The 60948-nt window shown below is 30.5% G+C and overlaps 4 protein-coding genes and 1 long non-coding RNA gene across 9 annotated transcripts; 1 reads left to right on the plus strand and 4 right to left on the minus strand.

Moving 5' to 3' along the window:
* Positions 1 to 3980: 3980 nt before the first annotated feature.
* LOC18105756 (protein LONGIFOLIA 1) lies at positions 3981 to 10609 on the minus strand. 4 transcript variants are annotated; one of them, XM_006374352.3, is made up of 6 exons: positions 10222 to 10609; positions 9391 to 9594; positions 8542 to 8612; positions 6135 to 8252; positions 5909 to 6059; positions 3981 to 5062 (listed from the first exon to the last, which is right to left on the minus strand). In XM_006374352.3, the coding sequence occupies exons 2-6, from the start codon at positions 9533 to 9535 to the stop codon at positions 4227 to 4229; spliced, it is 3321 nt and encodes a 1106-aa protein (XP_006374414.3). In that variant the 5' UTR covers positions 9536 to 9594; positions 10222 to 10609; the 3' UTR covers positions 3981 to 4226. The 4 variants fall into 4 exon arrangements, with proteins under 4 accessions (XP_006374414.3, XP_024442226.2, XP_024442225.2 ...); XM_024586458.2 differs by having other exon boundaries at positions 9391 to 9651; XM_024586457.2 differs by having other exon boundaries at positions 9391 to 9670.
* Positions 10610 to 32691: 22082 nt separating this feature from the next.
* LOC18105757 (uncharacterized) lies at positions 32692 to 36845 on the minus strand. Of its 2 annotated transcripts, none has more exons than XM_024586763.2 (7): positions 36682 to 36845; positions 35345 to 36139; positions 35156 to 35237; positions 34928 to 34994; positions 33889 to 34074; positions 33712 to 33772; positions 32692 to 33164 (listed from the first exon to the last, which is right to left on the minus strand). In XM_024586763.2, exons 2-7 carry the CDS (start codon positions 36120 to 36122, stop codon positions 32965 to 32967), a joined length of 1374 nt encoding a protein of 457 aa, XP_024442531.1. In that variant the 5' UTR covers positions 36123 to 36139; positions 36682 to 36845; the 3' UTR covers positions 32692 to 32964. The 2 variants fall into 2 exon arrangements, with proteins under 2 accessions (XP_024442531.1, XP_024442530.1); XM_024586762.2 differs by having other exon boundaries at positions 35345 to 36153; positions 36682 to 36844.
* A 2273-nt stretch (positions 36846 to 39118) lies between these two features.
* LOC18105758 (protein SPIRAL1-like 1) lies at positions 39119 to 41292 on the plus strand. The gene is made up of 3 exons (XM_006374355.3): positions 39119 to 39285; positions 39521 to 39785; positions 40896 to 41292. The coding sequence occupies exons 2-3, from the start codon at positions 39534 to 39536 to the stop codon at positions 41019 to 41021; spliced, it is 378 nt and encodes a 125-aa protein (XP_006374417.1). The 5' UTR covers positions 39119 to 39285; positions 39521 to 39533; the 3' UTR covers positions 41022 to 41292.
* An 11181-nt stretch (positions 41293 to 52473) lies between these two features.
* On the minus strand, positions 52474 to 58259 carry LOC18105759 (uncharacterized). The gene is made up of 5 exons (XM_024586526.2): positions 55554 to 58259; positions 54848 to 54928; positions 54150 to 54206; positions 53491 to 53566; positions 52474 to 52719 (listed from the first exon to the last, which is right to left on the minus strand). Exons 1-4 carry the CDS (start codon positions 57522 to 57524, stop codon positions 53525 to 53527), a joined length of 2151 nt encoding a protein of 716 aa, XP_024442294.1. The 5' UTR covers positions 57525 to 58259; the 3' UTR covers positions 52474 to 52719; positions 53491 to 53524.
* A 209-nt stretch (positions 58260 to 58468) lies between these two features.
* Positions 58469 to 59498, minus strand: LOC127904398 (uncharacterized). Its single transcript, XR_008057539.1, has 2 exons — positions 59390 to 59498; positions 58469 to 59084 (listed from the first exon to the last, which is right to left on the minus strand). It is a non-coding gene; the product is annotated as an uncharacterized LOC127904398 (long non-coding RNA).
* Between the last annotated feature and the right edge of the window lie 1450 nt (positions 59499 to 60948).

Genomic DNA, 60948 nt, shown 5'->3' on the forward strand with positions numbered 1-60948 from the left:
ATAATTTCATCGATATATACCGATAGTGTTAGCGACAGATTTAAATCGGTCGGTAACTATCACCGCAAATTACCGACAAAAAAATTACGTCGGTAACTCCGTTGATATTCGTTGAATTTCTGGTAGTGGAATAATTATCTTCCCTTATTGTTGATTTTTTATGTGTTTAATGATGAGGTTTTGATTGGGCAATGTTCATTGAATGGATATTTGTGATGGAATTATTTTAATCTTGCATTTTAATTTTATTTTTTATTTTAATATATTATGGTGAGATTTTGAAATTGATAAATATTTATGAAATTGATATTTGTGTTTGAATGCATTTGACCAAATCCTTTAAATTATGCATATTGTTTCCTTTCATGTTCTTTTTCATTGCATCATTATTCTTAACAATGGAACATGTCTTTCTTTGTGTATGAACATGGATGGACATATTCAACAATATGTATTGACATGGTCTTTTGCTTCAAATAATAGAAAATTCATGTTCATTCATGTATGCATCTATGTTGAGTTTTATAACTTGTTTATAAAACTCATTAAGGGTTCGAGTCAAATTAAAAGTCTATTGGACTAGCATTCCAAAACTTTAAAAACCTTTCATTGTTTTCTCACAAGTTATGTCAAAAATGTTTTGCTATTCACTTTTAGTATTTAAGGTAAAAGGACTCATTATGGGTCATTTCCTTGGATATTAAGAAAAGTTGATTTCATTGGATATTAAGAGAAGTTGTGTATCCTCCTGATTTTTCAAATAATAAATTTTTCAGTCTATTATTCATTGGTGACAAAATTGGAGATTAAATGATAGGTGAACCTTATTAAAACACCTTTCATAGACCTTTTCTAGGATTTATGTGGGGTTGACAAGCCCAACATTGGCCTATGGATCATTCACTAACATGACTTGATCAAAAATTAGTTACATGTTGTGATCAGAAGTAACCCACCTTAGAATTGTCAATTTACCGAGTGTTATTCGAAGGTAATAATTAGGATTGACAAAACTAAACTAGACTTTAAAAAGGCTAAGTTTAAACAAATAATTAGGGTTTAACTCATCATAGTAAATCCATAATCATCTTATAGATAGACCATCGATAGACTAGGCATAGCAAACTATTAGGAATAAAAGACAAGATAAACAATGCAACTTACCACAAGTAGGATGTTTTAGGATGATAGTATCTTCTTTTTAGTATAACTAATCTCTTACCATAGATCTCTATTGACTAGTTAAAGTTTTCTAATGACTATAATACTAGATGGCAACTCTTTTCACAATGTTAAGACTTACCCCCCTCTTATACACAAAAAAGACCATTTTTATAGGAAAAAAGGTGGGTCATTATGATGTCAGGTGTGACATTGTTCACCAACAGGTCATGAAGATATATGTTGCTTGAGATTGCCTTATTAGAATGTAGCTTATGAGGTATTGTACTACCCTTGCACAAGTTTGTTTACCTAATAGTAAGGCTTTTGGGTTATATAATTGGCATGAAGTTGCTTGTATACCTATATAATAGATGACATCATATGTGTGATCGTACTACATTATTGCTATGATTGCGGCTATGTTTGTTGTGTAGACATATGGCACCAAGGATATGGTTGGGAATTTCATAGATTCTCTCGTTGAACTGTTTCATATTAGAAGGTACTTTGATAATTGTCATAACCTAATTTTTACCCTCGCAAAATTTTTCAAATATTATTTTTTAAGAAAAAACAAAACAAAAATGTCATTTAAAAAAACAAATTTTCAAACAAAAAATTTTAAAGAAAAAGGTTTTTGCTTATAAATAGATAAAGATTTAATTTATAGTTGGTCAAGAAAATCAGGAAAAAGAACTGAAATTGGTTATGATTGCACAAATTAGAAGACCAATGATCAAAATAGAAGAACATAGAAAAGTTTGGAAGTTCAATTCAATCAATTAAGAGCTTAATTGAAAAGAAAAATGAAATTTATGGAACTATTGCACAAATGGGAAAGCCAATGACCTAAATAAAAAAGGTTGAAACTTGGAAGGTTTTAATTGATTTAATTAAGGGCTCGGTTGAAAAAAAAATCAAAATCAAAATTTAATTTGACCTAGATTAAAAGAATTAAAGGACAAATAATCAAAATAGAATAGGAGCTGGAATTTAAGGGCTACTAATTCAAGTAGGGGCTTATTAAAAAAAAAAATTGAAGAAACAACGAGCTTGAGGGTAGATCTTTGGCGTCTTCTTTCTTTTTTTAGTTTGATCTTGATGGGGACAACAGGCACACTCCTCTTACTATTATGATAGAAGACAGTCTCCCTAGCTTTCTCTTAGTTCTTCCTTCACTCTGGAGATTCTGCCAAGCCAGCTCAAAGACTCCTGCATAACCAACCTTACCAGCAGATCTTGGTGAAGGGTTTAATGGAATGAAAGTGGTAGTAACTTAGTTTGATTTCCAAGTTTAGTGGTAGCAAAGACATAGTTATAGGTTCTCTTTTATACTTCGGGGATAGTAGCTTTTTAAAGGAAAAAATGGTCTTATAGTTGGTTTTCGATAAAGATGTAAGTATGGTAGCATGAGTAAGTCTTTCCCTTTTTTTCTTAACATGTGCATGGCTTCTTTCGATCCCATCGGGTGTGTTGTTCCTGCTCGAACCCATCAGTCCTTGCTACCCGAGAGTTACATGCATGTTTTACCTCTCCTGTGCTTGTTTTGTGCTGGAACATTTTAAGTTGGTAAGAAGGTGAGGATCATGATGTAAAAGAGGGCCAATAACCATGAATGATGGATGGAAACTTGTTAGAAATATTCCCCTTTTAGGTATATATGTTCTTTTCTTTTGGTCAATCGTAAGACAAAGTTCGCTGTGTGTTATTGGTTGATGATGTGCATGGACCTCCTTGTGTTTTTGTGCAAAGAGCGAAGGCCATACGGCAGTTCCTATTTCTTCCTGCATGCGTTGCCTCTCTCGGTTTTATTCCCTAGGGTTTTTTTAACAAGAAAATCTGCATGCACCTTCCCTTTGCTTGTGCTTGCTTATTACGGTATCAAACATGCTCGTTGAGATTGTAGAGACAGTATAACAAAGCATGAGAAAGAGGTTGCCCCTTTTTGTTATGATATGTTCTCACAAAGTCTGCAGCAACGAAAAAGAAGTGAAGAAGTGTGTTTAGTTTTAGGTTGGGTCATGGCTTTGCTTCGGCTTTGGTTTCCCTTCAAGTCTTGAGGACCCAACAACATTGTTTTCTCTTGCATTTTGTGTTTTTTTTTTTTTTTTTTTTTTTGGAATTTTACAAGCATGGGCTTGTGTTAAGTTTATTTGTGGTTTAATTAGTTAATTTAAGCATGTTGGTTTCTAGCCTAAAAAAATACCAAAAATTTATTATTATTTTTTTTTCATTTGGTCATAGCTTCTCACACATCAAAAAAAAAATATATATATATATCATTTCATCCATTTTGAGATTTATACATTCCTTGTTAATTATTGATGTACTTTTAGATTTTTAACGTTGGCATTCATAAAAGAAAAAATTAAAAATATTTTAGGTTTTATAATTTATTTATAAAATCTATCGAAATTCGACTCGTGTTAAAAGGGCTATAAAATATAACATGCTACAATTCATTTTAAAAAAAAAATGTAAATCTCATTAAAAATAAATATTTTATTATTCACTCATAGTATTTCAGGTAAACAAACTTATAGCTAACTAAACTTAAAACTTTTAATACAACATAATTTAAAAGCACTTGTGTATTAGGTTGTATTTAACCTAATATACCAGGTCCCATAAGAACTTTGAAATTAAACAGATGGCATAAAAATTTTAAAGTTAAACACTAAAACAGTATTAGAATGGATGATTTTGTAAGAATCAGGTTTTCCATTGTAATTTAGCTCTTGCTATTGAAAGTGACTACCACCCATGAATCAAGTCTAGAGTGTATTCACAACATCCAAAAAATAAAAACAAAACAATTTAAAAGCACAAACCAAAAGTTGGATTTATTTTTTCTTATTAATGTGATGAGATAATCTGAAAAGTTAATATCTTTACAATCCAGCATAAAATTGCAGTGCTTAGCCACAAATTATTTGCTTTAAACAACGGAAAAAATATAAATATATATGTAACTCACAATGAGAAAAGAGAGGAGAACATTAAAGGGGAGGGAAAAAAACTAAAAGAATAATTAGAAGACTATTTTGCAGATCGCAAGCTAGTTACTTCCCAAACAGCTGCCGACGGCTTCTTCCAGGTTTGGTTCGTATACCAGCTGCCTCGCCAATCACAATCTCATCAACTAGATCCTTGAAGACCAAACGCTCAACATCTAACACTACGCCAGAAGTCTCACTATGAAAATCTATCCAACTCTCTGACCGATGCATCACATCATAGCACAAAATGCTTTTCAAACCATCCTCCTCCTCTAAGCTGCATTCTGATTTCTTGACTAGAAGTTGCTCCATCTCTGAACATAATTCTTTCAGAAGCTTTTGAGCACTGAGGGTCTTCTTTGCTAGCTTGTCAGACTTCAACCATGGCTCAGGAGAGGGCTCCACTAATGCCAACTTTTTGACAAGAATCTCATTAACAGCATCAAATATGAGCTTCCGATGAAACTTCTCTGGGTTTGGCTTTGAATGGAAGGACTTTCCAGGGCTGCATTCTTCCTTTGAAACCAAATTGCTGGCCTTGGTTTGCTCCAATACAAAGAATAACTCAGGGTTAATGGGGTGACCTGATGGATGGAGTTGAAATGTTGACAGGCCGGAACTAAGGTCTCTAAGTAGAAGGCCGGACGCTAACAAAATCTCTGAAATGTATCTGTGGTCAGGATTTGTGTTCTCACAAAGTGATGCTATGTAATCTGTGCTGGATTCATCGTGAGTGGAGTTCAGTTGTCTAAGCTTTTGTACCAAATTCTCAATTTTTTGTAATTTCTTGCGATTGATATCTGAGGAGAGGCCAGAGGCCACACTGTTAGACAGTAAGTTATCTGCAGGATTCCATTGATCTTCACTCTGTTGGTAATGGAAATCTTTGGGGACATCTCCTGCAATGATAAATAGAAAATAAGTAAGTGGTAACAAAAGGTTTCATTGTTTTATGTTCTGTTCTATACCTGTAGCTACCACATACTCCATTTATTACAACACAAAGTTGGCCCTAGGCCAGGTATCGAAACCCAGAATCATACTAGAACGATGACCCATGGATCAAACATAGCTCTCCAGTTGCAACTAATATATCCAACCTATTCTAAACAAACGAGATTAAACAGAATATGTAGCAATGGAAAAACATTCTTTTTGTAGAAGAACTTCTCTCAGAGTCTGTTGACCAGTTGTTGGGATAAAGCAGAATGAAAGTAATGACAAGTACAATGACAACTTGAACATGATGATGAGGAAACTGTTTGTCTTTTTTTCTTCTTCTTTGGAACATCGTAGTTTCTTTTTTATTAATAACAGGTCCAATGAGTACTTTTTAACGACACTGTTCAACTGCCTGAAAATCTCAAAAACTTCAATCATTGACTGTATAAATATGAGCAGCTATTCCCTCACTGCCTGATAAATTTCCTGAATATGTTGCAAAGAATATAGACACAGATGCTACATAGGTTTTTTAGAAGCCAATAGGGAAACCAAAAAACTTGAGGCCAAATAAAAACTACATGCAGCAAGTTGAGAATCTATCCCCACAAATACATGGTTTCAACGTTACTAGACCAGATAAATATGTGGTTAAATTGAGAGGGGGGTGCTTAATTCCTACATAAAGGTTTTTATAGATGAAGTTGTCTAATCTGAGCAATATATGATGGCAAGTCCTCACAACATCAGTTTATATTATGCCACATCCAGCTATAAGTTTTTTAGGCATAGCAAAATTTTACCTTTGATCAAATTTGGCATCTGCTTTACAGGAGACAATGCATCATCTCTATATACAGATGCATCAAGTACAGAGACAGGACTAGGATGCTCAGGGGCAACAACAGCAAGCTCTGCTGATGTCCTATCCTCTTCAAACATAAAAGTTGATTTCTGAGACAAGGAAAACGAAGTGTCAACTATATGATCAGAATAGTTGAGTGACTAGAGAAGTTCAAAAGCACCTACTTTCTGTAATGAGCCAGAAACTAAGCGACTGGCAGCATTCAGGGTTGGACTCTGGCCACTGTAGTTGTCAGTAGATCGTTCAGTACTAGTGACTTCCATATCTGTCTTCAAGTCAAAAGTAGTGCCATCAGACTGCAAAGAGATGTCATCTCCTTGGTGACTCGAAGTTCTTGATTCATTACTTATCTGACTTAACTGGTCATCACTCGGTGGCACTTTGGGATATTTTACCCTGTGTTTTCTACCAGGTGAACCAATTTCTGTTGGCTGCCTGTTGGATTGCGTTCTTTGTTTACTTGTATCAGATGGAGGGGTAGGTGGACAAGATCGCTTCTCTAGCTCAAGTTTCTTCTGTGAGAGTCTTGGGCTCACAGATCCTGAACTCCTTACTGTGCTCGGGTTGCTTTCTTTTGGCACTTGTTGGGATCTTGTCAAGGATTGTGTTGATTTTGTATTCTTCTTGACAACAGTTCTCTTATCACTGGAGCTGGCTAAAGAATCTCTCTGGCTGTTTCTTGGAGATTGATCTTTAGCTGTTCGGCTATTATTGGATCCCTTTTTACTATCTGCATGTCCACCAGTTGGAATTCTATGAAAGCTGGAAAGGTCATCGATAGGAATTACTGAAGAAGCAGGAATACCAGATTTCTCAACTAGTTTAGCTGTTTTAATGATCACAATTGGGGATTCACAAGTCCTCAAAGAATCAGAACCCCTGGTTGTGGGAACACCAGCATGATTTTTCTGTTGGTTTTGTTGACCTAGCAACCTTGGCTTTTGACTGGGACTGCTACATTTTGGTTCATGATCTCTCAGGGGTACAGAATTTGAAGCTTGTTCTTCTTTTCTATTCTCCAAGAACCCCTTAGCCTGCATTGCTTCCAGAATCTGTTTAAGAGCTCTAAGATCCTTTCCAGATTGTTTGAACTCGAGATCCTTCAATCTCTTCTCAATCTCACTGTAAACTGAAGGGAACAAATTTTGTGCCTTCCCAGGAACTTTTTCAGGCTTGAAAGGTTGTTTCAAAGAACATCGACTTCCATCCAGCTGCTTCCATGGTGCTGGTTCAATTGGCAGCCTTGAAATGGGTTTCATGACCAAATCTGGATTCTTCCACCGTGGTGATATTGGATCTTTCACCGAGTTTCTCTGAGACTTTGGAATATGGATTGGTCGGTTTAGATCGTTTGTTTTCAATGATCTCGAGAAGGAATCATCATGTTCCACCAATGAGTTCTTGATCAAACCTGGCTGACTATGACTGGTGATCGCAGAATCTGGCAATCCTTCCAAGCCCATCAGCTTGGCTACCACACTAGGAGGCCGTTTCTGAGTTTTCATTGATTGCTGCAGAGTAAAGATCTTTTCATTTGAGTTGCTGCTACTTTCTAGATCTTTTGAAAGGTAATTTGATCTAGAATCAATGTTGGATCCACTCACTGAAATTACTCTACTATCCAGTGAAAGTCTTGGAAGCTCTTTTAGTTTTGGGGTGGACTTGATGGTATCTCGAGATTCAAATGACAAATGATTGATCCCCCACCCATCACAGGAAAACCGAGGAGCATCTTTTGGAATTGTATGCCAAGATCCATCTTTTGCTTCGTATGATGATCTTGGACGCTCTTTAGTTTCATTATAATACCAAGGTGCTTCATGAAGTTTAGCAAGAACTTTAAGAGACTCCTTGAGTTCGACAGGAGGAGCATTTTTCTTTCCTTTGTTACCAACTCTATAAGATCCATCTGCAGATTTGGAGGCCTGTAATGCCCTCGGGGAATCTTTATGCTTCACTATATGGCTCATTGCTTCTTCTTTAGCTGTAGTTTTGACTGATAACCCTCTGGCCTCTCTATACATAGAATCCTTGACAACATCTCGAAGATCAAGAGAATGCCGCCCTAAATGTGCAGAGGTACTTGGCTGAGTTATAACCGGATTCCTCGAGGGAGTTTCAGGAAAGATAATTCTGTCAAAGGAAGATGCTTCTGGTTGAGCTGTTTTATTGCAGTCCAGAGAGGAGGACATGGAAGATGAGCAAGAGGATGAGAAAGATGCTCTTGATGATTCTGTAGAAATTCTTTGCTTCTCATTCAAATTCTTGTTTAAATTAATGTCCTGCAATCAATAGTTCATATTCACTCTGATATGCAAGGACATGGCTAGAATATAGCACAGAAAAAGTTGAGGTAGAAAAAGCAACAGTGTGAGGACAAAATCAAATTGACAGTGACTTTTGTAGGCAAATAAAAAAAAAAGTAAGAAGACTTAAGAGCAACACAGAGCACACGTTATTCAACAATCAATCAGAACACAATTCTACACTGGTTTAGGCATATAGCTTGACCGAATCTTTTCCAATTACTTTGGAGAATTAATGAAATTTCCAGGAACTAAGAATGCTTACAACTGTTGTGTTCTGATTGTATGCATTAAAAAATTCCCTTTCTGAGCTGCCATTTTTGAAGTGGGAATCACCTACATTGTCACAGAAACATCAGCGACAGATTGAATGATTAAGTTCACAACCAAAACAAAAAAAATAGGAATAATAATAATCAATTCGTTGTTATCAACCTGGAATTTGGAAAACTACTGAAGGATACGCAAACAGCAGATGTGCAATTAATTTTCTTCAGTTACATACAAAGATGATTTATCAAGTTAGAACTGGTCTATTTATAAAAGTTTGTTAAGTTTATGAGAAAGAGTTAGCTCTGCAGATGAAGTGATGATTGCTACAAGAATTTACCAGCAAAAATGAATGCACAACGAAAAAACAGTTGGAAACAACACATTGGCCATGCATTCAAGAAAACATGTACAAATACATGTCTTTATCTATTCACATTCACCCCAAATAACAATAGGCAATAATTTGAAAACATAGGTTAGAATGAAAGATCTCTAAGAAATTTACATCCAAAAGACAAACTTTTATTATCAGAAGCATAAACTATTCAGATACACGAGTCATGTTCTTTTCTATTCTTTTCGTTTCTTTTTCTTTTTTATTTTCTCGATATAGAATATCAATATTAGCTCATTTGATGGGTAGATTGAGAACATATTTTTTTACCGGGCAATAAAGTAATCAGTTTCGTTTTTCTTTTTTTCTTTTTCCTCATCACATGCCATTGGAGATGATAAAGGATTCAGGATGGGTCAAGCAATAGATATTAACCAAGTAAATGAGGACTCTTGATTAATGAAATGAATGCTACAAAGTTAAGCTACACCTGATAATGAGAATTACCTGGAGGAAGCCTCTTCTGGTTGAGGCGCCTACCGGTAAGGACTTGGTGACGATCAAATATTTGAAAAACCCCAGTCATGCATCCTATTTGCTTTTGCAAATCTGGATTATCATCTGCTAAAGAATGTAAAAGTTTTGCAGCCATCTCCTCTTCTTCCCAACTATCCTAGTTCAGTCCTTCCACTTTGTAAATTCGGTCTTCCTCTATCCAAACCACAAAATTACAACATTTCAAGCCTCTATCTCCCCCAAACTCTGAATCTATGGATTGGAACCAGTGCTTGAAAAGCATATACTTATGAGATATCTGAGCAATTCTATAGTAAACCAATCAATAAAATATGATATCTAGAGTCTCCCTTTATTCAATTTGTTTTCTTCCTCTGTGCAAAATCTAAAACACAAACTACGCTTTTATTAACACTAGAAACCAAAAGAGAATGGAGGATTTTCCATATATATGTAAATCCAAATAATGAATTTCCAAAAACAGAAGTTTAGCAACATATCAGATAAAATCCTTCAGCTTATCTGCCATGTACTAGGCACCTTAAAATCTCTTACAAAATCAGTGATTTCCAGCTAGTAACAGCTCAAGAAAGAAAAGGCTTGCCATTTATGGGTACCCACAAGATAAAAAGGTGGCCTTTACCACCAGAATCACAACCCCACGAATTTTCCTCTTACAACATGATTGCCCATTTTGGATTTTCCATGAAATCCTCCAAAGTCTTAAGCTTTTGCGGCAATAAAGGAAAAGTAGAAAGAAAAGAAAAATCCCAGAAAATCAAAATCAAATCAAATCAAATATTACATGGAATTGAAAGATACCTTATTCAGAGTGAGGACCGACCAGAATGGCTTGTAAATTGAATAGAACCAGAAGAAAAGGGTAAGGTAAGGGACTCAATATGTAGTCCTATTACATCCGACAACACAAGAAAGTGCCAAATAGAGTTATGATCAACAACATCACTTCTAATTCCAGTTGCCTGGCTATAAGAAACTAATTCCAATGCAAAAGGAAAAGGAATTAATCCCTCCAGATCCAAGAAGAAAAATAGACATGTAGAAAAAAAAGAAAAGTAAATGCTCTTCAGTTCAGAGAACATATGGAAAGACAGCCAGGAGTGATAAGAAGGTTTGTCATATCATAAATATGGTGACTAAACTAATCTGGCCTGACCTGGGAAAATAATACAGATGGCATTTTCTGTTTTTTACTTATTTATTTTTTGAGAGAGAGAGAGAGATAGAATGTGGGGCAGTTGTCTTCTAGCTCCATCTCACACATCCATGTGTGAAGAGTATGTGAGTGGGTCTAAAGCTGTCTCCGTGGACATGTGATTTTTGTCAGAAATGAGGGCATGTCTGTGACTGTCAGTGCAGCAAAAATTGCTTTTCAATATAGTTTTTATTTTTTATTTATTTTTAATATCAACCCATTAAAATAATTTAAAATAAAAAATAAATAAATATCAGAAATTTGCAACAATTCAATTCAACCAAATTTCCGAATACACAAAAGACAAGAAAGAAAGAAGCATTCCAACCTCCTCTTCAAAGTCCAAGTGACCTTAGGCCACCGGCACGTTCGCATAGGAGCAAGGGAGTTGTTTATAAAAGATTTACCTTGTATTAAATTTAATGGACACTTGCACAATTAGGGTGATATTAATTGAGGTGTGTGTAAACTAATCCGAATATTTATATTAATAAAAAAAATATATATAAAATATTAAATTTTGTTGATCTCTACTTCATTGTTTTATTATAACTTGTCCATTTATCAAATAATACATAAATGAGAAATTCTTATTCTCTGTCTCCCAGTAAACAGAGTTTTGGTATTATTATTATTATTATTATTATTATTATTATTATTATTATTATTATTTAATCAGCTGCTGAACAAAATGTCAAGCAGGAATTTGTTGAGTGAAAAAAAAATGGAGGGGCTATGAAAACCTCAAGATGGAATTACAATGAGTGTGACTAGTTATGAATTTTACATGGAAGTAGCAACAACTTTATACTGCTCATTTCACCTTTAAAATAACAAGAAAATTGACAAGGAAAAGTGTGTAGCTAATTACTAAATGCCTCGTAAAAGTTAGGCAATCATTTTAAGAAAAAAAAACTTGGAAAGACTTGTAATTGTTATAAAATATATAATTATAAATATTAGATGCCCTTTAGAGTATATTGGATTTCCTTATTATTAGGTTTAATTTCTTGATTTTTCATGATATTTGTGTTTTTTAATGTTTTTAGACTACTTATCTTGTATTTTCAGTATTGAAAAAATATATAATAAAAGGTATGAATTTCTCCTTTAAGTTTTTATTATGAATATGTATGTTCTTACTTGTTTTTTATTTTTTAACACGTTATTAGCACAATCAATCTAATATATATTGAAATCTTGGTTTGCATTAACTCCTATGTTACTTGGCTTGTACCAATTTCAAGTTTTTCTTTCTTTTCATTATTTTTTATATTTTATAGAATATATTTGGTTTTATAACTTATTTTGGCAATTTTTCTTTCCTATTCATCAAAATTTAAAGTTCTTGAACAACTAGTATTGTAAGTTCCTTGAGAATCAAATAAATTAAATATAGTTCTTGAAGAACTAGTATTTCTATAAAAAAATACTAAATAAATAGCAGTCTTAAAACACTAACTTTCCCCTTTTATATTCATGATTTTTTTAATAAGTTATTTCCTTATTTTATATAGATAATGTCGAATCTGACAAAACTTGAATTTACCGCTCTTGATATCTCTAGGAATAATTAATTGTCATGGATTCTTAATGTTGAGATTCATCTAGAAGCTATGAATCTAAGAGGGATCATTAAAGAAGAATATGGCACTTCCTTGCAAGATCGTGCAAAAGCAAAAGTAATGATTTTCATTCGCCACCATCTCCAAGAAGGATTAATAGTTGAATATCTTATAATAAAAGATATTATTGTTCTGTGGCAAAATCTAAAGGAAATATATGACCACCAAAAGTTTACCATACTTCCTCAATCTTGTTATGATTGGTTGCAACTAAGGTTGCAAGATTTTAAACTAGTTAGTGAATATAATTCTGTGTTTTTTTTAATTACCTCACAGTTGAAATTGTGTGGTAAAAATATCAAAGAAGACCAAATGTTAAAGAAAACATTCTCTACTTTTCATGCCTCAAATATTGTCTTGTAACAACAATATAGAGAACATAATATCAAAGGGTACTCGGAACTAATTTCATGTCTTTTTGTGACTGAACAAAATAATGAGCTTTTGATAAAAAAATCATCAATCATATCTCATAAGTTCTAAATCATTCTCTGAAGTGAATGGAGCCTTTGTCCAAAAAACAAGAAAAGTATCAAGGGTATTAATATGTAAAAAATAAATGGAAAAGAAGAAAAAGAGATAATCATTCAAAAGGCAATTCATCTTACCACTAGAAATGGAGACACAATGAACCCAAAATAAAAAAGGCAAGAAAACCTAAAGATAAGTGTCATAAGTATAGTATACATGATTATTGGTTTCGCATTTGTCGTACGCTAAAACAACTTATAGATTTATATCAAACCTCTTTGAAATAAAATATAGTTGAGACTAGTTTTATTCATAAATATGATTTTGAAGATTATAATGCTTATCTTGATTAAAGGTATCCTTTAAAGAATCTAAAGATTCTTTTATCAAGTGAAAATCCATGTATTGTATGTTCTCAATGTAAATTAAATATCAAATCATCTTCATTAAAAGTTGTTATATAATCATTATCTTTTCTCGAAAAAATTCAAAGAGAAATATATGAACCTATTCATCCACCATGCGGACCTAAAGATACGTTATGGTATTGATTGATGCATCAAGTAAATGGTCACATATTTGTTTACTTTCTAATCGAAATGTTGTATTTGCTAGATTAATAGCACGGATTATCAGATTATGGGCATAATTTCCTGATTATCCAATCAAACAAAATTGAATGGACAATGCTGGTGAGTTTACTTCTCAAGTATTTGATAATTTTTGCACTTTTATTGGAATTAATGTTGAACATCATATTGCTCATGTACATACTCAAAATAGTCTAGTAGAATTATTTATAAAGCTACTTCAATTAATTGTTAAACCATTACTTATTAAATAAAAAATGTCTATATTTATTTAAGAACATGCTATATTATATGTTGCATCATTAGTTAGAATAAAATCAAATGTTTACCATAAATATTCTCCTTTGCAACTTGTTTTTAGTATACCACCAAATATATATCATCCATGAACTTTTAATTGTGTGGTATATGTGTCTGTAACACCCCTCCCACAAAGGACTAAAATAGGTCTACAATGTAGAATAAGAATTTATATTGGTTTCGATTCTCCTTTTATTATTAGATTCTTTAAACCTTTGATTGGTGATGTTTTTAAGATATGTTTTGAAGACTGTCATTTTTATGAGAATATTTTCCCATTATTAGGGAAAGAAAATTTAGTGTCTGAAGCACGATGATAAATTACTTAGAATAACCTAAAGTTATCTCATTTTGATTAAAAAAAAATCAATATGAACTTAAAGTTCAAAAGATAATTCCCTTACAAAATATTATAAATCAATTACCGGATATTTTTACCAATAGTAAAAAGGTGATTAAATACCACATTCCAATTGCATATGCTCCATTTAAAATTGAAATCTCTAAAGGGAAAAAAAAGACAACATAGTATTAAATGAATTTATACCACGCTTGAAACGCGGAAGACCTATTGGCGCTAAAGAAAAAAATCCTAGAAAATAAAAATTACAATAAATAGATGATGGTACTCCTTAAGAGTCCTTATCCACAAAAACAGGTGATAAATATTGTGTCCAAACCATCCTCTAATATTGATCCTCTAGAAAAGAGACCTTTTAAAGAAACATCTCCTAAAGAGATCAATATATTTGGAAATAATGAGATCTCCATAAACTATGTTCATATTGGAGAGATTTTGGATCAAAATAAAATTTTCATAAATAATGTATTTACTTTAAGTTTGATTTTGGCATCACCAGAAGTGTTGATGAAACTAAACCACAAATTGTTGAAGAATGTCAACATAGAAATGATTAGCCAATGTGGAAAGAAGCAATCCAAACAAAGTTAAACTCACTTGCAAAACATGAAGTATTTGGATATGTAATTCATACACCTAAAGGTGTTATGCATATTGGATATAAGCGAGTTTTCATTAAAAAATGAAAAAATATATTCTCCAGTTATAGATGTAATCACTTTTAGATTTTTGATTGGTTTATTAATCTTATAAACTCTAGATATGCATTTAATGGATGTAGTTACAATATATCTATATATCAATAAAGTGTTGGTCTAGCGGTTAAGGCATTGTTATACCCCTGTAAGGGTGAGACCATAAGTTCGATCTCCAGAAAGCACACTTATTGAGAGGGGCAGCCATGAGCTCCGAACGGGACTAGTCTCACCCTTTAAAATGATGTGAGGATACCCGGGTAAGAACCAAAAAAAGTTACAATATATCTATATGGATCATTAGATAAAGATATTCATATGAAAATCCCTGAAGGATTCAAAATGCTTGAAGTCTTTTATGATAAACCCAAAAGTGTTTATCCTATTAAACTACAAAATATTTATATGGGTTGAAGCAATCTAGTTGAATGTGTTATAATTGTCTTAGTGAATGCCTCCTAGAAAAAGGGTTTAAGAATAATGAGATTTGCCCATGTATTTTTACTAAGAAAACCACTTTTGAATTTGTTTTTGTTGTAGTATATATTGATGGTTTAAATCTTGTTGGTACTTTTGAAGAGATCATAAAAACTGTAACCTATTTTAAAGATTAATATGAGATTAAAGATCTCGGAAAGACAAAATTTATCTTGGTTTATAGATTGAATATCTTTAAAATGGAATATTTGTCCATTAATTGATGTATATAGAAAAGGTTATGAAGCATTTTTACATAGACAATGCTCATCCTTTGAGTACACTTATGGTTGTTTGATCACTTAATGCGAAGAAAGACCATTTTCAACCGTTGGAAGAAGATGAAGAAATTCTTGGTCCAGAAGTACCATATCTTAGTGCTATAGGAGCACTCATATATCTTGCAAATTATACAAGACCAGATATAGCTTTTGCAATCGATTTATTAGCAAGATACAATTCCACTCCCATAAAAGACACTTGAATGAGGTCAAACATATATATACTTTACTATCACTATAGAATAATTAAAATGGAGTTATTTTATAGTGGATCAAAATCACAACTGATTGGATATGGAGATGCAGGTTATCTCTCTAATCCCCATAAAGAGAGATCACAAACAAGTTATCTATTTGTCTATAGAGGTATTGTAATTTCTTGTAGATGTATCAAAAAAATATTAGTGGCTACTTCATCAAATCATTCAGAAATTATTACAATCCATAAAAAATTCAAGAGTGTATATGGCTAAGGTTAATTATCCAACACATAAAAAAAGTGGATTGACAACCATTGAAAATAGTCTCACAATATTGTTTAAAGATAACATTGCCTGCATCAGTTAACTTAGGGGAGACTATATTAAAGGAGACAAAACAAAGCATATCTCACCAAAGTTCTTTTATACTCACGAGCTTCAATAGAAGGGAAAATTTGATATCAAGCAAATCAGGTGAAGTGATAAATTAGCAGACTTATTTATAAAGTTTTTACCAAACTCAACTTTTAAGAAGCATGTCCATAATATTGAAATGCATCATCTTAAAGATTTATCATAAAACATGTACTTTTGAGGTTAAGTCAATGCAAATTGTACTATTTTTTCTTCGCTTAGGATTTTTCCATCGGGTTTTACTTTGCAAGGTTTTAATAAGACAATTTGACATTTTTTGTGAATCTTGAAATATTCAAATATGGATCTTGAAGTATCTATATAAAACCCTCTATTAAATTCTAAAGTATTTAGAATCACACAAGAATGTTGTATTCCTTTTTCTTCACTTAGGTTTTTTCTCATTGGGTTTTTCTTTGCAAGGTTTTAATGAGACACATTTTTAGTACATTGTCATTCAACAAGAAGTGTTATAAAATCTATCTATCTATCTATATATTGAATGTCCATTAGAATCTCTTGGACTTCATGAATCTTGGTTTTAGTCTCTTGATTTTTCATGATACTTAGGTTTCATAGTGTTCTTTAATGTTCTCATTTTCTTCTTGTATAAATAGACTATTTGTCTTGTATTCTAAGTATTTAAAAAATATATAATAAAATATATGAATTTATCTTTTAAGTTTTATTATGAATTTGTATATTCTTAATTATTCTTTATTTTTTTAACAGTAATATTTAAGTATTGTAAAACGTGTACTAATTAGCTCAAAATTCTGACTATACTATGACTTTAGAAATAGACATATAGTCAATAGAGTCGGCTAAAAAAAACCCAGAAATGCTTCTCTTATAATTAATTATTAAGCGGGTGATGGTAAAGCAGTACAAAAGACTACGAAATATGGAGGTCATTAAAGTGCTTATATTTAACTCCTAAATAAGCATTTCCTAAAGTTTTCTTAAACTGATGTTGATATTCAATTATAATCAAATACCTAAAAAATATTACTATGATATATTTTTTTTCTTTTATAATTATAGTATTAGATTTTCATTTTTTTTTCATTTTAACCTTATATATACATGGTTGTTATCCTCCATCATTGTACTTCTTTATTTGGTGGAAAAACAAATTTTAAAGTAGTTTTCTAGATTTTTTTTTATATTTGGATGTAATTAGAAAAACTAGTCAACAAAAATTATTTTTCAATTCAATAAAAAAATAAACTTTAAATGGAGAAAATTATTTTACGGTTTAAAAAATTAATAATACTTTCATAAAGAACTCATACACTAAAGTGGCACAACACTTCATTATTTATATAAATACAAACAAAAAATATATTAATAAAATATTTTAAAATATATAATATTATTAAAAAAGATAATAAATTGCTAATATATTAATATACAAAATAATAATTTAGGATATCCCAATAATATAATATATAAAATTACATTAATTTAGATATCTTAATCATATAATGCTTTAATTTAGATAATATTACTAGAAAATATAATATATAATATAATATGTTATATTATACAATAATTACACATTTTAGACCATACTAGGTTATTTTTCGCACTATAGATGTGGCTTATGTTGACCTTTGGGTCACACATTTATATTTTTATATATTTTGATAATCTCAATAAAATGAAAATTTAAGTAATAATATGCTTGGTTGAGAATAAACATATTATAAAATTAAAATTTTGACATGAAAAAAGCTTTTTTTAATGCAAAGAAAGGATCCAAAGAGAATTTTGAAAAAATCTCAGTTTGGGTTTCAGCTGGCCAACTAGTTGAACTTAGCCCAAAGCAACTAGTCGATCAGTTTCTCAACATTATATATGTACCTGTTATTTTTTTTAACAAAATTTTTTTAAAAAACCCAAATATAAACCTTAAAACCCTAACCAATTCGCACAAAATCTATCATATTTTTAGGTTGTGTCTTGAAGATTAAAGAGACATGGCACCTAGAAAACATCAAAGAGAGGTCAAATCAAGGAACAAAAGAGCCAACAATCCAATTCTTACTAAGGTAATAATATTCAAAGATTCTTAAGCTCTTTTCAAATAGGTCAATTGCTATAGAAAGAGGTTTAGAAAATGATTTGTGTGCCTTTGGTATTAATTCAATTTTTTAATATATAGGTTGGAGAACTTTATTTTACATGAAAAAACCCACATATCTTAAGCTTATTAAGATTTTTTTATTGCTAATATAAGGATTAGTGTGAATCCTAAAACAATTAGTAGTTTGCAAGATAAACCGATTGAATTTAATTGTGAGACATTAGCTGAAATTTTAGGTATTTCAAATTGAAAAGTATACCTTTTATAGAAGGCTTTGTGTATTATGAAGCAATTGTATTGTACACTGGTAGGCATGACTTTGCTTTATGTGCTAAGATTAAGAGCTCAGATCTATTATTACAACCTAAGATTATCCATAAAATCATAACACACAATATTTTGCAAAACAAATGGCATTATGATGATGTTATATTCATGGATATATGCTTGATAGATTGCATGATTAGAAGTCATCAAATAAATCTTTTGTATATTATGATTAGAAATATGATCATGACACTTAATTAAAAGTAGAAATCTTTTTCCTATAATCAGTGTCTAACTTATATTTTTTTAGCACTTTTAGAGATATAGTAGGTACAAATAGGACACCATATTCTTAGTTAATAGAAATAGACAATAAAACCTTTACCAAGATGAAATATATGTTAAATGAAAATGGTAATTGGGTATCTAAAGATAAGTTTGGGGCTCATGTTGAGGAAAAGCATGATAAAAAAGAAAAACAACATATGAGTAGTGATGTTTAATTTGAAGCAATGTTTGAGATACCATCGCCTGTTTCCTTTTTTGAAAAGGATACAATGAGACAGATGTGAATTGCATTATAGAGATGTAATTGCATATTGTCGACGACTTATCACACATATGTGCCACTCAAGAGGATATCGCTGAAGATTTGTCACATATAAAGAGTATGATGGCTAATTTTCTCTCTCGCTATCCACCACCCTAGATCAAGTACTAGTATTGCATTGTACTTCATATATCTTTTATGTTTTTACTCCTTTTTAATTGTAATAAATTATGTATTTTTTAAGATTATTCAATGAGTGCTCATTTATATATGTGTTTTTGTTAATGGCAAAGGGGGTGAAGATATATATGAATTATGAGAAATGTGTTTATAACATATGCATATATATTTAGGGGGAGAAATTTATTTTTCTTAATACATAAGTTGTTATTAAACATGTCATTTTTTACATTTACTTAAATTATGATAAATTGTTAAAGTGTCTAATATATTGTATTGCAAAAGATAGAGGGAGACATATTTTCATATCTAAGATTATATATTTATTGTCATCATAAAAAAGGGGGGGATTGTTGACCTTTAAGTCACACGTTTATGTTTTTATATATTTCGATGATAACAATAAAATAAAAATTGAACTAATAATATGTTTGGTTAATAATAAGTGTTAAACATGTTTTATACAAAGATTATATCAACATGCATGAAGAATTTCATGAACAAATCAATCAAGAAGTCTAAGAAGGAAGCAAAGTGAAGACTTAAGGTTTAAGTGTTCATTTTAATGCTTTATGTAAATATTTATATCTCATCTTGATAGCATAATTAAAATGAGTACATATACTTCATTATGCATATACTTAAAATGATTGATTAAAAACCTGATAACAATTCTAAAAATTCATGTTAGTTAAAATTGATAAAACTGGAATTCTGCATCAACTAATCGATTGTTTGGTGATACTAAATGAACTCATCAATTGCTTATTCATTAGCGATGAACACCTGAGAATTCTTTAGGAACCAGTTGACCGATTGGCTTGACCAATCTAAGCCAGTCGACCATTTTAGTTGTTAGTAGGGCTATAACGGCTATAAATGACTAGTTTTTTCTTAAAATATATATATGAGGCTTGTCTAATTGTTAAATTTGTAAGAGAATTCAAACATATACCATATATAAGCTATTTTAAGAGCAAAACAACTTCAAAATAATCAATCCTAAATTATACTCTTGTTTGTGCTCTTCGACCTTCATAATTTAGCATAAGAGTATACATTCTCATTTGTACTACACTCAAATACTTTCTAATTCTATAACTGTTATCTAGTGAGATATAAAGATACTAGAAGTTTCAATTGTAATATCCACTCTATTAAGAGAGTAAATTCATGATAACCAAAATCATATTCATAAACCCTTAAGAGTTTGGGAAAAACTCTTGGCATTGGTGATGTATTTTCACTAAGAAAAAATCTTGAAGAGGACATATCTTTAAGTGGGATAAAAATCTTAAAGAGGGAATGTATTTAAGTGGTGTAAAAATCTTGGTGTGGATTCATCAAATGGTTATTGTACTCTATAACTTGGACAAGTAAAAGAATACGATACTCAAGTATGGTTTGGTACTTGAGGTATGGATATAGGCTTATCAAACCACGTTAAAAACTAAGTTTTCAAATTTTCTCCCTTATCTATTTATTTCAAGTACTTTAATTATATTGTTGGTTATTGTGTTTATCGTGTTTATTTGAATTAATTTTCATTATTCGTTAATATTAGCGATACATCTAATTAACCCTCATTCTTAAATGTTATAGTTGCCTTAATCTTAGAAAAATAGTTTAGACTGAAAAAATTTGGAATGTAAAAAAATAATATCTAGACTATCGAAAACTTTTTGGCATTGTCATTAAACTTAGTATAACGGTTCAAATTTAAAAAATTTTGATCTTACTATTTTCACAGCCTAAGTTTCAAATAAAATCACGTGGAAGTTTTCCCAACATGACCTTGTCTACTCGGCAAGTTTAAACAAAAAAATCAAAGGAAAAACAAAAAAAAAAAAAAACAGGTTAAGGTCACCCTAATCAACCTGTCAATACTACTCGAGTTATGGACTCCACTTGATTGAATTATTATTTAAGTGTATTATATAATAAAAAATACAAAAACCTATTCGTAATCAATCTAATATTGAATGATAAAACTCAATAAAAACTCAATATTAAACGTGAAATTAAAAAAATATATAAAAAAGATAAAAAAAAAATCAAAGAGCCAATATAAAAGAGTCATATGCTTGCTAAAAAAAAAAAACTAGGTGTGTGGGCTTGAGATAGGACCATGAGCCTAGGTCACTATTTTTTTAAGTTTATACTAGTTCACCTCTTTTTTTTTAATATTTTTTTAACAACAAGTTATCTGTCACATAACAAAAAAAACATACTAGCTCTACTAGAACTTGAAACCATGATAATCAACTAAGACACAAATTCTAACAATCTCATAAAGATGTTATAAAAAAATTAAAAAAATAATATTAACTTGACTCAGTATTCATATAAATAGGTAAACCGACAACATTTTGTTTAGTTGTTTTATTAATAAATCTTACTATATTTAATATAGGATACTATAACAAAAAAAAATATTATTCTCAATAACATCCAAAGATAAAAAGAAATGTTTTATAGAAATATAAATACTACTAGTTTTTTTTTAAATGATAACTCAAAATATATTATATTTTATGATAGGCTAAACACCAAGAAAGTAGTTTGCAATTTATTATTCATGATATAATTACATATCAAAAAATAATTCATCTTTAAATATTATTATTTTTAGAATTAATTTTTAAAAAATTACTTTTGAAAAAACAAACTAATTCTTAGCGTAGATTTTATTATCAAGGTTAACCAGTATAGAAAAGTTTGTAGTTGAAGACAGAGAATATGGTGTCCGATTCCTTAGGCACCTAATTAACTATTGTCATATCTTTATATAATATTATGTTTTATTAAAAATCAAAATGATCATCTGGATTATCTATCATTTAGTATACTTTTAATGTTCCATTTACATAATTATGACATACACAACAAGGGTTAATTCTCTCTAATTAAACCCTTTTTTTTTAAATAGAAGTTGTTGACCACACTACCCCAACATTATGTTTGCTTTGTGTAATATGTAAATTTTTTAAAGTTCAGGTTCATGGTTCATGATGGTGTTATTTTCTATTGTTATTCACATTTTATAACTTTATGAAAAGACTAGATTGACTTTCTTTAATCTTTATATCTTCTCGAAAATTAAATGTTAAGTTTATCTTTTTTTCAATTTTTCAATTTTTTATTTGTAATAAATTGATATTCCATCACACAATGGATTATTAAATTCTAATCATCTTATTATTACTATTTTTCAATTTTATATTAATATCACCATAAAACCTAATTCTTATCACTGACATATTTATTTAATATATTAACAAAATTTATTTTATTAAAAGTTGTTTTCATTAAAAAAAAATCTAATAAATATCTATGGTCTTTATAATATAATAAGATTTAAATATAAAGATAAAAAAAAAACTTTAAATAAAGTTATGTCACTCTAGAAAACTCTAACATGAGAATTGTTTAGTTTCCTGAAACAATTACATGCAATGGAAACAATAAATTTTAGAAAACATTCGAAATTCCAAAATCCTATCAAACAGATATAGAGTTGTGTATAGTTTATATAAAGATTACCCAAAGATAAGATATTCTTCCTGGCTTTAAATAATTACTTTAAGGTTGTGTTGTCGCAAATCACAAGTCGTTCAAGTGTTCCATCTCTAACGATAATTCACACGAACCACTAATGAAAAATATTCTAAACCCTTTTAGGAGCGATGGATTATTATGCTTTTGAGTTTTAGCTATTTTCTTTCATGTTTTTCAGATATTTTGTATTGTATTGTTCTACTAATAAAAAGCAGAACATTCTATTTATAGGGAAACCTGAAAACTCTATAAATGAAAAACAATATTTCAATTTCCCCCTAGATAATATCACATATATTATTTCAAGATAATTTTAGAAATTTATTCAATCAAATCCATACTTGTTTTTTCTAAGTTTAGAATTGTAATTCCCTGTATAAATTATATCTCAGTCCTCGATTTTTAAACTTATTTACAATCAATTCACACTTGACTAATCATCCAAGTTTAATTTCTTATTAATGGTTCTCTGTGTGTGACTCATTATGTTTTCTAATATGTTTGTCCGGATATAAATCACAATCGTAAATAAAATAGGGTTAAATAAATTAATTTCTTATCAATTCAACAATTGATTGACTTATATTTGAAGATCAAGTACAATATCTAGTAACACGTTATGATTCCCCAAATATATGAAAAGTCATAAATGATTTGACTTAATCTTTCAGTGACCAGTTTCATAATTTAATTACTATCATTTTATCAACAATGTTCTGATTTAGATATTATAGCTTGAAGTGTGTCTATTCTGTCAAATCATATTTATTCTTAACACCATAGTCATTTATTCTTTGAATAAGATTTGAAACTCTTTTCAAATCTCATTCTACATTGCACAAGGATTTACAACTATTTGAGAATAAACAAAACATTTCTCCTAATTCACCTAAGATGAAGAATCATCTCTTGATTACTTAATACCTTCATATAGTTCATATTATACCCAATATCTACTCATTTGTTACCTTTGGTTAGGAAAACGTATAATAAGATCAAAACATAAAATTTCATATATCAGATAACATGGTGATCTCAAGTCTAAAGATCACTCACACAACCTATTGGGTTCCTGAAAATCATAAACGTAGCGGAAACTATGAAACAAAATTATTTAGGAGTTTCTAGGATCCAGTTAGACAGATCTAGAGTTATTTAGGGATTTATTACCTGAAGATCTAATCCTTTTCGGTTTTGAATAATTCTTTAAAGGCTAGGTTGTTGCAAATCAGAAGTTGTCCACCACTCATGAGAAATATCTTAAATCCTTATTTAGAAGAGAAAGATTCTCATGTCTAGAGTGCTAGCTCTAATTCTGTGTTTTTGTAGTTTTTCTGTCTAACATATAACAACTCTCTCTATTCAAAATAATAGGCATAACTTATTATTTATAGAAAAATCTAAAAAATCATATAAATTAGCAAAATATCAATTTTCCCCCGGATAATATCTATATATATATTCAGGACAATTTTAGAAATTAGCTTAATCAAGTCCTTACTTGATTTTTCTAGGTCTAGAAATATAATTCTTATGTTAATTATATTCTAATTCTTAATTTCTAAAATATATTTTAATCAAGTCCTACTTAATTAAATCATTCCAGTTTGATTTTTGACTAACGGTTCTTTATATGTGTGACCCGTTAGGTTTCTAATATATTGGTCCAAATATAAATTATAATTATAATTAAATATAATTAAATAAATTGAACAATTTAATTTATTATCAATTCAACAATTGATTAATTTATATTTTAAAATTAGTTGCATCGTCTAGAAACATGTCACAATCCCTAAAATATTAGAAAAGTATTAGTGGTTTGACTTAACCTTTTAGTAACCAATTTCTAAATGTAATTAATATCATTTCATCAATAATATTTTGATTTAACATTAAAGCATGGATTATGTTTGTTATGTTAAATCACGTTTGTTCTCTACACAATAGTCATTGATCATTTGAATAAAATTTGAAACCATTTTCAAATCTCATTCCATCTTGACCAAGGATTTCTCAATCAATAGTATTTGAGAACAGATGAAATATTTTTTTTAATTCATCTAGGGTCATGAATCCTCTCCTAACCACTCAAATACCTTCATATAGTTCATGTTATACCCAATGTCTGCCCTTTTGTTACCTCGATTAACATAACATGTAATAAGATCAAAGCATAACATTTTCTATATAAGATAACTTAGTGATCTCAAGTTTAAGGATCACTTACACAATTGTTATGTGAGCCTTTCCATAAACATAAATAATATTGCCATATGGAATTCTCATGCAGGTCAATTCAGTGTACATGTCTTATGTCAAACACCTACATATCATGTAACACCCCACCTCACTAGCAAGATATTGTCCGCTATGAGCCTCCCAGTCCACCCATTTCCAGGGCTTCCACCCAGGTCCCCCTCACGGGTTTGTTCTTGGCGGCCACGCATGGCCCCAAAACGCGTCTTACTAGTCAAGGTGAGCATGCACTTATAAGGCCCTGGCTCTGGACTTTCTCTTCCGATGTGGGATCTTACAATCCCCCCACCTTAAGACGAGCCGTCCTTGGCTCTGATATCAAATGTAACACCTCACCTCACTAGCAAGATATTGTCCGCTTTGGGCCTCCCAGTCCACCCATTTCCAGGGCTTCCACCCATGTCCCCCTCACGGGTTTGTTCTTGGCGGCCACGCATGGCCCCAAAACGCGTCTTACTAGTCAAGGTGAGCATGCACTTATAAGGCCCTGGCTCTGGACGCTCTCTTCCGATGTGGGATCTTACATATCAGATATAGGTATCTCTTGTACCTCAGCTTATGAGAACAATTGCTTCCTTTAATAAAATAAAAAATATAATATGTATCAGTCTCTACGCTTTAATGAATATTTAGTATTTAATAGAGTATCAATTAGAAATATTTTAGAAACAATGCTTTGATGCAATAGAAATCCCATAATTATAACAACTTTATAATTTTCTTTGCAAAATATTTTTTGTCCTATAGACTTTATCTTTACTCTAGATTCATAAATCAAATATTAGATTCATTAATATAATATTATATGAATATTAAAGATAAATTAAACATTTATTAATAATAAACATGAATTTACATTAATAAAATAATAAACATGTATTTACATGAATATAATAATGTCACATATAACCAACCGATTGGTTACAGGGCATATTAAACTAACAATTTATCACTTGCACTAAATTCAATCGCTCTTGTATATAATACCATAGTGTTTTATGTAGCTTTAATGCTTCTACATAGACAATAACTTAGTAAGAGGATCTTTCAGATTCTCTTCAATGGGTACTTTCTCTATCTTTACATCTTTATTTCATTTATTTATCATATCAAATGGAGTTTCTTAAGCACTTGATTAGATCATTGATGAGACCTGGTTCTTTTGCTCTTGCAATGGCTTCATTGTTATCACAGTACAGGGAAACTGAATCAATAATGCTAGGAACCAACCTAGTTCGTTGATGAACTTCTTAATTCAAACAACCTCTTTGTTTTCTCAAATATAGAGGTGTACTCTTATTCAATTTTAAAATAAGTTATGCTCTCTTGTTTGGAAATTTTCTAACTCGGAACACTACCATTTAGAGTAAAACATATATTGACTAGTATTTAGTATTTTTCCAACATTTCATTGAAAAAATCTTAATTCAAATAATTTTAAACTTTTAGTTTATCTTCTCCATTGATGGATCCTATAGCCAAGTATACGATACCATTTCCATCATATCTCTCTCAATTTGTGTCTTAGAAAACATTTCTTTAGAGGGAGGTATTTCATGAAAAAAAATAAGAATCCAATCTTAGATTCTTCCAAGCAAAGCTATTTTAGCATTTATTCTATATGTATGGATTGAGACAATCTAAGCAACCTTCTAGATCATATCTTTATTGATCTCTATATCCAATATATAGGTTGGTTCTTCTAATTTCCTTATAGAAAAATTCTTGGACAGCCAAAACTTTACTGATTAAAATAAAGATATGTTGTTTCTTAACAATTATATGTCATCTACCTATAATATTAGAAAAACAAGACCATTTATTTTTTAGATACATCTATATCCTATCTCTAAGTAAATGAACCATTATGCAACCAGGGATTCCAAGATAATGTCCAATCACTTTTGGATACCTAAGACTAGTGTATATAAAATCATTAATTAAAATGCATCTTATTTTTCATTCAGTACAAATGAACCGTCATTGGACATTATTCTGAAATCCTTGGTTGCATAAACAAGTATTTAACACCATCCCTTTTAAGTTTAGGGTTGGTTCAATTTGACCCCATATAGGCTTATCTTGTTATTCATTAATGTTTCTTGAAAGACCATCATTGGTCATAAGCCTCGATCAGGAATAACCAATTCCTTTGTTGACAGCATGGTGGTCATATCAATTCACTGATTATTTTTGAATAAATAAACTATCTATGTTGTTATTCTTGTAACAACTAGAAATTGCTAAACAATTTGAACCCAAAATAGGATAGACTTTAGTCCAACCAACCAACCTTTATACCTTGGGTTTAATCTCATATATTATACCCATCTTTAACCATAGGTACTCATGCACCAATATAGGCACACCATTAGCATATAAGTACTTTAAGTACATTAGGAATAAAAGAACAAATAACAATGCAACTTATCTTAGGTAGGATGTTTTAGGGTGATATTATCTTTCTTTTAACATAATCGACCTTTTACCTAGAAATCTAAAAAACCAATTAGGATTCCTAGTGACCATAATATTATGTAGCAACTTATTCACTTCTTATTCCCTCTTCATACCTCTCTCTTTCTTTATGCAAAACTTAGGAAAAAAAAGAGCAATCACCATAATATCTTGTGCGATACTTACAAAATAAGCTTTAGACATTTTTTTCCCATCTTCTTTGTAAGTCTATGAGATATTGGTAGTTACTGATAAGATAAACATCCTTCTCATCATTGGGTTTGGATAATTTATGTAATGGCTGATTTTGTTTTCTAGTCATTGTCATTTGGTCTTTTGGTCATAAATATTTTGCCTATCTTTGAGTTACTACTTTTTTAGCCTTGTCCCCTAAGTCTTTACCATTTGAGAGAGCTGTATAACATGTAAGGCATTTATATACCTTACTATGAGGTATATTTTGAGTTTGTCGAACCACATATTTAGCTTTAGTATGGTCTATATACTTATTTCTTATACTAACACCCATAACCAATTCTAACCTTTTTCATGGACAATCAAGCCTTATCTTTTATAGTTTCCCTTATTAAGAAGTACTTTAGGCTTAGAGGTAGCCATTATTATTGTTGTCTTGGATAATGGATTGTTATCCATTTCCATTTTCTTTTATTGAGAGGATGAATATAATCAGCTTTTAATGCCTTCTAAATCTAGTTTTTAAAGGCAACAAAGTTGTTAGTGTCATGTTTTTCAATTATACTACTTGTTACACTTCTTCCCCTTAATTTGATCAACATCGAGGACAAAATGATTGCCAAATAACTTAAGTTTCCCCTCATGTATCAATTGGTCAAAGTTTTTCTCAACTTATTTATGTGTAAAAAGTTGTCACATATGACATTGTGGTGATCAACCCTTTTTTTTAGGAAGGGGAAATGTTTTTTTTTTGTGTGTTTAGATGGGAGAAAGTTTTATGTTAAAAAGGATTTGTCACTTAGTATTAAGGTCATTAGAAAACCCTAACTAGTTTTTAGAGTTCTAAGGTAAATGATTGATTATGCTAAAAGAAAGATATTATTATCTTAAAACATCTTATTTGAGATAAGTTGCATTACTATTTATCTTCTATTCTTAACGATCTGTTGTGTCTAATCTACCAGTAGTCTATCTATATGGGTAATAATGGGTCTAGTGTTATAATTTAAACCTTAAATGAATATGTGGGCTTACTCTTAGCCATTCTAAGACCTGGTAATCTTTGTTACTCCTAGTTTCTTTTATCTTTGATAATAACTAGTAAATTAACATGTCTATAACTGGTTATTTTTTTATCATGACATGTGACCAGTAGTCTATCAATTCATGCCAATGAATAATCAATGGGCTTATATTAGCTTAATTGAACCCAACCCAAATCCTAAGAAGGGTTCATAGATAATGTTATGTTAAGGTTCATCTATGTTATACTATTAAAGATTTACTCGTAATATTACCGAATAATGATTTTTATTCCCCAATCCTTAATATTCAAGCAACAGCCAATATGGGTTAATCTACTTGAAGGTAAGATTTAGTGACACTGATGCTTTAGACTCACTAAGGAAAATTAATACCCTCGATTGACACTTAGATGTAATCGATAGATATTAGACTTAATTGACTCCCCTAGGTCTTGGACAATCCTAGCTAAATTGGCCAATGCTACCTTTAGTTTTGTTTTGTAGAAATGCTCATAGAAGCAAGTCTTCATTTCTTTCTAATTATTCATGGAGTTAGGTGGCGGTGTAGAGAACTAGAGAAAAACTATTTTGGTCAATGAAGAACCAAACAACCTTAGCTTTATAAAGGGTTTTGTTGCATCATTTTCATATTCATTTATGAATTTAAAGATGTGTTCTCTTATTGATTGGTTGTCTTTCCTAGAGAATTATTTAAAATCTGCAATCTTTATTCCTTTAGGAATTAGAAGTAATTTGTCAACCCATTTGGAATATTAATGATTATATGTAGGGTTTGTTGTTCATTCAATTTTTAACTTTATCTCGCTTAGATAGTAAGTTCATTCAACCATATCTATCCTTCACCTTGTTTGTTGATCAACAGTAAGGACTTATTATGCTAATGGATTGAGGTATTTTTACTGTAAAATAGCTTGTAAGGGTATCAAACTGCCTTGTAAAGGGTTGTTGTATAGGATAATATGTGTTATGGGGCTATATAATTGGAATGTGATTTCTAATATGTCTACAAGAAAATTTGTGTATCTAGGGCCATCATGCCCAAGTTAGGTTGTTATTGTTGTTTCTGATATGTTGACATATGTTCCACCGCATGAATCATAGTAGTTTTAAACTCCCCTACTAGAGCACTTGTTGTTTTAGAATTTCATGAGATTTTCTCCTTAGGTGCATATGCCCATAGAATTCTAGACATGGTTTGTTATAGTTAATTTTGTATCTCATTTAACTAATTAGATATGGCGTGTATGATTCTATTAACTTCCATAACATTATGGTGGTAAGTTGTGTTTTTTATATTCTCCGTCTCAATTTAGATGACCCTCGTATTAACATTAAAAAGGTTTAAAGGCCAATAGAAAAATGCTATTTCATGATCATCCATGACTAGTTGGTTGGTACTTGGCATGGCTAGTGGCGATCATTATCTTGATTTGAAAAAAAAATTGATATTATATAAACTTCATTCTTTAACTTGACATCAAAAAGTTAGAGAATGAAGTTCATTATCTTGTCATGTGTAGAATTTGTGGTGATAAAGGAATATCATGTTCTTTATATCCAACATAAAAATCAGCAATAAAATAAGATGCAATATTAAGAGACTTGACCAACATCATTCAAACACAAATATCAATCTAATAAAAATTGCTCAATCTAAAAAACCTCATCACAAAAAAATCAAAATCAATAATAAAATACGATAATTATTTAAAATATATTTAGGGCTTGAAATAGACCTTATAAAGGTGGCTGAGGGGACCAAAAGCTATTGGAATAGTGATGGCAGTGGTATAACAGTGGTGATGCATTTCTAAGGCGTGCTTGGAGGGGGTTATGATGATGTGCACAACATTGCATGTGCCACCAACATCTGATCAATGGGTGGATAGCTTTGCTTGGAGCGCTGCTCCATGGTCTTCCTTCTGGTATCGATAATTTCATTCACCGTCACTAATGGAAAAAGATCAAAAGTGTTGAAGGTATGACTTTTCTCTTTCTACTGATTAATTTTGTAATTTTTATATCTACTCACACTAAGGTTATTAGGTTATATGGTTATGTAGTTATCATCAAATGGAGAATAATGGTGGTGGTCACATTTTATTTGAAGGTCGAAAGAGAAAGAAATTGAAGAGAGAAGTTTCAAAGGGTTGTTTTCTCTCTCTCCTCGATTGACAATGATGCTAGGGTTGTTGACTTTAATTGATAGAAGGGTCTTGTATAGGTTTTTGATACAAACAGAATGGTGGTGGTTTCGTCAGAAATGAAAGTTAGAGGTGAGAGAAATAAATGAAATAAGATTCAATTTTAGAGAGAGAAAGATAAGGCTATAATTTTTATAGGACAAAGGTAAGAGAAGATGAATAGTATTTTCTAGGGTTTATTTCTCAATATTTCAACTCATATTCTCTAAAAGCAAAGTTATGGTCACTCTTTTCTATAGTGGTTAGGGTTATTGGTTAGGGTTTTGGAAAAGTGTGAAGGTAAAAGATGATGAATAATGTTCTCTCTCTCTGATGTTAGGTATTTTGGAAGAGATAAGGTTAGGCTTTTATAGCTCATAAATCTTGTCATCTTTTTTTTAGTTATTTGGTCCCCAGGTGACTTAATTTCACTTTGGTCCTTCTTTTTCTTGTTTTGCACTTATTCAATTAGTTCATTTTGTTTTCTATTTTAATTTTTAATTTTCTCATTTTTTGTATTTTGTTTTTTTGTTAAAAAAAACAACTTTAATATCAAGTTGATAAGAAAAGTAAGCAAGGATTATGAAATGGACACGTTAATGGCCAAAATGCATTGAAAGTTATTTATGAATTTTGATTTTTTAAAAAAGATTGAAAATAACAAATGGGTGTAAATGCATCAAAAATATGTTTTTAATTTTTATTTTATTTTTCCAAGAAGATATCAACATGAGAAAAATAATCAAAATTCACAGAAAAATGAGTGAATGGATGAAATGCATTGAAAATATATTTTTTAAAAATTTATCTTTTCTTATTTTTGGAAAATGTTTTGAAAAAAAGGGTAAAAAACTAGGTTATGAAAAAAGAATTCTTTTTTTTCTTTAACCACTTTAATAGCCTTTTTTCAGTTTGCTATTAGGTTTAGTAACCTCTCTAGGTTTTTTTAATTTTGAGATCTTAAATTGTCTTTCTTTTTTATATATATGACTCATATGAGTTATTGTTGGACTTCTTCAAACTCATCATCTGATTCTGAATCAATCACGAAATGTGTGTTCACAACATTATTTGAATAATCAACTAGGTATATTTCTCTAAGTATTTTCTTCTATGTTTATTTTCTAACATCTTCTCATAATAAATAGCTTGATCTATCAAAGTATAAATATCTATACTTTTAGTTCTTACAAATTGCATCCTTATGTCCCATTATATTCATGCTAAAATGAGTTTAATGCACTCTTGTTTTATTATAGTTGAATTGTATGTAGTTTTTAATTTTGTAAATTTAAGGTCATAACTCTTAATTGATTCCTATAGGTCTTGGATAATCCTGAGCCAATGTTACCTTTAATTTAGTTTTGTAGAAGTGCTAATGGAAAGGAGTCTCCATTTCTTTCTAATTATTTAAAATCTGCAATCTTAATTCTTTCTAGAGAGAGATATTGTCCATTGATGCTTCTACATCAATTAAGCTAAGATTACTTCTGAATTTAATCCTGGATGAAGACACGTAGCAGCCTCCTAAAAAACCATCCAAATGAATTGCCAGTGCCAGGTCATGTGGAATCAATCAAACCACATCTATTGCACACGCAAAATGGATGAGTGACCAGCCATTTTCTCTAGTGATTTGGTTAGCTCAACGACCTTCCTTATTTAAGTTGCTTTTCAGAAGTTGTGGACCAGCATTAAGTGCTGGTGGGCCCAAGAGATGCAGACGATCATAACCACTGACCGCCCTCTATAAAAGAGGTCATCCACCACATGGGACGGGACATTATTATCTTAGCTGGTGACTCCACTCCTAGGCGTGACGTCAGATCACGAGGAGGCCACACGAGATCTTCACCTCCACCATCAATGCCAGTCATCTGCAGGGCAAGGATTTTATTTTCTTTTTATTCATCGCAGACCTGGCTTGTTGAAAAAACATCACCATCAGGCTGCGAGAGTCTAAATCTATTGGCTTAGCGTGGATTAATACACAAAAAAATATGTCCTTGAAAATACATTGAAGTGTCCCTGTTCGTCTCAAGGCTGAAGCCAACCTGAGGCAAAAGATATTCTACATCAGTCAGCCTTCAGAAGCAGCTCAGGCACAAGCATTCTGGGTCAAAAATCATCATGGGAAGCATTTCTTCGTGGTCATGGCTGACAAGTGACGGAGGTGCTGGCAACATTCTGGGATTGACATGAGTCGGCACTTGCAATCCTGCTATAGAAACCCCAGGACGGATCCGATTCTGTAATAGCTCGTTGACCAAATGGATGTTGTGCAACATATTCTTGGACGTTTTCAGCCTCAGCTAATCGCTCCAGATATACCCGAAGATCACCTTCTGGTCCTGTTCAGAACCATGTGGAGAAACAACCATTAGAAAACATGATCAGGAAAGGAAAATTACTACATTAGTTTCATATTTTCTTCAAATAAAATAGGCCTCTCAGAGAGATAATTACAACAAAGAAAGCACAGGATGGTCGTAGCTGCATTCAGAATAGGAATTAAAACTGGCATAATCACGGTTCAGAAACTAAAAGCACGGCAAATAGAGATTAGGAGTGCTTAACTCAAAATAAGATCCAAAAATGAGGAGTGGTTAATATTGTTTTCATTTTAATGGCACCTAAAATTAATGCATCTCCTGAACAAAAAATTATAGATCTGCTTGGTTATAGAGGAGAAAACATGGGATTTGAAACCCTGAATATAAACATGGGCAATGCAAACTAGCGAGGTATATTGATTGCTCAGTGTTCATTCATAGGCTCAAACTTTGGCCTGCCATACCTGGGCAAGAGCATGCAGATGTTTATAACAAAGTGGCTTCCTGTATACCTTAAATTTTCCAAAAGAGAGAGAAGCCTCCATCTAAATTCCAAGTGTCTTACCTAATGAAGAATCTGCTAAGTCCCTGTACCCATATGAAGGAGGAAATATAGCAGTGTGCACCTAAACAACAAAACATTGACATAAAATTAGTTAAAGAATGGTGTCAAGATGCCACCCAACGCAAAACCAGTTACACACCCACAAGGAGAGAAATTAGAGAGAACTATAAAACATACTGGATTGCATAGAGCCTTGTATGGTGAATCATCCAACAATAACGTATTTGATTCATCATATTCTCCTTTATTCAATTGAAGAGTAGACTCAAGATACTCCCATATTTTTTTTAGTTCCTTCAAAAACAGGGGTTTGCTCCTATTCTCGACTGTGGTGAATCCTGTATCAGTGCAGTGAGATTGATCCTGTATGAAAAAAATCATCATAAGTTAAACATTGTTAAGCTCAAAAAAAAAAAGATAAAGAAAAGCTACAGCAGCAATAACACAACAGCCAAGAGATGTGATCTTTAAGTGGCTGCATCTTTCAACAACACCACGCCAATAAAGTCGCCTGAATTGAGTTTTTTACAAAATCCTAAGAGATCTTGAAGTGATTAACCAAAGCACTTCAGAAGTTCTTTAAACTTCAACCAAAATACATAGATAACAGAAGTTCAGGTACCATGTATCAGTAGATAGTTTTGACACCTAAACTATTAGAGGTTTGACTGTAAATTTCTTAGGACATTCAGAGAAAACTATCCCTCCAATAAGAATAGCATTATTGAAAGAAAAATATTATTCTATAGCAATCAAATTGAGTTGTGATCCTGCCAAAAACACCTAGATGTAATTCCGAAAAAGAACTGCTTAAACTTAAAATGATCAAACCAGCAACCAATGCTCAAATCACGCCTTGTTGCCAGTGCCAAGATAACTTTTTCAGTGCAAAGCCATGCTCGTAAAATTTAAAACTTTTTTATTGATGTTACAAGCAGGAAAAAAAAATTATCTAATCCAGCAAAGAACAGAAGTAACAAAAGAGACAGTGAGCAAACTCTACGGCACTACTTTCACTAGGAAAAACTCCCCATATGAACCAGTAACATTGAGTCCAATTACCTGCTCAAAAGGATGGAAAGTTGTCCATCAAACACCCTTTTGTTCTGTTCCATTCATGCCCACCAAAATACAGTGAATGGGATGTAACCCAGAGCTCCCTTAGTTATTGACATGCACAAAAGAAGAGAGCATTAAATTTGAAAGGCATACTTACCCAGCAGAAGAGCAACTTATGCCTTGAATCACCAAAGAGAAACTCAATCAGCGGGTTCACATTTCTCCTGCAATTAACGAGAATACAGTTAAGATACAATGAGGGCCACCAAAACAATCGCTAATTTGCAAACAGATATAGAGAGCAATGATGTTAATGTTAAATAATACGAAAAAACTTTAAAAAATGGAGTCTAAGACAATCACAGGTATGAACTAAGAACAATACTTGGTTCTTGATGACCAAACACCAACATCAAATTTCTCAAAGCAAAACCTCAGAAAATCATCACAGAAGGGCCTTTTGAAAACTGAAAAGAGACAAGTGGAGATGAAATTAGAATTTAACAATTAAATGAGAAAGGAGAACATTTGAAAATTCTAGCTATACAAAGACGTTTTACACAGCAATATTCACCTGACTTCCCAGAGACTACTATGTTAGCCTGATATCCAGCAGAAACATATGAAACAATATCAGCTAGAAGTCCATTAACATCAAGGATAAGGAGCTTTTTAGTGACACGTCCAGTGTGAGGTCGTTCCAGTGCACAGGCTTGTGGAATCTTCACCTCCTTGACAGAAGCTTCCACACCAACACTGTTCCTTATCTCAGTGATCTTACTTTCCTCACATGCAAAGTCACCCGGTGAACAGTCAGAGGACATCTCAACCAAAACATTTGCCGCAACCTGCACTGGTGCAGCATGCTCAACAACTTGTACTCTTTCTACGTTATTTTCCATGACATGGACGGAGCGAACTTCATTTGACTGATCCAACGAAGTTTGACTTGCCACCACCATGGGTTCCACACAATGTTGTGAGGAATCATGTGAATCTATCATCTTCCTGTGATATACAAAGGATGAACTTTTCTTTCTCCTATTTCTTGAATATTTCAGTAGTACATTACATTTGCGCTTTGTGAGAACTGAATGAACAGTATTATTTACGATTGATGTATCTTTAAGTAAGGATGAAGTTTTCTTAGCCCTCTTCCTCTTCTTTCTTGAATATTTCAATATGGCCTTTGTGAGAACTGAATGCAAAGCAATGTTCTTAATCGGAAGCGCCCCCTCTTGCTCGGAGAAAACTGCTTCAGAAGCATTGTTGTTGATTGTATCCTCTAGGCATTTATCTCTCTCTACATTCACCAAATGATCTCCCTCAGCAGAATCATGATCGAGCGCCATACTCGAATTATCTCATCCTACCACAAATTTACTTGCGCATTTCACAAAGAACAAAAGAAATGATCGAATTTAAAACCTTGTGTTAATTTTTTATTTTTATTTTTTTACCTTGGACCAACAATCTAGGCTTAAGAAATGTTATGGTTATTATTCAGGATTCTATGAATCAATAAAACTTACAAGTAAACAAAATAATATGATCCAATAACACTAACCAATAAAAAAAATGACATTATCTGAGAGATTGAGCTTGTTCTTATCCTTTTCTTTTCAATTTTCCAAATTTGCAAAATGAAAATATTGATTAATTTAAAGAACGCAGCCAATATTTACAGGTAATTGCAAGTTGTAAATAAGCTTATTGTTAACACTAACATAAACCAATTTTTAAACTGAATCTAAAAGAAGGAAGCCTAATTTTCTCTCTTATCTTATTTTCCAAAAAAAAAAAAAACAGAGAGAGACACGAGGTTTATCAAAGCAATAGAAAAATCAAATGAAACAGATAACAGTTACCTTCAAAGAAAAATAAAATCAAAGAGAAGAGAAGAGAGAAAACCTGAGAGAAATTGCCGCGATTTGAAAGTAGAGTGTAAAATTGGTGAAGAATTGTTTAAGAAGGGAGGAGGAGGAAAGATACCAAGTAAATCAAAAGGAAAGTGAGAAGTCTTGTCGATTTTTATTTTTATTTTTTTCTTGCAAGGATACCGTTTAAGATGTTAGCGTGTGCGGAAGGACTCTGCTCCAGAAGACTGATTGTTGACAGACAAGTTACAATTCAGTCCCTTATTTATATTCTGCTTTATAACCCAGTCCTCAAGCTACCCAGTTATATATATATACATACATTTGCACGGTTTCCAGAGTATAATAAACTAGATCTGCGATTTAAAAATTCTCGAATCCACCTTCACTTAGATCTCACTTCTCTTCTTCTTCTTCATTCTTATTCTTCGATCATCATCTTCTTCTTCTTCTTCTTCTTCTTCTTCTTGTTTTCTTCTTTTTTTCTCTAGCAAACTTATATTATATTTAGGAGTATGATTGTGATTACTTTTCAAAATATTTTTCATTTAAAAATATATCAAAATAATATTTTTTTATTATTTAAAAATCATTTTTGATATTAATGTATTAAAATGATTTAAAAATACTAAAAACTATTAATTTGAAATAAAAAATAAAAAAATAAAAAAAATTTTAAAATACTTTTAAAATGTAAAAACAAAATGGAACAACACAATTCATACTAAAAAGCCTTTCTTTATAAAACCCAATGACCAAAAAGGGTCCAAGAAAGAAAAAATTCAACAAAGGCTGGGCCAAGACTAGGGATGTTCAAAAAAACCGATTAACCGAGAAAACCGAGAAAACCGAAGAAAAATTAACCGAAAAAACCGAACCGAGATAAAAAACCGATTAAACTGATTTTTAAAACCATAAATTTTAACAGGTCCGGTCCGGTTTTGGTTTTTAAAACTAAAACCAGCAAACCGAACCAGCCCAACCAAAATATCCTAAAAAACCGCCATCTGTGCAGGGGTATAAATTGTTAATTAGCCTAACCCTAACATAACTCACCCTCTCCCCTGCCTTCACAAAAAGCCGCCGTCTGTGCAAATTGCAAACCACCTCTCCACCTCAAAACTCATTTCTCCTTTTCCTTTCAAGTTCTCAAATGCTTTGCATCTGTGCTTTTGCATTCTCTTCTCTCTTTACTACTGGTCGAACATAAACCCACATCTCCATCTTCATCTCCCTAGCTTCTCTTCTCTCTTTTACTTTTGTGCAAGTTGTCGCGATCCTCCTCCATTCTTGCAGATCTACAAATCCAAATCTACAGCAGGCAGGGCTTCTCTTCTCTCTTTACTTATGTGCAAGCTGTCGCGATCCTCCTCTATTCTTGCAGATCTACAAATCCAGATCTACAGCACGCAGGATAGAGTTCAGTTCTACTTTTTAGATTTTGTTTATTTTCTCCTGAATAATGTTTTGAACTCTTGTGAGGCTATTTGATTTGAAACTTTTTCTTAATCAGTGTATGTTCTCCTATGTTACGAAACAATTTTGATATAAATGTATCATGGGCTACAAGGATGGCTTCAATGTGAAAACATGGTTGTTGTTGTTGGGCAGAAATATTCGTTTCATAATAAGTTCAAGTTTGCTGTTGATTTTGTTAACTTCATGATTTGTTGAATTTTTAGGTTTTCTGGTGATGGGATTAAGTTTCTCGGTTTTTTGCCAAAAAAACCGAATTTAACGAACCGAACCAGTTCGATTTGAACCGGATTTCGGTTCGGTTCGGTTAATATTTCACTAAACTAACATAACTCGGTTCGGTTGGTTTTTTAAGTCTAAACCGAACCGAACCGAACCGTGAACACCCCTAGCCAAGACCCAGGATAAAAGATTCAGACAAATATTCTATAATAATTTAATTCTAAAATATTAATTTTATTTAACTCAAACTAAAAATTATCATGAAAAAGTTATATTATTAACTCAAAAAACATATTTATTTTATATGTATAATAAAAATTAAATTTATGACACCAAATAAATATAAAAAAAATAATTTTAATCTTTTATATTGCTAAAACAATTACTAGAAAAATTGTATTGTTGATGAATTTTTATCATTTGAAAAACAATTCAAAATTTGTAAACAAAAACTAAAAAGAACTTCTAAAACTTGTTTTTCAAATTTTGTATAAATTTTAAAAGTTTTAAAATTATTATTTTTTTAATTTTCTGAATAAACAAAATATTGCATTTGAATAGAAGTTTACTTTTTTTTTTTTCTAATCCTACTTTTTCATAAAATTGAAGAATTACTCTTTTTTGAATACCACATTACTTTTATTCTTTACAAAATTCAACTGAAAGGATAATATTTTAAAAAAAATTATTAGATTTTATTGAATGTACCATACATATATAAAAATCAAGTCTTTAAAATTATTTAAAAAAAGATTTAATTTTGATGGAATACCAGCAGACCTAAAAACACCCTTTTTATTGGGAAAAATAAAAAAAAATTAATTTCACACTATTATTCAGCATCGTCAATTTAAAGCAACCCCCGAGGCTTACAGTCCCTCGAGCGAGATAGAGCACTTGAGCCTCAGATCAGATTTAAGAAGAAAAATATCACCGACAGGTAAGTCCTCTCTCTCTTTCTCTCTCTTTCTCCGTACCAATGCCATTTTCTGATATCTGTTTGTTTCTCGAGAAAATGCTGGAAAACAAGATCGAACAAACTGTTTTAATTTAAGGTTTTCTCGGCAACCATACAAAGATGGGATGGGATCATCATAATCTTGTCCAGTAAGACTTAGATTTCCGTTTCTGATATGTTAACGAACATCTCCTCTCTTGGGTTTCTCATATAATAGTTGGATCGAGATAATGGGACGTGGAGTGAGCAGCGGCGGAGGACAGAGTTCTTTGGGCTACCTTTTTGGAGGTGGAGAGGCTCCTGCTCCTCCAGTTCCAAAGCCCACCAATACCAATGCTGAGACTCCTCAGAGCAGCCGCCTCCCTGTAGCCAATGAGCCTGCAGAGGTCAGCAAGCAGATTCCAGCTGGTGTTCCTGCAAAACCCAACACCACTAATAACTATTTCCGTGCTGATGGGCAGAACTGTGGCAACTTTCTCACGGTATGCTGATAAAATACTCAAACTGGATCTTATCTAGAGTTGATAATTAACAATTTTTAGTCATAAATCTCCGACACTAACCTAACATTCTAGCTAGCATTTTGGATGTGAAATAGAAACCTTGGGGTTATCAAGAGATTTATTATTATTATTATTATTATTATTATTAAAAATTCACTCGGTGATTCAGTTTATCCTACCTGTGAAGGTTGATTGTTAGTTTTATTACCACATTTGTAATGCAAGTCTGTCATCCTCGTTACAAAGGGATGTGTTCTGGTTAAGCTTTATAATTGAACACTCGGTTGGAAAAGGAATGCATGTGTCATGGTAAATTATTGCTCCTCCATTTCGAGAATTCCATGGGATTCGATATCATAGTTGCTGCTCCATAGAGATCAAGATTCCTCATTTTCAGGCCTTTAACTTTGCTTATTGACACGATGCATCACATTCGCCCCACAATTTAAAACTCCAGAATAACAGTTATACCATTATGCATGAGATGGACATTATCTTCTGAAACGCTGATGGGTGGGATTGGTAAACAGAAATAGGCTTATGTGACCAGAGCCAGAGGTTTAATAGTGCCTCACCAAAAGACATGGATTGAACTAGGGAAGTAACCTCTACTGGCCTTGTAACAGCCTGTAACGCTGTCATTTATGCCTGTAAAAGCCATCTGGCTTCGTGTTCTATCTAGCATTAGATAATACCTGAAGATCTTTCTGTTTCCCTTTGTTTCCAGTCACGTTTCAAAATTTTGAACTCTTTCTTGAAGCTTCATCCTCACCGTAACAAGTGCAAGCTTGTTGATAGTTTATAATTGTTATTTTACGTTTGGCACCAGTATATGGATTTAGGTGGTGGTGGTTGTAGGTGATTCATGTGACTGAAAAGTGAAGTTTTCTGATAGATTGTTATTCCTGCTTTAGAATTTTTGGCATTCGGTATCTTTTATTTGCTGGACTGGTGAGTATACATGCATTTTTTGCTGATATTCAAAGGCAACTAGTCCAAAAAAAAAATAATACAATTTCCTCCATTTTGTACCTCATTACAAAAGGCAATGTTCTTTCTAAAGTGATTTTCTGGAAATTCTCTGCTCAGGACCGCCCAACAACAAAGGTGCATGCAGCTCCTGGCGGTGGATCTTCACTGGACTTCCTGTTTGGTGGTGGTGGTGCTGGTGCTGGTGCTGGTGCCGGTGCTGGTGGTGCTGGTGGTGGGAAATGAGGCATCAAGACATAGGTGGTGGAGCCATTGGTCACCGCTGTTCTATGACCTTTTGAATTTCAAGGAAAACAGTATATCTATGTATTATGTCTGGAGTAGAAAACTGTACTACTAAATTTCGCACTTGTTTGCATGTATGGTGCATTTCTAGGTGGGCTTCTCGGAGCAGACATCCGTGCTTGTCCGCATTTGAATTTGATGAAAGAAATTGAATTTGTAGGGAGGGATCCTCAAAGATTCAATGGCACCAATTAAATGTCCTTTACTGCCATGCAAGTTCTCTTGTTGCCTAGGCTGTGTGGTTCTTCTACTATATATTTTATGACTTTACCGTGACGGTGGGGGATGGATACATGTTTTAAAAAGTTGCTGATTTTCTCTTAATATATAATAACAGGGAGCCCGTGATAACATGAACTCACTCGTTCACCTTCAAACACAATAGATCTACACTAATTTGTTAATTTTATTTGTTGTTAGAAGATTTTGAGGTCAAGTCGTGTTTAGGGTTTGATGATTTTGATGGATGAAGGATGGCCGGCGGGAACGATTTGTGGTGGCGGAGTTTTAACTTTTAACGTTTGTTTGAATTGTAGCGCAAACAGAAAATTTCTTATTTTGTTTATGTTTTTAAATAATTTTGAAGTACTTGTGATAAAATAATTTTGAAAAAATATATATATTATTTTAATATATTTTTAAATAAAAATTATTTTAAAAAATAAGATCATGGCAAGATCTTGTCCGATAGATATCAAACCAAATATCAACAAAGTCTGCACCCTACAATAATTATCTCCAATAAAGTAGCTTAGTCATTGATAGTTTCAAAAAGTTCAATTTTCTATATATTTATTTGTTTCTAATGAAGCAAGACTTGTTTCACTTTCTTTTCTTTTTTATTCTTATAATATAGTTTTTAAAAAAATTTATTCGTAACTCCTTTTCTTTTATATTCAAAACTAATTAGAAAAATTAAAAACCCTCAATGGAATGGGTAAAATTGAGTTTTCATGTTTTGATATTCTTGATTTTTTTGTTATTATTATAAATAAAAAATGGAAGAAAATATGATTTTAATTCAGCGTTATAATATGTGACATTCCTTTCAGGATGGCACCTCAACTTCACCAGTCTTGGGACTTCAATATTAATGAACATAGCATAAACTATATTAATAATAATAAAAAAATCAACTAATTAACAACATGTTCAATGGCAATCGTCTCAGTTTTTGCTAATCTCATCTTAGCCTGTTTGGGAGTGTAGTTACAGTTATTTTTAAAAGTGTTTTTCGTGTCGAAATACATCAAAATTATGTTTTTTTATTTTTTAAAAATCATTTTTGAAATCAGCGTATCAAAACGATTTAAAATATATAAAAAAATTAATTTTTAATAAAAAAAATTAAAATTTTTATAAAATACGATTTACACCGTTACCAAATGTTGCCTAAATCATTCTGATTTTGAGGCTCATTATTTACTAGAAAAATAAAGGAGAAACCTCGATTTCGTCCTACTATATTACCTTATTATCAATTGAATCTCAAACTTTTTTTTTTTTCATTTTCCCTTAAAGTAAGAGATATTAGACATTATCACCCCTAGAGTCATTCACTATGAGTGATTGTTAAATATTTCATCCAATTTGCAAGTGTTCATGAAGTGTTTCTTATTAAAAATAACAAAACAACTCTAATAATTAATTTTCGTGTCAAATCATTGTAAATCTTCCTTTTATTTGATAATAAAATTGTTTTTTAAGGCATATTAAGGATTATTAATTTCGATACCTATAATAGAAGTACGTACTTGACGAATTGTTTAAGTGAATAGCTTAAGCAAATGACATTGTCTAATATCTTTTATTACATTTGAGAAAAAAATTAAAAGGTTTGGAACTCAATTAAATTGAATTAAGGATTTTAAAAAGCAAAAAAAAATCGACATTCTCTGAATTTTCCTTTTCTTTCGGCCATCTAAAAACACATCGCTACATATTTTCACACAACTTTATTATTTGAAAAATGAATTTTTAATTTTTTTAAATTGGATTTTCTTTTTCTTTCAGCCATCTAAAAATACATCGCTACATGTTTTCACACAACCTTATTGTTTGGAAAATGAATTTGTAATTTATTAAAATTAAATTTTATTTTTCTTTCAGTCATCTAAAAACATATCCTTATTACATCACTTATCAATTATACATGCGTATGTTTTTTTTTTTTCACTTTTCAATATCTAAATATTATTTTTTACACCAAAAAAAATATTGTGCCCCACAACTAATCGCATAAACATAAACCGAGGCTAGTTAATTGCTAATTGTGACAGCAGATCCCACTTCTTAAAAAAGCAAGTAATTCCATATTGTTAAAATTAATGGTTGCGCACACTACACATGGGAATTTCAATATAAACTAACCAACTCAATAGAAAAATACCTTTCAAGTAAAAAAAAAAAAAAAACCTTATAATTGTTTCCTAAAATAGACTTAAAAGTATATATTCATCAATTTATATTAAAATCACTCACATGATACGAACATAACCATCAATTTTAACAATTTGGTAGAAATATATTTTAAAAGAGAAAAACAAAAAATTAAAGGTTACAATTGAAGGTATATAATAGATATGGTATTATAACAATATATTGCTAGATTTCCCCACCTGGATAACCATCATCTTACCACAAAAAGTGAACACGTGTACAACTTTTTTTATTTTTATGGCTACTATCGTGCAAGTATAGGTGGGATTTAACTTACACTATATGTGGGCCTCCACTACTCCGTGAATTCACATTTTTTTTTTATGTCAAACACAATGTTTAGGTTCTGTAAATGTATTTAAAGATAAAATGAAAATTTTATTAATCGAGTTATATTTTTAACTGGTAAAAAAATTAGTTTTATTTTAATTATATAAAAATATAGACAACAATACAAAAAAAAAACAAAAAAATCACAAAAACTTGTTCGGGGTTTAATTTTCATCCAATTAAATATGGATTGAAAAAACTTTATAGAAAAACAAAAAACCAACATGAGTCAGCTCAAGTTAGCGATAGACATGTAATCTAGGCAATAAAAGGTGAGTCAACCTGAGTTAACCTGTCAAATTTATATCCCAATTCATGAAGTCAGGATAACTTGATACATAAAAAAAAAAACAAAGAGAACCACAAAGCCTTTTTACTAAAAAATAAATTAATATCAAATGATGAAACTAAAAAAAAATAAACCAAAAAAGATGTCGACCCTTATTAACTTTTTAAATATATGATCTGAGTCATTAGATTAGAAACACCATACATGAGAAAATATAAAGCCTAACCCCTAATAAATTAAATGTTGAATGATGAAATTGTGAAGAAAAAAATCACACAAAAGGATAAAAAAAAGTAATTAAAAGAATGGGTATAAAAATCAAAATAAAAAATAAATTAGAGGGAAATTACAAATTCTTAATTGAAGGGTGAAATTAAAAAGAAAAATAACTTCAACAAAAAGACAAAAAAAAAACTCAAAAGAATGACAACCAAATCGGAAAAAATAATATACTATAAATTTGAATTGAATGATGAAATTGAAAATCAATAAAAGTTTTACAAAAATGCCAAGAAAAAATTGAATGGTAAAATTAAAAAGAAAAATAACTTTAACAAAATGACAAAAAAATTTAAAAGAATGAGGACCAAATTTTTAAAAATAATATACTATGAATTTGGATTGAAGAATGAAATTGAAAACAAAAAGTCTTACAAAAAGACCAATGAAAAAAATTAGAAATCAAATGAATAAGAACCAAATTGAAAAAGATAATATATGACAAATTAGGATTGAGTGATGAAATTGAAAACAAATAAAACTTTCATAAAAGGATCAAGAACAAAAAAAATAAATAAAAAAATAAGGACTGAAGTTGAATTATCAACAACAAAAATGATCAACCTTTAATTTTTTAGGGAGAGAGAAAAGAAAAAAAAAAGAGTAAAGAAAGCTCCATCGGTGATAAACCATCCCATCACCGCTAACACACATCGCGCTAAGAAGAAAAAGGCGTGGTAGAGCTTTTGAAGACACGACAACATGATATTTTTTGCCACCAAGAAGCACTACGTGAGCCTCCTATAGTGTATAGGTATCCTCATATGCTAGCAGCTTTTTCAATTAAAATATTAAGTAATTTCTTTTAAAAGATCAAATTATCCCTGATGAAACTGGTAATAACAAAAAAAATCAGAGTACAAAGATCAAAAAGACATAAGCACCCATATGCTAGTTTTAAAAAACTTTGATGTAGAGGATGATTAGATCATTTTACCATACTTAGAAAATTGGAAAAAAATCTTATATTTTTAATTAATTTTTTAATAATTAATAGATAGTGTGAAAAGATTAAAATATCCCAACACCAAGATATTTGAATTTTTTTTTTTTAGAATAACAAAAAGTTAGTTATACCATGGTGAAGAGAAAAATGTGTCCATGGCCGCCATAAATTTACCTTGTAATTTAGCCTTTTCTTTTGTGATGTGGACTAGAATTCAAAAGGCAAATAATTTTGCCAGCACGATTCCACTTCGTAGCCTGTCCAGCATAACAACCGCAAAAATGATGGGCCACAGTTTTAACTTCTTTCATTGAAACAATTCCATGAAGCTTTAACAAGATGTGAGAAACTTTTTCCAGAGCATCTTCATACAAAAAGTCCTACAGTTTCACTTTGTTCATGGCACAGTTCAAAGTGAACACGCATGGATTAAAAGGAATGAAAAGATTGGGGTGATAATTTTTTGTTCAGTTTGGTTTTTATTAAAAAAAATAACCAAATTAATTTTTTTTTAAAAAAACTAAAACCAATTCAAACCGACCGGTTTCAGTTCAGTTCGGTTCGATTTTTAGGATAAAAACCGGTTTGGCTCGGTTGTTTCGGTTTGACTCGGTTTTTTTCTAATTTGGCTTTGTTTGGGTTCGGTTCGGTTTTTTTTAATTGGTTTTTTTTATGGTACGGTTTTTCGGTTATTTTTTCTGGTTTTCTCGGTTTAATCGGTTTTTCAGTTTTTTTACTCACCCCTATAAAAAGTGGCATTAAACACTTTAGAGAAATGAAGAGTGCGTTTGTTTTTGAGGTAGTTTTTGTGGTTACGATTTAAAAAAATAAGTTTTAAAAAAGTACAGTCAGTTGTGATTAGTTGAATTTAAATACGTGTTTAGTAAAAATTGTGGTTAAAGTTTATGTGTAGCAAAAAATATGTATAAAATGTTTGGTAGTTGTGTTTGAGAGTATGGTTGTGGTTGCTTTTCAAAGTGTTTTTTAATTGGAAATGCATTAAAATAATATTTTTTTATTTTTAAAAAATTATTTTTGATATCAGCGCATCAAAATGATATGAAAACACAAAAAAAAAATTAATTTGAAGAAAAGAAAAAAAGAAAAAAATTTTAATTTTTTTCAAAAACGCTTTTGAAATGCAAAATTAAACAGGGTTTTAGGAATTTTTACAAAACTCAATTAAAAAAGCATGTAAAAACTACTTCACAAAAATTGTGTTTCAAACTTAATTTTTTAGTGGGCCCCGCAGCATAAAACGCGATTTGATTTGTTACCAAATACCTTGTTATATTTGTTTCACCGCAAATGCAAAACCTATTTGAAAATAAACGCAGCCGAAATAAGTTGAGATGCGTTTTGCCAACCGTGTCTTTGCCACACCAACGGAAAAGATACCTAAATAGTCACATGCTTGATGCTTGCGTTTTTATATTTTAAAAATGTTTTTGAAAAAAATTAAATTTTTTTTATTTCAAATAATTTTTTTTTGTTATTTTTAAATAGTTTTAATGTGTTGATATTAAAAATTATTTTTAAAAAAATTAAAAAATATATTATTTTAATTTATTTATAAATAAAAAATATTTTAAAAAATAACTATTATCACACTTTCAAATAATTCGTTAGCTCTCTGAAACTCTATAAGTAGCAGGGAAAATAATGTAATTGTCAACATTCAATCCACTTTGTTATCCCTATTTTGCTCCTCTCAACCTAAAAAAATGAAGACTGAGAGCGAAGGGTATTTTTATCCTTTTTATAGAAAGACAAATGTTTTGCATATTTTTTTTTTACGGTGGAGGTACTAAAATAACCTTCCAGGTAGGGAAAAAATAAAGCTTTTGTCAGGGGGTTTTAAATAAACAGTAAAAGTACTTCAATGCCTTCAAGATAAGTTATTTTAAAGCTTTCTTTGAAGGGCATTTTTGTCTTTATATCTAGGTTTTTTTATGTTATTTTAGGTGGGGTTTGGATCCTTTTTATCTTTCTGTAATATAAAAAATAAAAAAATAAAAGATTTTGACACGAGACAAGCATACACCAACAAGTAGGGTAACCTGCACTTTTTGCGTGGCAAGTGCAGTGACATATGGCAGTCAAATATCGCCTTTTACTATCTTTTTAGAAGTTATGTTATGTACTTTTTCTCCTAATATGATGCATGTTGACAAATGATGGGTGGTTTGTAATCAATGACTTTTTTCTTTCTTTTCTCTTTCCTTTCTTAAAAAGTACAAGTTGGTCATATTTGTTTTGATTGTTTCAATTTGAGTCCTTATTCTTTTTACTTTTAATTTTTTTTCTTGATTTTTTATAAAAGTTTTGTATGTTTTTAATTTTATCATATATTATTTTTTTCAATTTGATTCTTATTCCTTTAGTTTCTAATTTTTCTCTTGGCCCTTTTGTTAAAATTTTATTGGTTTTCAATTTCATTATTCAATCAAAGTTTATGGTGTGCCCAAGTGTTTTTTTTTTTTTTTTTAATTCTGCCCTTTAAGAACCTAATGTAAAGCTAATTTAGATAAAAATGTTTAGAAAAGACAAAATTAAAAAAAACAATTGATTAAAGTAGCACCGGATTTTCTGTGTCCAAGTTTTTTTTTTTGTTTTTTTTAATTCTTCCCTTTAAGGACCTAATTTAAAATTAATTTAGCTAAAATTGTTAAGAAAAGGGAAAATTAAAAAAAATAGATTAAAGTGAAACATGAGGAGAAGATGGGTGGTGTTTTTGAAATTTTTATGAAATATTCAACTTAGTCCTTATTCTTTATGAATTATAATAATTGGGACCCTCTAATTTTTTAGGTTTTTTTTTAAATCAAATTTGGTTTAAAATTTTATTTTTTTTTATTTATTAGTTTCTAAATTTTATTTTTTTCTCTTGACCCTTTTATTAAAGTTTTATTGGTTTTCAATTTTATTATGGTGTGCCCAAGTGTTTTGTTTTTAATTATGCCCTTTAAGAACCTAATTTAAAGCTAATTTAGATAAAAATGTTTAGAAAAGACAAATTAAAAAAAAACAATTGATTAAAGTGGCACCGGATTTTCTGTGTCCAAGTTTTTTTTTTGTTTTTTTTAATTCTTCCTTTTAAGGACCTAATTTAAAATTAATTTAGCTAAAATTGTTAAGAAAAGGGAAAATTAAAAAAAAAATAGATTAAAGTTAAACATGAGGAGAAGATGGGTGGTGTTTTTGAAATTGTTATGAAATATTCAACTTAGTCCTTATTCTTTAAGAATTATATAATTGGGACCCTCTAATTTTTAAGGTTTTTTTTTTAAAAAATCAATTTTGGTTTAATTTATTTTTATCTATTAGTTTCTAGATTCAAATTGAGAGAGAAAGTTGCTAGATTTCAGTGATAGAAAGAGAAAATTATCATTTACACATATTCTAGCCATCAAAACAATAGATCTTGGTACTAAATAGTTCTATTTGGTGAGGAAAATTCATCTTAGGTGTTTTTTTTACCCTGAAATTATTTAAGAAATAAATCTGAGCTCGAAATTTGTTTTGATTTCGAGTTTATTTAAGGTTTTGGAATGATTTTTTGGGTTTTTTTTTAAGTTACTGATTGGTTTATCAAGGTTCTATTATGTTTTCAAGATTTTTAGGTAAAAAATGGGTTGAAAAAAGATTTTTAGGTCAAAAATATTTAATTCATATATAATTGTTTTTATGTTTTAAATAACAAATATTAATTTTTGGATAATAGTTCTAATATTTGTAACCTTGCATAATTTTTTTTTATTCAATCAATTTTATGTTTGTCTATTTCTATTAATTTTTGAATAAATAAAAATTTCATTACCATGTGTAAGCCTTTTTGATTTACACTTATGATTTTTTTTATATGCAAAAATACATTGGAAAAGCTTTCATATATAATTTTTTTAAGGAAAAAAAGAATTGATCTATGATGGAGTGCGGGTCAAATAGGTAGTAAATGAATCTAAAAGAATTGGTGTAAACTCACCTCCTTCATTGTTCATATGAACAACGAAGGTGGTGGCTTTTTTTTGCATTTTTTATTTTTATCTTTTTTTATTAGTTTTATCCTTCAATGTTTGCTTGATTTTGAATTTATTTTTATAAGTTTTTTCAGTTTGTTTTCTATTAGGTTATTACAGTCTCAGATAAACATTACGACATTTGATTTGTGCTCGATTTCACAAGCTTTTATTTTTGTTATTCTATAATTAAGTAAAAAAATAGCTCAAAAAACAAAGTTCTTAGACCCAGTGGAGTTCTCTAACTCAAATCATGGATCTGGCAGGTTAAGTCGTAAAGCTTGAGTTGATCAAATATGCCGTCTTCTCAATATTAAAAAAACATTATCTTGAATATGATGAAATATGGTTAAAACAGAAAGAACCTTAAAATTTTATTTTTATTTTTAAAATATTAATCTAACAAAGTCTGCCTTTATAGAAGACTTATAAATTTTTTTATGGTGTTTAAGCTATAACTAGTGATATTCTAGTAATTACTCTCTAGAAACTATTATGAAAATAAAAATAGATAAAATAAGATAGAGAAATCCTATGTGGAGGTATTCTTATTATTTTTGGTGAGACATAAATTTTATTCTCTCTGTTTTTTTTTGTATGTCTTTTAATTTAAAGTAAATTTTATAGAGTGACTAATAAGATACCACTAGTTATAACTTGTGCATCATAAAATTTTCTAAGGTTTATAATGCCTTTAAAAAGGCTAGAAAACTAACCTAAAATATAAAATAATATAAATAATGTGAAACAAATATCAAACCACATCAATCCATCTAATTTTCCTTTGTGGCTACTCTTTGTTTTGTTTATTCTCTAGCCTTCATCTTATTTACTATTTGTTTTTGTATTTGAAATTGTATTTGATTATATTTGACTTTAAAAAATATTAAATTAATATTTTTTAGTGTTTTTTTAATTAATTTGATATGTTAATATTAAACATAAAAAATTATTTTAATATATTCTTAAATAAAAAAATACTTAATAATAAATTGCTAGCTATCTTTTTTTTGCTTAATTTAATCTGTATGTTGTTTTATATTAAAAAAAAGAAGAAGAAGAAGAAGAAGAAGAAGAAAAAAAAAAAGAAGGAAGGTACTAATTTAATGCATAGCTTTTTCTATTTTTTTTTTCTTGATATGACATATTCTGCAGTAATTTATATTTGTTGATACCTTACCCAAAAATACTGCCACTGAAAGTTGTCGGGTAACAATTTATAGCATGTTAAGATTATAATAATAATAATAATTTTTTATTTAAAAATATATTAAAATAATATATTTTTTATGTTTTAAAATTTATTTTTGATATAACATATTAAAATAATCTAAAATTATTAAAAAATATTAATTTAAAATAAAAATAAAAAAAATCTGAAAATACTTTTACAACATAAAAACAAATTGGCACTTAGTAAAGTGATTTTTTTATATATAAAATTTCATCCAATACTAATGATTACTTAGCATCACCAATGGTAGGGGTTAAAAAAAATCAAAAAATCAATTAAATTAAAAAATAAAAAAATTAATTGAAAAAAACAAACCGAGAAAAACAATATCAAATTAACTAATTAAAAAATTAAAAAAAAACCAGTAAGATTCGATTTTAATTTCAAAATTTTAAAACTTAATGAACATGACCGGACCAAAAAGCTAACTAGGAGATTATAGTCTACCCACCAGCTTGAACAATTCAAAGCAAAGGTAAATTATAAATACAATTAAACACAATCACTAACAGTAACAAAACAAGAATTGACTCTGTAAAAAAATGACCATCAGTTTGTGCTGGCAAACTTCTTGTAAGTGAATCAATTCCTTGCTGTGGAGTTGATGCTGTTAAAGAAGATCTCAATTACTCAAGCTCTCGTTTTGTATCTACTATAATCTTTTTAAGTTCTTTCAACTCCTTCATAATAGCAACATTGTTAACTCGACATGAGTAATTAACAAATATTTGATTAATCAATATAAGTTATTTTTATTTAAAAATAGAAATTAGGAGTCTCATGAATTTCAATTTAATTTCTCGTTTGAATAAATATAGAAGTAATTTGACTAATTTCTTGATATTAATTGATTAAAACTTGATATCTAATTAAATAAGAGAGTATTTGGGGGATATTTGAAAGTATTGTAGTGGTTACTTTTAAAAGTTTTTTTTTTATATTTTGTATATTATTTTTTATTCTCTTTAATTTAATCCCTAAAATTCAAAATTAAATCTAAATATGTTATAAAAAATAATTTTAATGTCGAATCACAAAAACAATTCTCTCTTCTTGCTAGACCAGCCTGTTTGCAAGGAAAGTAAAGAAACTTTGTTATGATTTGAGACTATAATTGTTTTTTAAAACAAATTCTGAATTATTTTCACTTTAAATAAAAGTGTTTAATGAACATCTATAAATCATATCAAAACATTTTAATTGATTATGGATTACGAATGACACATGAACTGTTGCATTGTTTAACTTCAATTCCATTTAGGAAAAAAATAATAAAATAAATTATAAAAAAGATCCATGGCCACTCAGCCCACTCTCCTAGGTTTTATTTTTATTTTTTGATTTTGTTTTTAATTTAATTTTTCAATATTAAGTTTTTATTATTTTCAATATTTTTTTTAATTTTATCATTAAATATTTTTTTAATTTTTAATTAGTTTTCATGATTTATTTTGATTTACTTTCTATAGTATTATAGTAATCTCAAATAAACATCCTGTACCTGAATTACGTGTTAGGTGGGTTAAGTCGTGAAGTTCAAATCAATCCAATATTTTTGTATCTCAATATTTTTTTTAAAAAAAATGTTAATTCAATTTTATTTTAAAATCAAATCAATTTTTCAAGTTAAATCTAATATTTTTTTAAAAAAATATTAGCTTAATCTGGTCATATTAAGTCAACTCTACCCCACATTATTTAATTTTTTTATATTAAAAAAACTAATATCATAGCATCTATTTATAAGCCAACGCTTTATTGCCATTAAACCCACATTAGGTCTCCATATTCCTTCGGAGAGATTCTATGCAAAATTGGCAAAAGGAAAAGAAAAGAAATTGTTCATTTTTAGGACCAACTATGAAATTAATAAATTATTAATCTAAGTCTGAAGAACACATGTAAATAATGAATAAAAATGATTTGTTTTAGTTAACTCACTTAAATAATTATGGACACAACTTAACAAAAGCTAATAATACTCTGATTCCATTGATTATTGTTATTTTGTGTTGGTGAGCCTCCTGGAAGAGCGCCAGTCCTCCATGCTTGAGCTTTTGTTCTTTAGTTGCCACCATCTTTTTAAGTTCTTCCACATTCATCTTCAAAATAACCATGTTGGAACTCAGTAGAGGTAATTAGTTGATATTTCATTAATAAACACAATTTATTTTTATTTAAAAATTGAAATTAGGAGTCTCTTGAATTTCAATTTCATTTCCCACTCCAAAATATAAATATATAGAGAGACTAATTTCCTGATATTAATTGATTAAAGTTTGCTAGTAAATTAAAAAAATGGACGTCTTGTTACATGCTTCTTTAGTCAAATAAAAAAATGACACGTGGGTTTAGCTTTCAGCCCACGTACAAGGCCCTTGAGAGCTCTCAAAGAGCTAGGTACTGGGCCACTCATGCCCAAACATCTATTCTAATGTTGATTTATCAATCACACAACTTGATTTAAAATGAATTTCTTTTTATTGGGGCTTAAAATCAACATTGAATGACATATATGATGCTCAAAAATATTATTTGATAAATTTTATTTTTATCTCTATAGATTGATTAACATTTTCTTCTAATCCTATAGTTTAAGCTTTTCCAATATTATCCCTCTAGTTTCTAAAATTAGCAATGGTAACTTGGCCATTAAGGTGTCATGCTTTAAATTCAATAAAAATGATACTAAAATCTTTTTAAGAACTTTTTTTCCATGATATTAAAAAAAAAAGAATTTCTATAATTGTTGCCTTGCGATCGAAGGACTTGACAAATCCTTCATCCATTGTTGTATATAATTGATTCTGCACTGCTCCATTATACAATTTACTTGAGAAAAAGGATAGCGAGGAAGGAAATCGGTATCATACTTCAGAGGGACTGGACGGTACTAACATGCCTGCATTATCTCTGAATTAACGCCAGGAGATGTTCTTCATCTTCCTCCTTCAAATAAATAAAAATAAAAATTGTAGTGAAGCATCGTTCAATTGTTATCAGAAATTCAAGTAGTCACCGGTAAACAAAAACAAATATCTAATTAATTATTTATTTTGTAGTTTTTTTAGGAGTATTTTGGAGTGTGGTAGTGGTTGCTTTTCCTTTTCAAAGTGTTTTTTATTTGAGAATACATGAAATATATATTTTTTAAAAAATATTTTTGACATCAACATATCAAAATGAATTAAAAGTGTAATAAAATATTAATTTGAATTAAAAAAATAAATTTTTTTTAAATTCTTTTAAAAACACTTTTGAAAAAAAAATTAAACATACCTTTAATAACTTACCTAAGGATCATATTTGGTAATTGATTTAGCTATGATATCATAGTGTTGATAACCTTTTTATTATTGATTGATTTTTAAAATAGTTTTTATTTAAAAATATATTAAAATAATTATTTTTATTTTTTTTAAATTTATTTTTAATACCAATACATTATAAATAATAAATTTATTATATCCTAAATTTTGTATCGTTACATTATGTAATCTACGTGAGGAGAACTAGGAAATCGGTAGCGTACCTCATCGGAACCTGACAATGACGTGTCTGCAGTTTTAGCCAAATATCTGTATAAGACCTGGCAATATTGAGATTCCGGTGAGACGTCATTCAATTTGTTTTCGAAAATTCAAGTAATCATCGGTTAACATAACGAAAGTAAATATATAATATTAATAATTTATTTCATAGTTTTTTTGTTGACCGGACTCATTAATCATCTGAGGATCATACATTGTAAGAAAACTTTGGTGGAGTGCCTATCCACTAAAATATAAAAATAAAAAGTCCTCATTTAATTACATAATAACACATGGCATGTATATAAAAGAAATTAGAAGATCTTAATATGAGAATTTACACATATAAATAATTTAATGTATATATTTATAATTTTATCAATATATATCAAACATATTTTGTATAGTCTTCTATTTTCTAATATTAATTTTGTGAGATACTTGTAAGTATTTTAATTTTTTATGGACAATTTACTATAAATTTATCAATGTATTTCAAACTTCTTTTTTCCGAGATCTCTCACTAATAATAATAAAAATAAAATCCAATTACTCTTAGGAAAATATTATTGCCGCACTTGACAAATCATTCATGCATTTTTGTAAAATAGAGACTTGTGCTTTGCAGAAGTAAAGAGACTCTTCTGTTATACAATCTACTTGTGAAAAAGAACGGTGAGAGAGGAAATCAGCATCGTACCTCGACGGGTTTTGACATTGACATGTCTACAATACCTTTTGCGTACTTTTCTACGGCCGACTTATATTTTCGACTCTCGTCCTTTTTAAGAAAGAAATGCAAAATTCAAGAAGTCATCAATTAATAAAAGAAAATATATGATATTAATCATTTATTCCATAGTTTTCTTAGACACAAAGACATCAATATTGACCACACTTATTAATGATTTGAGAAAAATATATAGTAATGGATTGAGCTATGATATCATAAGATAAAACTTTGATATGGTGCCTATTCAATAAAAAAATTTGAAATTCTTCGTATGTATTTATTTTTGTATTTTAAAAATATTAAAAAAATAATTTTTTTCACGTATTGATATAAAAAATAAATTTAAAAATAATATTATTTTAATATATTTTTAAATAAAAATATTTTAAAAATAACTGGTATGACACTAACAAAATAATCCATGACATTCAGCAAGCTATTATGATATGTTATTTTTTGTTTTTTTTTTTCAATTAAGAACAGACTATTCATATCAGAAATATAGAGAATTGATATGAATTTTGTTTCTCACAACAACTCGAGGTTTAATTTGTGAAGGAGAGAGTACAACCTTTTAAAAATCATCCAACCATTTCAAGTTAAACAAAATGAAGAACAAGAAATGTAGTCCACATCCAGCAATGTACTTGAGAGAGATTTTTGGAATACTTACCGATGAAAAAAACTCCAATACACTAACTTCGTCACCGTCAAATCGCGTGAATTCATACTGTTCGCTCAAACCAAAATGTAGCATGAGAAGGAAGACATGAGTGAGTAACTCTCCACCTCTTCTCAGTTGATGAGTATGTTCTTTCCATGGACAATGAGCTGCTGCATATGCAAGCATTTCTATCCAAACTTCATTTATCATCTCCCAACGCTTCTTAGATTCCAATGACCGCAATTGCCTGGCGAGCTTTTCCCCACCGATTACCACTGACTTTGCTATTTTCCAGAGACTTTGAAACGTTATATCATCAAGAGATAATTCGGAACGCAAAATTCCATCAACAACACCTTTCTTCGCCTCATCACCTCTTGTTTTGTTCGGATTTAGACGCTGCAAGTCTTGCAAAGTATCTAGATATCCCTCATCATTGATTCCTTTAGAGAGCATATTTGGTCTCATCACCAAAAGATACATCATGTATTCAGATAGACATCTGCTTGTTTCACAATATTCTTTGGAGGCATTACTTGCATCTTTATCACCAAGATAACAAATCTCTGTAGCGAGATGCCATACAAGAATGCTCCGACTGAAGTCTACTTCAGTCGTGCACCACATGTAGTTCTGTAACAGTCCCTCTCTTTCTAGCACACCATCTCCCCTCTGACCAGTTATTTTACTTCTGCGATTCTTATCAATTAAAGAAAAATCTTCCTTCGTATTCTCAGCTTTCTTTTGAAGATGTTTGAAAATAAAACGTTTTAGATCAACATTCATAGCCACCCGATGCACAAAAATCTGCCTCATCTTTTCATTGATTCCCAGCGATTTCAAACATCCAAGTGGCCTGTTTTCAATGGAAGAGCTTATCAGGTTATACTGTGCAATGGATCTCGACCACCTCTTGCTTCTAGTTAACTTCCTTATCAGAGAATAAAGAGCACTACTCAGGGCGTTCCCTCCTTCATCAGTCAACCAAATCATTGTCCAGTCAGAGAAAACAAGGCATAAAAAAGCATAAAACTCGAGAAAAACAGCGGCCGCAAACAATAAATACGTGATTGTAATGTCGATAGTTGAGTAGGCATGCTTATCAATCAGGATTTGGAAGGAAATAAGCGCAGTAAATGTGAGCAGAAAACTGATAGAGCGAAGAATGATTCCGGCACGAGAGTAAATCAGGGGCGCTTTAGTGTAAAGCATATCATATATTAATCCAAGCTCAATCTCTACTACCTTGAAGGCGTCTTCTGCTGTATTTTTGGAAATCAGCACCTGGCTTTTTATTAGTGCAGGAATGCCAGGGACAAGATCCTGCATCATAAACATGGATATACCCAAAAAAGTATAAGCTTGAAGAAGATATTTTCCCTCGAGAGCTTGATCACGTTTTTTTGATAATGCCTTTAATGGATAAAAAGGCCGAAATTTTGAGAGATTTGACTTTTTCAAGCCCTCAGAGCTTGAAGAACTGAGCACCCAAGTCCTCTCTGCGTACTTTATAATGCCAACAATGAACATTGGGATTGCTATGAATGTGAGGATACCGCTACCCCAAGACCTTGAGAAGACATAAAAAGCCACTACGACTTGGACTCCAAGACCAAGTAAATGCCTTAACCACAATTCGTTATCTTCAATTGAGTATGCAGTGATTGTGTCTGGTCCACCAAGGTGCAGGAGTAGAAAAGGTGCCCAAAATGCCTGCATGGGATTGTTTGCTTTTTTTGAACCGTCACTTGATGAATCTCCTTGGCTCCTGGCTAGATTACCCAATGCAACAGTTGCTACCATGTCTGCTGATAGATATGCAGACCAAACGAGAATCCTGATCCAGCTTCTGGCAATGGTCTTTCGCTGAGAACCAAATATGATGAGGATGGTTTGTAGTAAGAGACTAAGAAAAACCATTCCTCGAATCTCCCCTTTGTTCCACAAATTTGTGACTTCTTCAGGCAATTTTGTAAGCATTGTATCTTTTCTTCAACAGTGGAAACTAGCTCTCTCGATGAACCCCAGAAGAAACTGTTTTGTAAGATGAAAAGTAAATATGGATATCTCTGAAAAAATCTCTTACAAGGGATAGTGAAAAAACTCTTATGAGAAAAGAATTCTGCAGTAGATTTTGGGTAAGGTATCATAAAATAGGAGTTGCTGCATATTGTTGTTGCAGCATGCAAAGAAAAGGTATGGGATGCATTACAAATTAATATATGGAAGTGAATTCTGGGATATATCTCCTTTAACTTAAAGCTTGCTTGACCAGCTTTTACAAACCATAGTTACATGTACAAGTAAGAATTTGGTACTTGGCCTGGGTACAAAGCAATAAAGAGATGCTAAATAGTAATAAAGAGGTGCTGTCAAGCAAGAGACTTTAAATTAGTTGCCTTTTCTCCTTTTCTTTCCCTGATAGACAATAGACATAGCTTTTTGGACACTTAAAGAAGGAATTCTGAATATCAATATGATGTTTGAGCACTGAAATCCCCGGCCCAAGGTTTGAATATGAGACTTCGTACCATTTACTGCTAATGAGTTTCTGCCTTGCATCAGTGGAATTTTGCATCTTAACCTAATCAACGATAGGCATCCTCTCAATGAATAAAAAAATGAGTTTATCTTTTCATTCTCAAGAGATTCTAGCTCGATAGGCAAAGGCTTTGCTGCTTTGCACATTTTCAGCGGGCAAGTGAAAATATTCTTATGAGAAATTACTTCTGCAGTGGATTGTAGTCGAGGTATCAAAAAAAAAAAAAAAACCGCTGCATAATGTTGAAGCAAAAAGAAGGTACGGGTTGCAATGCCATAAAATAGATAGATGCAACTTCCAAGATATGTGACTAAAAATCTTAACATTAGGTTGCTTTGATGCAGAGCAAGCAAGAGATGCTAAATATTAAAGAGTATTCAGCTTGCAAGGAATAAAAGATTTAAATTAGTTTTATTTTTATTTTCTCGGTGGACAGAGTTTGGTTTCCTTTTCTTGAACACTTAAAGGGGCATTGGGGTTGGGCACAAAACAAAGAAGAGATGCTAAATAATAAAGAATGCAGATTGCAAGGACTAAGAAACTTTAAATTAGTTGTATTTACTTTTCTTCATACACAGAGTTCGCATTCTCTTTTAGAGAAGGAATGCAGTGATGAGTCGTATCTTTTGACTTCATTTCTGGGAATATGATGTTTGAGCACTGAACTCCCGAAAGGTTTGAATCTGTAGCTCACATTTACCCTTGGATTGGTGTGTTATCAATACTGCAACCTCAAAACAGAGAAAATGTACCTGATGATGTGGAAGACCACTCTCGAACCTCAATGCGACTGCTGGCAATTCAAACCAGATAACTAATGCAGGATATGAAGCCGCTGATACATGGACAATGGAATCTGGTTCAATCATCAATAGCATTTCTTAAAAACATTTTCAAAACTATTCAACTCAATAGGTACATTGAAAATTTTGCAAGAACCCACCTGGTGAGGTGTAAGACTCCATCAATACTGGCTTGTATAACTCGGAATCCTTTGCCTGTACCATGTTCGAAGGTAACTCAAGAAAAGATGTTCCTGATTAAAATTCTGCATTAAAAAGATTTCAAGAAGAGCTTCATGCCTGTTATAGCAGCAATGCAAGGACAATGGTACCAAATCAACAATTAAAATGAGAGTGATGAGCATTGTAAGGTGGCTTGATAGACACATCAAATGTCATGGAAACTTAATTGCATGAATACGATGAAGTACGCTTTGAAATTGAAACAAGAATCATAGTTATATATTTATCTACTATATATCTATCCAGATGTATAGCAGATCAGAAACAAGGCAGCTTACCTTGTCCAGTTGAATAAACGGATTGACATGTGAAGCATCAGAGGAGGCTGGCTTTTCTTACGTTAATGGATTGTCGTCATATAAAGCTCTGCTTCTTGGCACCTCTCCTGTCTAAAGCCTCTCATCTTGGACCTGATACTTTTCCAGGAAAAACCTGTGAGTGAGAGGAGAGCTGCTTGAGATGCAGCCATTCGAAAAAAAAAAAAAAAAGTGTTCGAAAACATTGAGCAAGTTTGTGCGTAGCATTACTGCTCTGGGCAGCCGGAAAATTAGAAATTAATTTTTTTTAATATTTTAATATATTATTATCAAAAATTAATTTTAAAAATAAAAAAAATATTATTTTAATAAAGTAACTATAAAAAAAAAGAATTATTAATTTTTAGAAACTATATGTTATTGTTCTAATTATTTTTTAGGTTGAATAAAACTACAAACATATTAGATTTTTATAGAAAAGAAAAGGTTATATAAAAAATAAAAATAGATATTTTAATCATAAAGTTAATAAAATTTTCAAAATATTTTAATAAATACAACCAAACTAAATGTACAAATTTAAATTTAAATAATTGTATAGAATTATACAAGTTTTTAGTTGATATCAATTTTGATCGATAGCTCATGATGGCTTGAGAACATTGAATAGTGTCTAGGTTGTAGGATAGATTTGGACTCCAAAACAGTAAAATTGAGTCTTGGACTCTTCATAAATGTTTTATGTATATGTTTTAGCTTTCTATCTATATAAACCAAACTGAAATCCAAGATCTACAGCTTCAGATATGACTCAATAACTAAATGGTGTTTCAGGTTAAATTAAACCATCATCTTTTTCTAAGCTTAGCCATTTCTTTGTCCTTTTACTTTTAATAGTTAATCACATCAATCAATCTTTTGAATTGTGAGATATGCTTGCATTTGAAATGAGCATTTACATAAATTAAAGTTATCTTATATTATCAGACTTGTTATTATAAAACATGCTTAAGTTAGAGAATATAATGACACTTTACGTGCAATATATTGATATAAAGCCTTAATGAAAATGCACTTTTAAGTACTAATCATGCACAAGCCTACCTTTATAGGCCCACGTACAAGCTTTTTTTTAATTTGTTTTGGTTTTGCTTTATATCAGATTATCATGATCTCAAACAAATATCACGACATTTGATTTGTGCTTAATTTTATGATTTTTTTATTTTTATTATCATATAATTAAGTAAAAAATAGTTTTAAATAACAAAGTTCTTAGACTTAGTGGAGTTCTTAACTCAAACCATGAATTTGACAGGTTAAGTCGCAAAGTCAAAGTTGATCAAATATGTCGTCATTTTAATATATATAAAAAATCATCTTGAATATGATGAAATAGGGTTAAAACACAGAACCTTAAAATTTTATTTTTATTTTTAAAATATTAATCTAACAAAGTTTGCCTCTCTAGGAGGTTATGAGAAATTTTATGGTGTTTAATCTATAATTAGTGATATTCTATGAGTTATTTTTTGAAACCTATTATAAAAATAGAAATAGATAAAATAAGAGAGAGAAAC

The sequence above is a fragment of the Populus trichocarpa genome, chromosome 15 (genome assembly GCF_000002775.5).
Source record: "Populus trichocarpa isolate Nisqually-1 chromosome 15, P.trichocarpa_v4.1, whole genome shotgun sequence".
Lineage (NCBI taxonomy): Eukaryota > Viridiplantae > Streptophyta > Magnoliopsida > Malpighiales > Salicaceae > Populus > Populus trichocarpa.

What these genes read in the sequence shown, in the direction of transcription:
- LOC18105758 (XM_006374355.3), top strand. Translation starts at nt 39,534, where the DNA reads ATGGGACGTGGAGTGAGCAGCGGCGGAGGACAGAGTTCTTTGGGCTAC. An exon ending in ACTGTGGCAACTTTCTCACG is followed by an intron (nt 39,786 to 40,895) that starts GTATGCTGATAA and finishes TTCTCTGCTCAG; the next exon opens with GACCGCCCAACAACAAAGGT.
- LOC18105756 (XM_006374352.3), bottom strand. Translation starts at nt 9,535, where the DNA reads ATGGCTGCAAAACTTTTACATTCTTTAGCAGATGATAATCCAGATTTG. An exon ending in CCAGAAGAGGCTTCCTCCAG is followed by an intron (nt 8,613 to 9,390) that starts GTAATTCTCATT and finishes GTGACAATGTAG; the next exon opens with GTGATTCCCACTTCAAAAAT. An exon ending in ACAATCAGAACACAACAGTT is followed by an intron (nt 8,253 to 8,541) that starts GTAAGCATTCTT and finishes TATTGATTGCAG; the next exon opens with GACATTAATTTAAACAAGAA.
- LOC18105757 (XM_024586763.2), bottom strand. Translation starts at nt 36,122, where the DNA reads ATGGCGCTCGATCATGATTCTGCTGAGGGAGATCATTTGGTGAATGTA. An exon ending in GTTTGGTCATCAAGAACCAA is followed by an intron (nt 34,995 to 35,155) that starts GTATTGTTCTTA and finishes CGTTAATTGCAG; the next exon opens with GAGAAATGTGAACCCGCTGA. An exon ending in ATAAGTTGCTCTTCTGCTGG is followed by an intron (nt 34,075 to 34,927) that starts GTAAGTATGCCT and finishes TTTTTCATACAG; the next exon opens with GATCAATCTCACTGCACTGA.
- LOC18105759 (XM_024586526.2), bottom strand. Translation starts at nt 57,524, where the DNA reads ATGCTTACAAAATTGCCTGAAGAAGTCACAAATTTGTGGAACAAAGGG. An exon ending in TATTGGAGTTTTTTTCATCG is followed by an intron (nt 54,929 to 55,553) that starts GTAAGTATTCCA and finishes TTTCTTAAAAAG; the next exon opens with GACGAGAGTCGAAAATATAA. An exon ending in CATTGTCAGGTTCCGATGAG is followed by an intron (nt 53,567 to 54,149) that starts GTACGCTACCGA and finishes ATTTATTTGAAG; the next exon opens with GAGGAAGATGAAGAACATCT.